The sequence below is a fragment of the Phoca vitulina genome, unplaced genomic scaffold (assembly GCF_004348235.1).
Source record: "Phoca vitulina isolate PV1807 unplaced genomic scaffold, GSC_HSeal_1.0 scaffold7, whole genome shotgun sequence".
Classification (NCBI taxonomy): Eukaryota; Metazoa; Chordata; class Mammalia; order Carnivora; family Phocidae; genus Phoca; species Phoca vitulina.
This window is the reverse complement of record NW_022589710.1, coordinates 53382613-53454701: the sequence shown is the minus strand read 5'-3', so window position 1 is coordinate 53454701 and position 72089 is coordinate 53382613.

Sequence of the window (72089 nt, the reverse complement as noted above, 5' to 3'; positions counted from 1 at the left end):
CTATAAGCATTGGAATTATACTTCAAAAGTGAAGGAGATATAATTCTCACACAATTATCAACTAATGGGAATTCATAGCCAGCATATTTGCACTGTGAAAATGTTTAATAGAAGTGATTCAGGGAGGGGCACCCTGGTGGCTCATTCGGTTAAGTGTCTGCCTTCAGCTCAGGTCATGATCCCAGTGTCCTGGGATGGAGTCCTGAATCGGGCTCCCTGTTCTGTGGGGAGTCTACCCTCCTTCTCCCTCTGATCCTCCCCGCAACTCGTTCTCTCTCTCTCAAATGAATAAATAAAAATCTTAAAAAAAGAAGTGATTCAGGGAGAAAGAAAATTACTTAGGTCAGAAGCTCAGAACTACATAAAGAAAGGAGAGTGTTAAAAAAGGAATAAATGATGACAAAATAAAATCTTTAAATTCTTATTATCAAATTAACCTAGCATAGCCATATATTTAAAGTAATGTTAATAACCATATATTGGATATTAATACAGGTTGATAAGAGAAATGAATGACAGAAATGTCATAAGGGACAGGAGGGAAAAATTGGAACTACTCTAAGTTATTTTCACTACAAATGGAACAGTATAGTGTTATATGAAGATGCATTTGAATTCATTAAAAATGCATATTGCTCAGGCCTCCTGGGTGGCTCAGTCATTAAGCATCTGCCTTCGACTCAGGTCATGATCCCAGGGTTCTGGGATCAAGGTCCGCATTGGGCTCCCTGCTCAGCCAGGAGCCTGCTTCTCCCTCTCGCACTCCCTCTGCTTGTGTTCCCTCTTTAGCTGTCTGTCTCTCACTGTCAGATAAATAAATAAATAAATAATCTTTAAAAAAATGCATACAGCAAACTCTGATGATAACCAATAATTTTTAAAATAATATAATAGATATGTTAAAAGACTGAGATAAATGCATAATAAACATCAGAAAAAAAAGAGAAAAAAAACAAACAAATGCAATGAATAGAAAATGTTTAAAAAATAGTATTAACCCAAATATATCTATAATTACTTTAAATATGAATTGTCTAAATATACCAATTCAAACACAGAAAATGCCAAAGGGATTAAAAGAAAACAATTGTATGTTGTTAACAAGAAGGCGCTTTTAAATATAAAGACTCTGTTGGGAGAAAAAATAAAGGGATGAAGGAAGATATGACATGCTGACTCCAATCAAAAGAATACTGGAGTAGCTAATATTAATTTTAGACAAAGTAGACCTCAGAATAAGAAAAAGTGTCAGCTTTAAAGTTAGTTCTTTGAAAAACAAGTGGTACTCTGAAAAGAGAAATAAAATTTATAAGCCTCTAACCAAGCCAACCAAAAGAAAAAGAGAAAAGATAATACTAATAATATCAGAAATGAAAGAAGAGCCATCACTACTGATTCCTGAACATAAAATGATAGTAAAGGAGTATTTTGAACAACATAATGCCTATACACACAATGACTTAGGTAAGATGTACCAGTTCCTAGAAAGACAAAAACTACCAAAATTAACACACAAAGAAATATATAATTGAAATTACTTTGTATCTATTAAGGGAATTGTGTCAATTAATAGCCCCCAAAGGAAGCACCAGTCCCAGATGTTTTTACTAGTAAATTGTAGTAAATGGAACCAGAGGTAATGCTTCCTAACTCATTCTATGAGGGCAGGGTTACCCTAATACCCAAACCAGACAAAGATATTACAAGAAAACAAAATTGCAGATCAATGTATCTTATAAATCCAGATTCAAAATCCCTTAACAAAATATTAGAAAATTGAATTTGACAATGTATACAAAGTATTATACTCTATAAACAAGTGAGATATTCCAAGGACGTAAGGTTGGTTCAACATTCAAAAATCAATCAATGTAACTCACCATATCAACAGACTAAAGAAGAAAAATCTTATGATTATATCAACTGATGCAGAAAAAGCTTTTAACAGAATCCAATACCCATTAATAATAATAATTAAAAAAAAATCTCAGGAAACTATGCACACAAGGGAGCTTCCTCAACTTCATAAAAGAATACTAAATCCAGTAATTACAGTATAGGCAAGAGAGTCTCTCTCTAAGACTGAGAACTAGGCAGTCTTATTTCTATTCAATATTATACCAGAAGTTCTAGATAGTACAATGAGACAATAAAAGAAAGTAAAGAATATATTGGTTAGAAAAGAAGAAATAAAATCATCTTTATTCACAACAGCATGATGGTTTATGTAGAAAAATCCCAAAGAGTCACCAAAAACCCCCTTTACCTAATACATCAATATAGCAATGTTGCAGTATAAAAGATTAATATACAAAAGCCAATTGCTTTCTTATATACCATCAATGACCAATTGGAATTGGGAAGTAACATCTATAGTGGTACCTAAAAAATAAATACTTATATATCTAACAAAATATGTATAAAATCTATATGTGGAAAACTATAAAACTCTAATGAAAGACATCAAAGAAGATCTAAGTATGGTTATATTCTGTGTTAATAAATTGGAAGACTCAATATCTTAGAATGTCAGTTCTTCCCAATTTGTTCTATAGTTTTAATATAAGTTTGATTGAAATCCCAGAAAGCTATTTTCTAGGCATTGACAAATTGATTCTACAAATTTATATGAGAAAGTAAAAGACTAAGAATGGCCAACACAGTCTTGAAGAAGAAAACTGGAGGTCACTCACTGCCTGACTTTAAGACTACTATAGAGTGACATAATCCAGATGGTTTGGTAGTGGCCAAAGAATAGACACATAGATCAATGCAACAGGACAGAGAGCCCAGAGATAGAGCCATATAAATACAGTCAGTTGATCTTGGATAACGAACCAAAGGCATTCAATGGAGAAATGATAGTCTTTGAGCAAGTGATTCTAAAACAATTTGATGTCTAGATTGGCAGGGGGTGGGGGGGAAACGAGACTTAGACCTTACAATTAAAAAAAAAACTCAAAGTTGATCATAGAGCTGAATATAAATCACAAAATTTTAAACTTCTAGTAAGAAATCCTGTAAGAAAATCTATATGACCTTGTATATGGTGATGAGTTTTTAAATAAAACAGCAAAATCATAATCCATGAAAAATAATTGATGAGTTGAAAGTACTTATTAAAATTTTTTAAAAATTAAAAGACAAGCCAGAGATTGGGAGAAAACATTTACAAAACAACTATCTAATAAAAGACTTGTTTCCAAAATACACAAAGAACTCTTAAAAATCAATAATAGGGCGCCTGGGTGGCTCAGTTGGTTAAGCGACTGCCTTCGGCTCAGGTCATGATCCTGGAGTCCCAGGATCGAGTCCCGCATTGGGCTCCCAGCTCAGCGGGGAGTCTGCTTCTCCCTCTGACCCTCCCCCCTCTCATGTGCTCTCTCTCTCTCATTCTCTCTCTCAAATAAATAAATAAAATCTTTAAAAAAAAAAATCAATAATAAACGACAACCAATTAATACATGGGCAAAATATCTGACAGATACTTCAACAAGGAGATAAACACATGGCATATTTAATCATAATTAAAGACGCTTAAATAATTTTTATTAACAAATTGCAAATTAAAATGAGATAATACTACATTCCTATTAGAAAGGCTAAAAATTCCAAAGTCTGATAGTACTCACCCATAGCTGGAAAGGATGTGGAACAGCAGGTTCTCTCGTTCATTGCTGGTAGGAATGTAAATCATTACTTTGGAAGACAGTTTGACAGTGTCTCACAAAGCTAGACTTATTTTTACCATACAGTGCAGCAATTTCTCTACTTGATATTTACCCAATATATTTGAACACTTGTGTTTACATGATAACCTGTATGTGTATGTTTATACCAGCTTCATTCATAATCCCCCCAAACTGGAAGCAACCAATATGTCTTTCAATAGGTGCATTGTGCATACACAAATTGTGGTACATCCATAAATTGTATTAGTATTCACTGATAAAAAGAAATGAGCTATTAAACCAGGAAAAGCTATTAAACTCATATTGTTGATTGCAATAAACTATTCTGAAAGGTTACATACTATATGATTTTAATTATATGGCCTCATAGAAAAGGCAAAACTGAAAGAGGGTGAAAAGATCAGTGGTTAACAGGCATTTGTAGTGATGGAAGGTTAATTGAAAAGATAACACAGAGCAGATATTTATGATGGCAAAACTATTCTGTATAATACTGTAAAGGTGGATATGTTTCAAAACCCATAGAACTTTAAAATACAAAGAGTTATTACAAATTTGAAAATGTGTGCAAAATTTAAAAAAATTCAAGAGATCAGGGAATACCAGGATGCATTGTAAAATGTTACAAAAGAATCTAATTTATTGCAAATATATAAAACAACCTCAGCAAAGGAGGTGGAGGGAAAAGGTGTTGACCTAAGTAATTTCAGAAATGAAATGTTTCTCTAAGACTAAAGGCTAAAGAAACTGTAAATGAGGATTGTACTCTAGCTCATAATTTTCCCCCATGGGGGTATGGGTTAACAGCTCAGATACTGATATACATGTGCCCATGTATACTGGAGCTGAACAATTTAGTGAATGGATGGCAGATGGTAGAAGCCAGTGTCTCACTGCTAGAATGAGAGTTTACAGGCAAGAAAGAGGAGAGGGCTAAAATGTTTCATTTGCTGATGGATTTGAGTTGGAAATAGCAGTAAGGACTCAATATTGATACTTCTACTGATATTTAACTTAATAGACATAGAAATATATATAGAAGTACATAGATCTATATACATTGATGTACGCACATGTTTTTCCTTGCTTTGTCAGTTGAGAAAGCATAGAAACAAAGGTACCCCAGTAGCAATTAGCATGCCAAGCTCCCAGATCTTGATTTGTAATATTACTCTTCAAGAATGGCTTTTTTTTTCAAGGATAGGGACAGGAAACACAAGATGAGTTTGGTATCTTGTAGTGCCTGAAAGTAAGGAAGTGCTCAAACAAAAACCCATGATTTGGGACAGGAGCCCATTGAAAGAGCTCCCAATGGCAAAGCTGGAATGATCTGAGCAAGAAAATAGACAAAATAGTATCAGATTATAAAAAAAAATCCATGAGTTCATATTGATACAAGTACATGATTAAATATTTAAATGAAGGGTCAGTTAGAGACAAATCTCCTGTAGAGTAGAATTCCAAATAATTTATGTAGGTACTCTATTCTCGGGGGGAGCATAATTTTCCACTCCTTAAGTAAGAATTTCACGTAGTGACTTCCTTCCCAAGTGCAATGTGGAAAAGGGAGGTGGGGAGGGAATAATTTGACAGCACAAAAACCTGGCAAAGGCTACTTCAGCCCAGTAATGAAGGTCAACATAAGTCCTGTTGATTGTACGTACCCCTGATATGAGACGAAAATGGACTTTACCTCTGTGATCTTCTTTGCCAAAACACATAATCCTGGTATAATCATAGAAACCATCAGACAAATCTCAATGAGGAATGTTAGACAAAATAACTGGGCGGATCTCTTCAAAACTCTGGAGGGCATCAAAAACAAGGACAGTCTGAGTAATTGTCACAGCCAAGATGATGCTTAAGGGGGCAAGACGATCAAATGCAGTGAGGTATCTGGATCATATCCTGGAAGAAAAAAGAGATATTCAATAAAAACTAAGGAGATCTGAATAAAACCTGGACTTCAGTTAATAACAATGTTTCAGTATTGGTTCATTAACTGTGACATATGTACCATGTTAGATGGTCATAAAAATGGAAGCGAGGTGGGGAGTATATGAGAACTTTCTGTACTATCTTCACAATTTTTCTGTAAATCTAAACTGTTCTAAAATAAAAATGTTATTTAAAAACAGTTGGGCACTCCTGTTTTTCTCCCCATCGCCCCACACATTGATTCTATCAGCAAGCATAGTCATGTCTGTCTCCCATGGGCTCATTCCTATTTCCACACATACATGTCTCAGTCTACATCCACCAGATATAAGAGCTTCAAGGAAGCATTGAAGGGTTGACAGTCTATGTGTGATATTCCTGCCCAAGGATGGGAGGGTGAGGAAATAACAAAGCATGTAAATGATTCCAGGAAACAAATCATGTAAATAGTGCATTATGTTGTGTTACAGTATTGGCCACTAAGAGTCAGAGCAATTGTTTGCAGCAGTGAAACCATATCTAACTTCAGATGATGAAAGGGAGGAAAGGGGTTCTTGAGGGGCTCAGCTGGTTGAGTGTGCAACTGTTGACTTCAGTTAAGGTCATGGTCTCAGGGTCCTAAGATCGAGCCCCAGGTTGGGCTCTGTGCTCAGCAGGGAATCTGCTTGAAATTCTTTCCCTCTCTCTCTGTCCCTCCCCCTGCTTGTGCTCTCTCTCTCTCAAATAAATTAATAAATAAATCTTAAAAAAAATAAAGGGAGAAGGAAGCAGAGTTTTAACTTACTAGCTTTATCTCACCTCATATTTCCATCTCTAAGCTTTTGTGTGGGAATTATCCTTTGACCACTATGACACTACTCAAAAACACAGATCTCTTGCCGCATGGAGTGACATTTCATCCCAGTCGAGGTAGAACAGTGATATAATAGGAATGGGATACCAACCAAGAGTGAAGATGGTAGTTGAGGGAAATAGAGAAGGCATATGAGTAGTGGTGTGCTAGAGCCAGTTTATAATGGCTCTCAAGAGCTGCTTCTGCGTATCTCTTCCCAGCCACATCTCAGTGATATCACACCGGTACCTTGAATATGTCCATAGTCGGAATATTTACAGCACAAAAATTGGTACCATCACACATCAAGGTTTGTTTGATTGATTACAGAGCCAGATTACCAGCACTCCATAGCCAGGAAGGTTTCCGTCCAAGGAAGAACCCACCCCTGATAACTCTAGTGTCTCTGTTACTCCCACTTCAGTTCAAGACGTGTGTGCCTCTTGCCTAGATCCTAGTAAGAGCTTCCTTGTATGTTCTGCTTTCTTTCTCTCTTGCTTCCTACATTCAATTTTCCAAACAATAGCCAACGATATTGTTAAAGCATCTATCAGAACATGCAACTCCCCTGTTTACTATCACTCAATGTCTCCTCATTTAGAATCAAACGTAAATACCTTGAAAGTTTTCAGATTGAACTGGTACCTCCTTACCTCTCTGGGAGCATCTTCTACCCCATGTCCTATCAGTCTCATTGGCTTTCTCTGTTCTTCAAATGTCCCAAGATATTTCCAACTTTGGGACAGTGAGCCTGCTGTTCATGCTATATGAAAGACTCTTCAGATGGCTGGCTTATTTCTGTCACTGGGACCATATCTCAAATGTTCTCAGCTTTGTAAGGGATTTCTTAACCACACAAGCTCAAACAATGCCCTTCCCTCTTTCTCTGTCTCACTGCATGATTTGTTTTCTTCCAGTATTTCTCCACTCTTAAATTAACAATTTAGTTGTTCTTACTGTTTTCATGTTTGTTTTTTGTCTCACCCACACAGGGCACATCCTCAGCTGGAATGTCAGATCCTTTTCAGAAATGATCCTGACTCTTATACCTTCATTGCTTAGAATAATGCCTGGGATACAGTAGGCATTTAATAAACATTTTTTTTTTTTTTTTCCCCCAGTGAATGTAGAATGAATGTGTGTGGGGGTTTAGGGGTGGTAGAGCTCAGACCTACCTGCTGGTTTCACAAACTACTGAGAATTGCTTATATCAGCCAGGAGTACCTTGCACTTAGTTCAAATAGGCACCTCTCTTAGTGAATACATAGGCCATATTTGGTCCTGTGCTCATGTGAATTATGCACTCAGCTTTATATCAATACATACCAACACAAGTATAGAAACGAGGCGCTGTTAGTTCCTTAGATGGAAGTCACAGATTATGGAAGTCAAAATTTATTTAATAAGGAATGAAAAGCATGAAATTAGAAAATGGACTTGCTCTACTCATAAAATTTTAAAGTGAAAGAATTAAAACAAACCAAAGGCCTCTTAATATCACTTCTAATTATCCAGATGTTCTTCATTAGAACCACAGTGCTTATAACACAAAGGATTTATTATTTCCTAGTGATGGTATGATAAAGCCAATCCCTTCCTAAGTTGTTGATAGAATTGTATAATTCTTTTGAAGGAGCATGCAGCTAATAATTTTCCAGCTCTTTATGAATTCACAGAAACATTACTTAAGTAAACATTTTTCTGGAACTTCCTTAAAAAATGATCAAATATATGAGGGCTATGTTGGAGTGAGAGGTTTATGCATGGATATATTTCTGATAGCATTATTGATAACAGAGAAAAATGGAAAAATTATAGTGCAGGCTAAGCACCTTATGGTTCATAAATATGACAGAATATTGGTCTGTTCCAGTTCTATAAAAATTAAAACACATTATTAAATTTTATAGCATAAAGATAAAAGCAATTGTATGAAGAAGGATGAAAGGATTATGGGTAATTATATTCTAATTCATTTAATTTGGTGAATACTATTCTAATTTGAAATCTATATTTATAATAAAGTATTAGCTGCTTTTTAGAGTCTTTGCAAGTATTATGTTTTTGCAGTTTGCAGAATCTAAGAATTAACAGTTTAACTCATTAGGTTCATTAAGAAAATTATTACATAGACATTAAAAATTTAGTTAAATCTTTAGTTGGTAAGAAATTTTATTCAGGACAGTATTATTATTCTCTGGAAATAAGAAAAATAGTTGTGTGTGTGTGTGTGTGTGTGTGTGTTAACCTTACCACAATAGCTGTGTGATCTTGGTATAATCACTACACCTTCAATATATACACTTAACTGGGGAACCCTATTAACTCTAAGATTTTACAAAACAGAAGCTGATGTTTCCAGGTAGATGTGACATATTAAGCAGATCTATGTCTGAGATTGTAGTTAAAATTTCCTCTAAGCAAAGAGGCGAAGAATTGAGAGCAGTGAATACTTTGGTGAATATTATGATTCACCAGGACTCCATTTTAGCCATGAAAAATACATGTCCTTATTTTTCCTCCTCCTTAACATAAAATATCATGGTAATTTACTTTTTCATATTCTATCACTCCCATCCCTTGTGTTTTCCAACCACCCAATGATATACAATACAAAGGTGTACAATTGTATACTGCTGAAAAGAGTATGGGGTTTAAGTTAACAAAGGTCTGAGTTGAAGTATTAGTCCCATCAATGAATAGTTATGCAGACTTAGACAAAGAATTTACATTTGTTATGTCTGAATTTCTGCATCTTAAAATCCAGAGATGATGTATATTGGGCAAGATTGAGGAAAAATCCTAAAGTGGCGGGCATGCAGAAAGTGTTCAAAATGTCAGTTGCCCCTTTCCCAATATCACCTGCTGCCTATGTACAAACTATCTTATAGTCTCCTAAGTTCAGTGGCCATATCATATCACAGAGCACAATTATTTGTATTACTTGCAGCATCTAGAACACTGCCTTGAGCATCATAGGTACTGTCTAAACATTTGTGGATGGATTTACTGACCACAAGATTCTATTTATGGTCACAAAGAAGGCTATATAAATGAAAAATATTTTATTTTCCTTTTTCCTTTTCTGAGTGTTTTATTTTTTCTCAAAACTTATAGTAAATAAAATTCTATTAATCAACATATTCTATTTAACTGACTAGCTGGTAGATTCTTCTGTTTAATCAGGCTAATTAAACAAAGGACACAGTTGATGTTGCTGTTTTATTCAATGCAAATATCTTTACAAAGCATGCACATAAATGATACCGTATGCATTTCTTAAAGAAATAGAAACAGGTAGATGTGTTGGCTTTAAGTAAAGCCACCATCCTATTACTGCCTGTCAAAATTGTACAAAATCATACCTAGGAGATTATTACTTTGAGAATTGGTATCATTTTCAAAAGATATGTATTTTTTTTAAGATTTTGTTTATATACTTGAGAGAGAGAGAATGAGCGGTGGGAGGGATAGAGGGAGAGGAAAAGCAGACTCCACTGAACAGGGAGCCCGACACAGGGCTCAATCCCAGGACCCCGAGATCATGACCTGAGCTAAAGGTAGATGCTTAACCCACTGAGCCACCCAGGTGCCCCTCAAAAGGTCTGTATTTAAATATGTCTCATATCACCAAGAAATTTTACCTCTATAGTAATTGAGCAAAGGGTCACAATTGCATTAATCTGAGGGAAAGTATTTATGTGTCATTATTTGGATGCAAATTCTTCTCTATGATAGCAGTTCATTGAGGTGATTGATAGTCATCATCTTCAGCCCACTGTGAATGAAGAGCATTTGGTAAAGAAATAACTTCTGCAATAAGACTGGTATGTCCCTGAAGTCATTTTCTGACTGCTCCCAACACGCATTGGCTCTGCAACCCAATGTATACACAGACTTTGGCTGTGGTTGGAATTCTGGCTAATTGACTGCCATTATTGTGATAGCCATTTATCATAGAAACAAAACCATGTGTGAGGTTATCTTCTTCCCAAATGGATGGGGATGTTATTAAAATCACCTTGAACATTAGCTCCTGCTCATTCTCTGCACCCTCAACATCCCTAACATCCAATCAAGAGAACTAAATTGTTTTGAAGAAAAGTAAAAGTTAATAAAAAGCAATTACTCTAACCATGACTGATATGAATTTTATATGAATTTTATATTTATTTTGGAGTTTAACTTACTGATGTTGTTGATCCTGAATTCAATTACATTTCAGTTATATTGCTAATGATCTCCTATAAATAATTTCACAGAAGTCCACAGATTAAATGTATCCAAGTTATCATGACTTTATACTATTTAAGATTTTTATTTCACTCAAACATTTTCCCAGATTTATGCACATAAAAATTCACACAGTAACATTATAGCTGTAATTTTCCAATCAAAATTGAATTTAATAATCTGTCAGCAAGACAACAAATATTTGTTGAACACCCACTACATGGAAACATTATATTGAATATTCAAGAGAAGTAATTGTGAATAAGTTAAGAATCCTGGTCTCAAAAAATCTATACTCTGGATAGTGTTGTGGTGATTTTACTTAATTTCTTCTGTGACTATACTATCTATATTATCTTAAAGGAAGTGGTAAAATCACATTTATCGAGCATTTTATATGTGCCAAGTACTGACTTCTGAAGACAGAATGATATGATACTGTACATGGGTGATGGGACTAAGTATTTTACTTTAAATACTAATTCTGGCATTCAGTACCATGGTGGTTTAGAATAAATCAGCCTTCTGAAGCTTCATTTGCAAAACAAAGAAACAAATAAAAACAAAAAACCCCCACAAACTGTAGTGGTGAAAAATGGCTTTCATTGTTCTAAGGACTAGAGATAATATATGTAAAGCAACTGGAGCATAATATATAATATAAATAGTTGCTATTTTCATATCATTATACATATGCTGGTATCATTTAATTCTCATTGAAAAGAAAAAATCCTAAAATATGGGTATTACCCTTATTAACAGACAAGGAAACTAAGGCAGAATTAATTTAAATAATCTGTCTAATTTATCAACATAATAAGGAGAAACTGGTTCTCAATTTACATCATTCTCACTTAAACCCAATTGTGTCTGTTACAACATGCTGGCATGAAAGTAATGAGTGCCAGAAGTTGCTTGCCTGGGTAATTCAGTCAATCCAAGATTGTTGAGGCTTAGCAAGTACAGCAGAGAGGACCATCGCCCCCATCAAAACAGTACCAATGACCAAGGGTGCACAGACTGGTGTTTAAAGCAACAAGACTTGGGGAGCTGCTGAAGGGCTTGGTTCGTAGGATGGATGTGCCATGGCACAAAAGACTTTTGAAGATCTTGGTATAGTTGTGCCTGGAATCACAGTTCTGAGTTAATGCAAGAAATGCTGGAACAGAATCTAGCTTGAAATGAAAGTGCACTGCATGTATGTTTGGCCATTGGGTGCATGAAGATAGATGTCCTGGTTGGCCACAGTCTTGGAAGGAAATATGCAAAAAGCAGGAATTTGGACAGGAAGCTTCAGCAGAAGTTTAAAAATATGCAGATGACTTAAAACAGAGCAGTTAAATATGTGAAGAAACATGGCATAAGATGAGGGGAAAGATTATGCCCCACCTAAACTCACTCAGATTTTAAAATTAAGGAGCTAAAAGCCTAAAAATAATAGAGAGACATTAAAAACTAAATATAGAAGCATGCCAACTTCTGCCGTCTGGCTCACCGGGAATTAACCCTGATGTCACGGTAAAATTCTAGATAGAAAGGCATGACAAGAAACTCACATAGCAGGGGCGCCTGTGTGACTCAGTTGGTTAAGCATTGACTCTTGGTTTTGGCTCATATCCCGATCTCAGGGTCACAAGATCAAGCCCTGAGTTGGGCTCTGCACTCAGCATTGAGTCGGCCTGAGTCTTCCTCTTCCTCTGACCCTCCCGCTCATGCTCACTCGCTCTCTTTCTCTAAAAATAAATAAATAAATATTTAAAAAGAAAAAGAAACACACAGCATTAGATCTCAGAGGACACAGACTGGAGGCAGCAGGCTACTTTCAGTACATGAGGTAATTCCAAAGTATAAGTAGGTTTTATTTTTAATGGTTTTATTTTAATGTGCACAGGGTAATGTGTGTGTGTGTATTTGTGAAGGGCCAAGGAGGTAAACCTGAAATTCACTGATTCCTACCACCTGCAACTGAGTCAAGCAAGAGAAGTCAGGACAAACATAGAAATAAGAGCTGGAATGGTGACTCCTATGGGTCCTTTCTATTGTCATTATGGAATTACTGTAATAAAAAAATATGTCATGCACATGTACATTTTATATATTATATATGTTATTACAAATGCACATATATGTGTATATATATGTAGGTATATGCACACACACATACACATTTTACCAAATGAAATGGAAATGAGGGGGAATGTTGATGGGGAATTATGGCACTATTGAGTCAACAGATAAGGAATAGGCAATAACGGGTTCTGGAAGCCATACATGCAAAAAATTAGACTTGTCATTTTAGAAATTATTCCATAAGATTTATTGCATTTATGCAATGTTCTTCAAATATATGAATAATAATAATTTAAAAATTTATTATATTATCCCTTAAAGAAATACATTGTAAGATAAATTTATTAATTGGGTACATAAGAATGCAATAGAATGTAGACAGATCATGTGTATTTCTCCAATTACCAAATTTTAGAAGACAATTCAATGAAAGCCAAAAAACTTGTAGATCGAGTATTTTGTTTTTTATAATTTGAATCAAATAGGATATTCTTGAGGCAATAAATATTTATATTTATGCTTTATGACTTGTATAGTCATCTGTGTAATTCCAAGGACATAAAATATTGCACAGATTATCTCTTTATATAATTCTAGCATTCATAAAACACTCGTATATGATTTATGTGCCTATCTTGACTACAAGTTTCGTGAGGGTAGCAGTGAGACTTGGCAGAACTTCTTGGCTCACTAGGAGTTTTCCTGTGGCATGAACAGCTGAATGATACTAAAGGAATTCAGGATATGCATCCCAAAATATGTCACTTTGTCATATTGATTATTTTGAGTCAAAAGCACTTGAATCACTGCAGATACTACAAAGGAGATAAAATTCCCAGGTGAAAAGTGTCTTTCTTCTATCCGGAGGAAGAAGCATTCTTAGCACCAGAGATGGCTAGTAGAGGCCAAGAAAATTTGTTCAAACAGAACTTGTTAAAATAACTCTCAGCTTCCTTTAGTGTCCCCCTATGTGTTAGTTACTTTTCCATTTTTTCTCATCTTTGTTCAAGCTAGTATGTAATCACTTAGGCCTAGTCACTTCTTTGGATCTTCCTTTTTCTTGTGAGGGCTCCCATGTATCAGTAAACATAATATCTGTATGCTCCTCTGTTAATCTGTCCTTCAGTCCCAACCAGAGACATTAGGAGGGTGAAGGAATATTTTATCTTCTGTGCGATATAAAACAGAAAGTCCTGAAATAGATTCTAGGATATATGACAACTTAATATATACTAAAGATAGAATCTCAAGTTATTGGGGTACAGGAGTTTTGTATTTTAAAGATTTTATGTATGTATGTATGTATTTGAGAGAGAGAGAGAAAGAGAGCACAAGCGGGGCAGGAGGGGCAGGGGACAGGAAAAAGCAGACTCCCCGCTGGGCAGGGAGCCCAACATGGGGCCCAATCCCAGGACCCCGAGATCATGACCTGAGCCAAAGGCAGATGCCCAACGGACTGAGACACCCAGGTGCTCCTGGGTAGAGGGATTTTTAAAAAATAAAGGGTATTGTAACAATGTGATTGGATTGGAAGTTAATAAAACTGATTTTAAATTTCACATAATATATCAGAATAAATTCCAATTGTATTGAATATCTAAAGTTAAACCAAACTAGAGTCGCCTGGGTGGCTCAGTTGGTTAAGCGGCTGGCTCATGATTTTGGCTCAGGTCATGATCTCAGGGTCCTGAGATCCAGCCCCAGGGGGCTCCATACTTAATGGGGAATCTGCTTGAGATTCTCTCTTTCCCCCTCCCTCCATCCCTCCCCCTCCTCTCTCTTTCTCTCACTCTCTCAAATAAATAAATAAATCTTAAAAAATATATATAAAGTTAAACCAAAACAAATAAAACAAAACAAATGCTGGTAGAAAACATGAGTGCATTCTTTTATAACCTAGGAGTGTGGGACTCCTTGATGGTGACTCAAAGAGGCAACTGAAATCTTGATACATTTTACTATACAAAGAGAATCAAATGTTACTTTTGAATGGGGAAATTTACCATCAGCAAACTGAAAAAATCAACTACACTCAGAAAATTTCACTATACAGAGGCTCTGGGTGGCTCAGTCCGTTGAGCATCTGACTCCATTTCACCTCAGGTCATGATCTCAGGGTCCTGAGGTTGAGCCCCATGTCTGGCTCCATGCTGAGCGTTCTGCCCTACCCCACCCCCTCACACTTGCTCCCGGTCTCTCTCTCTCAAAAAGAAAAAAATAAATCACTATACAAGGTATTATCTGATAGCAAAAACATGTAGAGGAAAATTTGAATTCAGAGAACTATTGTTTGCTTTGTCTTTAAAATGTGACTCATCTTCCTTGGTTGTTTCAAAGTTCTTTCAGGAAAGTTGGGGAAAAGATTGAATAGCACCATTTTTAATTTTTCTCATCAGACAGTTTAAAAACTAGTTTTCCGGAACAAAGATTGCCCTTCCATTTGGCCAAACTTTATAATTGTAATCTTAAAATAATTATAATATAAATATTCTTACTTAAATTTACTAAATTACCAACAACAGAAAAGGTTTGAGAAGAAACCTCATGTAGAAATACAGTAGTTTATGTAGTACCAATGTTATATTCTACCCATTACTTAAAATGACCTTTTAATTTTTAATGTTCTTTCCAATATTTAGATATAAAATATAACCACTGAGATAGGATGATATTCCTTTAAAGCAAGTTGACATTCTTGGTAGAGGGAATAAGTAATGCAATAATATACAATTTGCCTTGCAAAATCATCTGAAAAAGAGTTATACAAATATTTACTGGAATGTTTAAGGCCCAGAAAGTTATTGGACAGAGTTAAGCATAGAGGCATAGATTCTCTAGACACACAAATGTCTTCTCCCAACATAAAAGATCATAACGGCTCTTATATGTGCAATGTAAATAAAATAGTAAAAATTTGAATTTGGTTTTGAAGGACCCCGCAGATAAAACTCAGTACATAGATAAGGACAGCGTACACTTGGCCTTTAACGAAAGAGATTCAATGTGCCAGTTCTCTTGAGACTGTGCTTGAGGGATCAGCTATGTCAACCTCATACTCAAAATGGTCTACATGTTTATCAAGACTATTTTTTTTTCTTCCTGCTCAGCAGCTAGACTGGGAGCTGGAGCCATATGGTCAGTGACTCACAAGGAAGGCAAAGAAAGGGAGATTTGGGATACAAGAGTAGCATTGATCAAGCTAGACAAAAACACAACTGTGCAAAATTACAAAAAAACAAACAATTCTTTCACCATATTTGCAGTGCAGCTATACTAATGGACATCCTCACATCGTACTAGACACTCTGTATTTATTTTTCTGATGGATTTCCCTATAATCTGTTTCAGATTATCTTGGTTTACAAAAATATTTTTTTTCCAAGATTGGGGACCACCAAGGAACTGCATATGCACACATATAAAATATCATTCATTTGGTCCTGAATTTAGAATATTCTTTAACTCAGTTCTTTCTACCTAAAGACAAACACACACTTATCTCCCTTCCCTGCCCCCCACCCCCCGAAAAAAAAAACTTTTCTAAGTAGCTTTGGGTCTAAATAATGAAATTTCACTGAGGTACAAAGTTAATCCAGCATTGCTGGAACAGGTTCACATTTTGACAATTCCTATCACGATTTCTGCATGTCTATATTACCCAAAATGCCAAAGGACCTGCTGCCCCACATATTAATATTGAAAAGGCTTTGTCTGTGTTACAATGACCCAGAGCGAAGAGAGAGGGTGCCTGTTTTTCATGGATGATGGTGCTTGCAAATGTTTCTCATATCTCTAGTAACTGTTACACTTGACAGCTCTCTGGGAATATTTGTTAGGGTTAGTTCTGCTTATTTTGGTCCTAACTTAAAAGGAAGACAGGGAAAAATAACCATTTTGAGTACATAGTTTTTGCTAGAAACTGTGCTAGGCATCGATACACTTCTTACTGAAATCTCATGAATATCCCCAAGTCAAGTAACTTGCCAACAGCTACCCAGAGAGTACCTGGCATATCAGTTTGGATTAGAACCTCAACTATAAGCCTACCAAGTCTATATATGAACTTTCTACTTTCTTAGAACAAGTATGGGGGTTACAGATTTTTTTTTTTTTTGTACCACCTGAGGCATTATGTACAGGGTTTCAGGACTTTTATAATTGGTTATTTTCTTCAAATAAGTTAAGTGAAGACTTTGAGCAACCGAATGCTGGTATTTTATTTGAATCAGTGGTTAAGTCCTGATTCTATCTCTACAACACCCTTCTCTATGCATCAGTACACTTGATCTTAATTCTGTGTATGTTATTTAATATGTTTGTGTAGAATAATGGTGACATGATATTATTGTCATGTTATCAAACAAAGTGCTGAGAATTAAAAAGGAAAAGGAGTAGTTGTCTAAAAATATTCTTTCAGCATAGACAGTTCAATATTTTACACCTGAATGGGGTAGCGATGTAGCTGGTTAGTGTAATTGTTCTCCAACACATGACAAAATGGACACGCTGTAAGCGGTGCTGTGGAAACATATTGGCATGGCCTTAGAAAGTCAATAACTTTAAAATTGTATGAGATTTTCATTTTTCAAAATCACCTATTTTCCTGTTATCAGTGAAAGTGGAAAGTCATATAAAACCACACTTAAAAATTCTATTACTGGCTTAGATTGGATGGCATCAGTACTCAAGGGAAACTTTGCACATGTAAAAGGTTTCATCAATGATCAATCAGCTCAGAAAGAAAAGTAGATCCCAGAGAGACGATGGGGATGAAAATGAGCAGCTCCAGGACCTACTTAGTGCTTTTCCAAGACCTACTCAGTGCTTTCTCTTGACCATAATCACTTTCTCAGTCTGGATCAAGTGAATCTGGATAGAGAAAAAGAAAAAGAAATAGGGTTTAACACTGAAGGCAACAACATGTTTCATCTACTTCAAAAGAGATAGGTTTACGATGAAACAGATTTTTGTGAGGTTTGCCAATTTTGGAAACAATTCACTGCAATATGTGCATAATCAGAAAAAAAAATCTCCTAATAAAACTAGTATTACTGATGCTCTCAAGCCAGCTGTGTTTTCTGTGAATTTCACTCAGTTTCCACATGGAATCGCTTTAATGGCAAGGATAATGAAGGTATTTTCCTCCCGAAAGATACCCAAAGGATACTACCCATAGGAATCATTTCGTTCAACACTGAATTCTGCAATGGGAAGCAGCAGCTGTGAAAGTGTTGTCCAGCTGATCTGCGAAACTCAGTGTGGTAGAAGAAGATGATTTATCAAGATGTGACAGATTTTCTTATTAAGAATTTGGCTGACAGTGTTAAACAAAGCAGCTAGACATAATCACCCTCCAAAGTCGCCAATGTGGTGAGTGTGGAAAAAAAAAAATGCATTTAACAGACTCCAGAAAATAGGAAGTAACATTGAAGATGTAGAGATGTAGATGGATAAAGCCTGTAGTTTTCTAATTGATGTGTGTTTCTACCATTATGGTGATAGGGAAGCATCTCACTAGATGATCTCAGTCCCAAATATGCAGATTTGACAGTGTCCCAGTAAACTATGGGCTCTGGGACACACTCTAACTTCAAATTCTAACATTAATACAGACCCCAAAAAATTTATTGGAGAAACAACATGGCCCATGACTTGCAAATGCATAATGACGTACTTCATGAGGATTTGGAAACACTTGACTTTTGGCCCATACACCATGAAATGAAACAAAGAAATACTCCTGCCATAGACAGCTTAATCATATTCTCCATCTGTACAATGGCTTGGTAATTTAGAATCGTGATTTTCAAATTAGCTTCAGACAAAAATGTTGTGGGTTATAAGAAATGTGGGATGAGAAGAAAATGACGGGGTGGCCCATCACGGGTGGTGACAGGGAAAGATCCTCTGAGGTCAGTTCTAGAAGACAGAGCTTCCAATCAGCCCAGTCCTTTGGCCACCTTAGACACCTTATTGAACACCACCTAGACTCATATCAGAAAGACAAAAATGCTTTTCAGTTAGAAATATAACTGGCCAGTATGCAGAGTAACTCACAGTTTTGTGAGTTAAGTTTTTCTTTTGGCCTCCATATATCCCAGACTTGGTTCTGAAAGAGCCAACATCCCAAAGCACAGCAGGTGCAAACAAAGAAATGCCCATCATGATACTTCTTTTGAGACAATGTCTACTCTTTCTAGCCAAAAGGCTAGGAAAGGGGCAGCCTAGCAAGGCAGGTGATTTTAGACAAAATCTTCTCTACTCCAGCCAAAAACCACAGGGGAAAAAACAAAACAAAACAAAACAACCCTGCAGCCCATGCCCCCACCCCAGCCCTTACCAACGAAAGCCAGCGGGGAGCCTAGCCTTCCACCCTGAAGGCAGGGCATTGTGTCTGTCTTGCTCATCATGGTGCCCCCAGCACAAGTATAGTGCTGGGCATATAATGAGCACTTGATAACTATTAAATGAATTAACATGTGGAAAAGAAATACCTTTTATTCAATAAAAGTGACAATAAAATTACTAGCAAAAAAAAAAAACAAAACACAATGATTTGTTAAATTACATGTTTTACTATGAATCAAGAAATGTTTTTTTTCTCCAGGATGAATGGTACATATTTCATGAATTAAGACAATATATAAAAGCTTTTAGCATAATTGATATCATTTCTAGATGAGGATGCTGATGTGCAAAACTTAAATAACTGCCACGAGATCACACCTCTAGAATGCTGAGTAGAAGAACTTCAGCTTGTGTGACTGGGGAGCTGTAATTGGGTTTTTACTTAGTATCTCCCAAATGGGAATTCACAGACCGGTGCTGGTCATCTGCATAAAATCACATGAAGATCTTGTTAATAAGGCAGCTCCCTGGACCCTTCACTCACAAATTAAAATTTGGGGGTAAATTTTGAGGCAATTGTTTAGTTTTTTGGGTGATTCTGATGCGAAGTTAGGTCACTCTATTAGAGTTTGGCAAAGAAACAAAACCAGTAGGATGTCTATATATACATTTGCGTGGCTGCGTATGTAAAGAGATTTATAATAAGGAGTTGGCTCACATGATTATAGAGGCTAAGAAGGCCAAAGGTTTCAGCTGGCATGCTGGAGAACCAGGAGACCTGTTGTGTGGTTCAAAGACCCTTGAGCCAATGGTAGAGTTCCAGTCCAGGTCTGACGGCCTGAGATCCAAGAGAGCCAAAGGTGTAAATTCCAGTCTGAAAGCCAGCAAGCTTGAGACCAAAAAGAGCTGACATTTTAGTTAAATTTAAAAGACAGGAAAAGACCAAAGTCCAGTTCACCAGTCAATCAGGAAGCGTTCCTTCTTACTCAGACTTGTTGTTTTATTTAGGTTTTCAACTGATTGGGCAAGGCCCACCCATATTAAGAAGGGCAATCTACTTTACTCAAGAGATTTTGAAATGTTAATCTCATCCAGAAACACACTTGGAGACACACCCAGAATAGTGTTTGGCCAACTGTCTGGGCACTCTGTGGCCCAACATAAAATTAACCACCACAGTCAGGAAAACATAAAAACTATGTTTTACCATTATTATATAATTAGTATTTGCCAGCCATTTTGATAAATATTTTATATAGATCATCTTTCAGAATAATTCTGCCAGCTAAATATTATTACTATCCATATTTTACAGGTGGGAAAATGAAGTCAGACAAGAAAACAGCATACTTAATTTTAATGGCCAGTGAAAGACACAACAAAGATTTGAAGGTACACTGTTAACCCTTATGCTATATTACTTTATGATACCACCAAGCTGCTTCCAAATTTCATATGCTCTTTTGGGGCAGACATGTAGAGATTATCTTTTTTTTGGGGGGTTATGAGTAAATATATAACCATATAACCATAATTTTCGTACGACACAACTGGTACACTGAAATTGAGTAAGAGCATAATTTAATGTTTATTATATGGGAAACAACCAGGGACTGTGTAATACCACAGCTAGCGACAGAACTATTTCTATTCCCTGGGCCAAAGGGATTAAGTAGTTGAGGGGTTATTGGAAATGAAGAAATCTGTGTGGAGGGGGTGGTCTGACCATAGCTTGATCTTCTGGTGGAGGAAAGCCCCAAGAATAGTGACTTGCAGGGAGGGGGTGAGGGAAGGACATATCAAGCTCTTAGCTCCTTCTCTTCCTCTGATCTTCCATTGGTGCCGCTCTGCATGATCTGAACCCAAAAGGAAAGCAGAAGGCAGAGTATCCCATTGGTGACGTCCACACAGACGAGTCTCCTGGGACACAGAGCAAGTTGGAAAAGGGCAGAGCAAGAATCAAGAAGGGGCACAGGGGATGCTCAGAAAAATAAGGTAACTCTTCTATCAAAAGCTAGCCTGGTATCAGTGAGATGGAGAAGAAATCAAATGGAATCAGAGAGGCCCTAGAAATATAATGATAAACACCAGGGGCTTAGGGAACTGCACCCTTACCAAGGGAAAGGGAGGCTTGGCTGCACACGGGTTCAGTTAGCTGAATCCTCATCACAGGCAAGCTGAGTGTCAATGCCAAGTGTTTTGTGAATGGCTTCTATATGATGGGGTGCAAATGTCCTGCTTCCTAATCCTGATCCATTCCTCTTGGAAGCAACGGATGGAAAGATTTGGCCATGATGCATTCTCTTTTTTTTTTTTTTAAGATTTTAAGATTTTATTTATTTATTTGTCAGAGTGAGAGAGAGAGAGAGCACGAGCGGGGGGGGGGGGGGGGGCAGGCAGAGCGAGAAGCAGGCTCTCCGCAGAGCAAGCAGCCCAATGAAGGACTCGATCCCAGGACCCTGGGATCGTGACCTGAGCTGAAGGCAGACGCCTAACCGACTGAGCCCCCCAGGCAGCCCTGGACATGATGCTTTCTTCCCTGGACTTCCCTTTATTACGTGGCAGCTGCCAGTTCTCAGCAGAACTCTTTGGACTAAATATAGAACCTCATTCAAACAAAATCTAATTTCTTGAGACATTATCTAATTTTATATAAACAAAATACAGTATGTAAAGGTATAGATTCATCCTATGTATTTCCCATTTATATTCTACTTAAAGAGTCTTTTAATAATTAATAGGCAAATTTAAAAACAAAGAAAAATATTTTTTTCAGCTGGAGGCTACAAGGCAACTGCTTATGCTAGTTAGGAAGCTTTTAAATTAAAGGATACTAATAATGACGATAACTCCCATTAGGTTAGCCTCTTCAGTTTTTTTTTTTTTTTTTTAAAGATTTTATTTATTTATTTATTAGTGAGAGAGAGAGAGAGAGAAACAGCATGAAAGGGGAGAGGGTCAGAGGGGGAAGCAGACTCCCCGCTTAGCTGGGAGCCCGATGTGGGACTCGATCCCAGGACTCCAGGATCATGACCTGAGCCGAAGGCAGATGCTTAACCAACTGAGCCACCCAGGCGCCCGCCTCTTCAGTTTTGATACTTTTCATTAGCAACAATGTTATTTCAGCATTTATCCAGTGGCAGCTGAATATCTGTAGGCACTAAACACTATTGTCTGTACTGGGAAAATAGCAGTTTACATCCCAGAGAGAGAGAGGGAGAGAGTAGACAGAGGTGGGAAGAAATGCATTAAGAGACAGCAAGGGGGGGGCGCCTGGGTGGCTCAGTCGTTAAGCGTCTGCCTTCGGCTCAGGTCATGATCCCAGGGTCCTGGGATCGAGTCCCACATCCGGCTCCCTGCTCAGCGGGAAGCCTGCTTCTCCCTCTCCCACTCCCCCTGCTTGTGTTCCTGCTCTCGCTATCTCTCTCTCTGTGAAATAAATAAATAAAATCTAAAAAAAAAAAAAAGAGACAGCAAGGGGATGCCTGGGTGGCTCAGTCATTAAGCATCTGCCTTCAGCTCAGGTCATGGTCTCAGGGTCCTGGAATCGAGCCCCGCGTAGGGCTCCCTGCTCGGGGGGAAGCCTGCTCCTCCCTCTCCCACTCCCCCTGCTTGTGTTCCCTCTCTCGCTGTCTCTCTCTCTGTCAAATAAATAAAATCTTAAAAAAAAAAAAAAAGAGAGCAGGATAGCCAGCATGGTCATGGCCCAGTTAATCAGGACGAGAGTCTTAGGGATGTGGTTGAGACAGGCAAAAGCCAGATCCTACTGGGATCCCAGGACTCTGATAAGGACTTTGGTCATAGTGTGATGGGAAGACACTCGAGGCCTCTGAGCCTGTAAGTGGTGTGCTCAGGGTTACATTTTTAAAGCAACACTCCAGCTGCTGTGTGGAGTGTATCTCCTGCAGGGGACAAAAGAGGAATCAGGAAAAACTAAAGCAATGTTCCTCAATTAATTAAAATCAGAGCCAGGATTAGAACCCAACTATACTTAGAAAAATGCCTGCCATCATTATTCTAAAGTCCTTCCCATACTACGGGGTTTGAGCCATTCTTTGGTTTCCTGAACAAACCAAATATTTGCCTGCCGTCAGACCAAGTGTAAACACAAACCCCTTCATTAGAAGCATCTGTGCTGTAAACACTTTTGAAAAAAAAAATGATTTTCTTTCCTTCTTAAAAGGACAAATGTAGCTGTCCACACCTCCACAGGGTTACAGAAACAGAGACAGCTGTTTAGGATTGCTAAGGGTCCACACAGAGGCTAAGATTATAGAGGTAGTTGTGTCTATAAATCACCACGTGGTTGTAGACACGTCATGAAATTATTTATAGCTGTGCTCACCACCTTTGGGAAAATGAATTAACGGCGTGTATGTATCTGAGTACACGTATCTAGTACAGAACCCTAAGTCAGGATAGAATAGATGAAGTTGATGGTTCCTAAATTAACTAGCTGTGCATTCTATTCTTGGTTGTTGTATTGGACTGAATGTTTGTATCCACCCCAAAATTTGTATGTCGAAGCCCTAACCCCCAGTGTGGCTAGTTTGGAGATAAGGCTTCTAAAGAAGTAATTAAGGTTCAGTGAGATCATAAGCGGTGTGTGTGTGTGTGTGTGTGTGTGTGTGTGTGTGTGTGCAGAGGCTCTAATCCAAGAGGATTAGTGTCCTTATAAGAATACACACCGAAGATTTTGCTTGTCAGTGCTCTCTCCAAGTATGCACAAAGAGGTCATGTGCGTACACAGCAAGAAGGCAGCCATCCACACACCAAGGGGAGAAACTTCACCAGCCCCCAACCGTGCTGGCATTGATCTTGGATTTCCAGTCTCCATAACTGTGAGAAAATAAATTTCTGTTATGTAAGCCACCTAGTCTATGATATTTTGTTATGACAGCTGAAGCAGACTAATACAGCTGTTGAAAAACAGAGGTTTCTTGTTTTTGTTTGCTTGTTTGTTTGTTCTTTTGTCCTGGGTATGTAGACCAGAGCCAATAGGCAAGGTCACTTTGTTAGTAGGAACCAAATCTAACTCTTGCATCAGAAAGTACAGAATTTCATGCATCCAGCTTTTTAGAAAATCTTATTTTGATTCAATACTGGAATTTCATAGCATATCACAATATTACATTTGGGAGGACACAGAAGCCCTTAAGTTTTGGAAAATGAGAAAAATAGTTAATTTTTACAAATGAGTACTTAGCATCTACTTTCCGTTTTTGGTAGTAAAGTGATTACAGTCTCATTTTATACCAGAATGGGTCTAAATATCTTGATGATTCATTTCAAACCTCATATTGGCATTTGTGATTAATCCCACCTACACTGGAATGTTTTTGCTTGATCTCCCTCCTGAGGGATGGGTTCCATGTTTGGGTATCCTATTGCTGTATAATGTGAGTTGTCAACTGTTTTATTTGGGGGTGGAAGTAGGCAATATAGGGATGGAAAATGAGCCATCAAATTTCCTTTTCCCGAAGGATGAAGCATTGGAGAAATTCCAGTGAAAAGAAAAAAATCTCACCAAGGAAATAATAATCCACAAGCCATGTTCTACTGCTTAAAACAAAGGGAAGCAGTTAATCTCAAGGCACATATTGATGTTGAAAATGATTTAACTTTATCGCATCACAGAGAGAGCCATCTGAAGCATATACCTGGGAAAACCAAAGCCTTGGGAGAAGTTCAAGGTCAGAGTTTTCAAACATTAAACATAGCAGACTCAGCCAAATCTAACCCCCCCCCCGACACACACACAGCCATTATTTATACATACTAAATCATTAAAAGGATACAAAACAGGGATTTATTTTCTTTTTTTTTAAGATTTTATTTATTTATTTGATAGAGAGAACAAGAGAGCACAAGCAGGGGGAACAGTAGAGGGAGAGGGAGAAGCAGGCTCCCCTCCAAGCAGGGAACCCGATGCAGGGCTCAATCCCAGGACCCTGGGATCATGACCTGAGCCGAAGGCAGACGCTTAACCATCTGAGCCACCCAGGCGCCCCTAAAAAACAGGGATTTCTAAAAATCTCTTATTAAATATTGATTATATTTTATAATATACTTCTACATCTTTAAAATGGACTAAGGTCTGATTTGTAAAATCAGTTGGAAGGTGAAATATGTAACAATTTAGCAGATCAACCTCCCCCCAGAGAGAGTTCTAAACATTGTTCCCAGAGCTCTTCTTGTTTTTAAACATGTTGGCATTGGCAGAAATGTTAAAGAAAGACCACTAAGAGAGGAATTATTTATTATATAGTGATTCAGAGTATGCAAAAGTCAATTAACCTCTTTAAGCCTTAGCTTCTCCATTTGGAAAATGTACAGAATAGCATAAACGTCATGGGGAGGTGCTGAGGCTTGAATGAGGCATTGGATACAGAGTACCTGGCAGACTAGAGGTGACAAACAGTAGTTATTTCAAGGCATCTTCCCAATAGTTACCAAAATCTTTATCCTCACCATTATGAATTGTTACTAAAATAAGGGTCTCTCAAGAATAGACTATGTTACTATGGACTGAATAATATAGGAGGTAAGTATTAAGAGTTATTAGAAAATAGGGACGCCTGGGTGGCTCAGTCGGTTAAGCGTTTGCCTTCGGCTCAGGTCATGATCCCAGGGTCCTTGGATCGAGTCCCACATTGGGCTCCTTGCTCAGCGGGGAGCCTGCTTCTGCCTCTGCCTGCTGCCCCCACCCCCGCTCGTGCTCTCTCCCTCTCTGTCTCTGTAAAATAAATACACAAAATCTTAAAAAAAAAAAAAAAAAAAGAGTTATTAGAAAATAATTTTAAATTTTAGAAAAGGCTATGGAGCACTTGGGTGGCTGTCAGTCAAGCATCGGACTCTTGATTTTGGCTCAGGTCATGATCTCGGGGTTGTGAGATCGAGCCCTGGGTCAGGCTCTGTGCTGGGCATGGAGCCTGCTTAAGATTCTCTTTCCCTCTCACTTCTCCCCACCCCACTCCTCGCACATGCAGTCCTAAAAAAAAAAAGAAAGTGCTATGGACTGAACTGGGCCTCTGACCCTGCCAAATTCATATGTTGAAGCACTAACCCCCAAGGTCTCTGGCGTGGCAGACAGGGCCTATGAACAGGTGATAGAGATTAGATGAGATCATACAGGTGAGGGCCTAACCTGATAGGGGTGATGCCTGTCAGAGCTCATTCTCTTTGCCATAGGAGGACACAGCGGGAAGGTGGCCAGGAAGAGAGACCTCACTAGGGATCAAATTGGCTGACATCTTAATCTTGGGCTTCTCAGCCCTTAGAACTCTGAGAAAATAAATTTCTGTTGTTTAAATAACCCAGGCTGTAGTGTTTTGTGTGACAGCTCAAGCAGACTAAGACAGAAAGCATTAAGGGCTGATTGCTTGTTTGTTTGCTTTAGCTTAAGCAGATATAGAAAGAAACAAATATACACACAAATCACAGTACCCCAACATAGTAAGAAACATAATTATACCTTTAGATTCTTGAAACAGAGGTGACCAGAATTCTCATATGTGATAGAAGCTACATTTCAACAGGCGGACATTACCAGCTCAGAAATCATGAAATTGTTCAATTTTAATGTGTGTCATACTTCTATTGTTAAGACAGAATGTCATAGAAGTTTGCTCTGATCAAGATTATTTTATATGCATAAAAATGCCATCAAAAAAGCATAGAGTGATAGCAATAACACCATATTATTTGTACAAAGTAACATAGTGAGAACAAATGGCTGTATTTGAAAGCAGTTGGCTGTCAAATCCGTATTAAAGAAAACACAAACAGAATTAATTTATTCAATATTCTTATGCTTCATTAGGCTTTGATTTAGGCTTTAATGTTGCCAGAAGGCAGAATAGTTCCATTGAGTTTTTTTTTTTTTTTAGTTATGTATAAAAATCATTATACCTAAAAGAGCATTTTTGCCCTTCGTATCTATTACTGCTTGGAAATATGGTCTTAGACACGTATGTATTCATGTGTCTATGTGTATATGCACATATATACGCATGTGTGCATGTGTGTGTGTCTGCATATTTCTATTTTGGCAAAACCAACATGAATATGATAGAAATTATTCCTTTTTTTGTAAAGAAGCAACATTATTGACTCATTTTTACTGAATGAATTTGTAATATTAAAAATAATGACACACATTTGTCTGAATACAAACATTAGAAAACATTTTCAAGGCGAAAATTAAACCAGTTTTTTTTTTTTGCATGTTCAGCTAATTTTATGTGGAAAATATGAATTAAGAATGAATTTAAAAGCTCACAGTGTCATTTCTCTTAATCTAATTTAACTTGAATTGCGCGGGGAGCAGTTTTCAACCTCTAGCCTTCTGTGACATGCCCAGGCTTACTATGCCATTAGATTGAGGGAACAATTCCACTGTCACTATTTCAAGGGCCACAAATAGAAATTCTAACATAGATTGGCCATGGAAAATCCTATTATTTTTCTGTCCAGTAACACACTTGGGTTGTTATTGTCACACATTTGAAATTAAGCCATCCAGTTTTTGAATGCCAGTTGTATATCTGAAATATGCTCTTTATATGTAGAAAACATGTGAACATGTGTCAACTGTAGAACTCTATTAGATTTGGGAATTAGGTTCCCGGCTTCCCAAAAGACTCTGGGACCCTCTAGTGTTTGTGGCCTGATCATGTTTGAATTTCCAGAGTGTAGCAGAATATAGAAAAGAGGATTTGACAATTTATGTTGAATTGAGTTAAAAGAATCAGCTACTTAGAAAGAAAAATTCTATCCCTTTTTTGAGAGTCTACACTGACAAAACATCGGTAAAGCAATCGGTGTATACGTATCTCTGGAACTATTGTTAAACTCCTAGAATGATTGTCTAAAACATCCATGAATGAGATATACTGAGAATGTTTCTCAACAGGGTGTCCGTGTGTTTTCTAATGACAATTTTTTAAATGTCTGCTGATTATTTTAATTATATAAATATGTATAAATTAGCTAAGATGTTAGTGAATGAATGGGAAACCCTCTTGTGCATGGCTTCAAGACTTCTTGGCCTCATATCTTATTCCATCTACTGTTGCTGTGGACAGTTTCACACAGGCTTTGAGCAGCTTGGCACAATGCACAGCGGGTCCTCTGACTTTCTGCCCAGAGATTCTCTAACACTAAGTATGTGTGCCCCATGAAGGGTTTGGCAATCACATATGCACAATGCTTACGTGTTGGAAGTTGAACCAACAGATGAATGACTACGCTTTTCACTCCTGTGCTGGATGGTCTGAAACACACTAGAAGGCTTCTTAGAACTCCTTTGGATCAAGCAAACAATATTCCCTTGAGGTAGCCAATTCAATAACGTATTTTTGGATAAGTTTTTACTCTTACTCTGTCAGCTCCCTAAAATCACATTTCCTAATAAACCATTCATAGATTAACCTTTGCCTCAGAGTTGGCTTTGGAAAAGCCCTGACTAAGACACTGAATCTTCTTATTATTTAAAGTCTTCTTGGTTGCCAAATAGTTCTGTCAAATTGCAGAGGGCTAAAAATGATAATAATAAAATAATTTTAAGAACAGGCTTATTATAAGAATGATAAAATCCTGGAAAGTCATTGAAAATATGACTTCACAGCATATTTGAAGTTAAATTGCCCAGGAATTTGAATAGGAAAAAATGATGGGAAATGGCATTATCCCCAGTGCTATGTAGTAAATACAAAACAAATTCAAGATTCCCTCTATGGGGCGCCTGGGTGGCTCAGTTGGTTGAGCATCTGACTCTTGATTTCAGCTCAGGTCATGATCTCAGGGTCTTGAGATCCAGCCCTACATCAGCTCTGTGCTCAACAGGGAGTCCACTTGAGTTTCTCTCCCTCTGCCCGCCCCCCAAATAAATAAATCTTTAAAAAAAAGAGAAAAAAGAATCCCTTTAACTACAGAAGTTAGTACCATACTCATATAGACAGCAATTTAAATTCCACAAAATAGGCTCCTCCCTTGAATTAAATTAATGTTATAAATTTGAAATGCAATTTATAGTTCAGCTTTTAACTAATGTTTATATGTGTGTTTGCCTTTTGATTATATAAGAACTATAAGCATAAGGAATTGAAAACTGGATCCATGTCTGTATTTGTTTACATAACACTATCTTAAAATATTTTAAGTCAACACTAGAGGTTTATGAGTAGATTCTCCCAGAATGAATCCATATATTACTCAGCTTTTGGAAACTGTTCAAAGATGAGGATCTGCACTGACTTCCCTTGGGATTATTTATCACTATTAACAGAAATTCAGGAACCAGGTTCACCAGAGAATGTAATCAAGGACTGTCACTTTATATTGTTACATTATAGCATTTATTTTTATTAAAAATACAATAAATTATTCCCCACAGCTTTCTCCAAGATTTTTTCAAAGAGTCAGATGACAATGCACATGCAACCTACAGTCCATCCACCTGAAAGATCTGTCTTTGTTCACTCAAGATCAGTGTAACCCAACAGATGTTTCTACTTTAAAGGTCATAGAGAATTTATAAAGTTTCTTCTTTCCTGTTTTCCTTAAGTTTAAATAGTCCTATAGTCAAAAAAATGCAATACAAGTCTCATGATCAAATCCAAAGCTAATAAATATCTAGAGAATATGGTCCTCTACAGAAGGCCCTTTTGCAAAAACTGGGAAGAACAGTGGTAGGTTTGGTAGGCACAAAGACCTGGGTTCAAATCCTCATTTTGCCACTTCCTGTTTATATATATGGGCTTAGAAAGACTATATATCATTTTTGAGTCTCACTTTACTGGTCTGGAGAGTAAGGTAAAGGACTATCAATTTAAGTAATGTGTGCAAATATACCTTTTATGTAGTGTCTAGAATGTATCAGAAACACTGAAATAAACAAATATACAAGTATATGATTTTCACCTTATGTGCCTTTAACTCTTTCATTAGTTAATGCTCTACAATTTTCCTGCTCTCTTCCCCTAAAAAATGAACACATATAAATTAAGAAAAAAGATTTTAAAACCAAGCTATACACCCTTACAGGTTTTGTGAAAACCAAAGGAAATAAGGTAGGAAAATGACTAATCACAGTGCCGAGGCATAGTAAATACTCACTTATATTTAATCTTTATTTCTGAAATAAAGAGAAATTAGGATATTGTTACCTAAAAAATTAATAATAAAGATAAAATGAGAAATGACTTTACAACCAAGTAACTTAACTAAATAAAACAAAACATCAAGTGATGTACTGGAAAAATAAATGATTAGGAGTAAATGTTTTTATGCAACAGAAATGGCCCCGATGACCTGTTGAATGTGTGGGTGAACTTGCAAAATTAAAGGAAACCAGGATCCGGATGAAGAGGAAGCAGGGCCAGCCTGGTCTAGCCCATTATTTAGTGGAGACTGATGAGGAATATCAAGTCAGGATACCATCCAGGCTCTTCCAGGCTGATGAGCAGCTCTTATTTTTACTTTTATTCTTAGATTATCCTCATCTTAGCTTTGGTCTCCACCTTCCCAGTAGAATCTCATCTGTCTTTTTTGAGTCACAAACTTGACTAGGGGATAGGGGTGGATGGATTCTTTTTTTTTTGATTGCCAACTCCATCAGGTCTGCACATAAAGAATATATAGGAAAATCTCCCAAAGGACAACTGAGTTCCTCTTCCCAGAGTAAGGGGGAATGCCCAGGCAGACTGGAATTGTAAATGTTTTCTATGGCTCCAGTTATTGTCACAGCTGTCATGAATTTAAAGCCAGAAAGTAAGTCAAAGATCTATCTGAAAAATACAATGGGTTAATGAGGTGACATCTTGTTATGATCGTGACTACTCTTGGGATGTTAAGAATTAGCTGTGTGACTCTGTATCTACCCACTGTAGTATTTTTCTGGTGAAGCACATCAGGGGCTCCCTTAACTCCCAATAAAGCATACGACTATTCTTCATGCACCGGCCACCCTCAGTAACCCAGTAACTGATATCAGTTATAACAGTTAACTCTGGGTTCATTTTCACCATTATTAAACTTCAATATTTTTTTCAGGTTTAATTTCTACTGTTGAATCCTCTTTGGTAAGTAAATTTGGAAGTGTGACTATTCTTTATTTTTTCTTCATTTTCTATATGCAGAAGCTAAAAAGAGCCATGAAACTCAATTATTCTGATTCTTCACGGCTCATCCACATGAAACAGGCCACACAGCTAACACATAGAAACATCATCATATCCCCAATTGTGTGGCATCAAACAATACTTTGTGGAATTAGTCGCAGGAGGATCAGACCTCTCAGTATCACTGACTCTTGTCATGTGTTCCAGGACAAAATGCACAGGGGGAGAGCTCACTGCCATGGTCCGAGGTGTGTCTGAAATTTTCTAGCACTGCTATCTGAAATCACTAAGGTCAGATGCAGAGACCATCATAGTTAACTCTTCCACTGGATTCTGTTAGCTCAAGCCACGTGGTTAAGTGGCCAAATCAAGACAGATGTCGAAAGGGTTTTTTGTTTGCTAATAACAGATGTTTAAGTAGTAACAGATAATGATGACTTTAAAACTCCGTTTCATTGCATGAAGATCTAGGTATTGTGTTAATACTTAGTTTTGACAGGAGTAAATTCTTAGGCAATTAGAAAAGCTTTCAGAGTGTATCAGTATATTACGAAGCTTTCTGGAATTTATTTTTTAAATATGCTCTATTTTTATATTACTTTTCTGAGGGTGGGAAACTTTTTAGTTTTTAGTTTGAATTCTCTCAAAGCAGGAAATTCTAGTTTATTTGAGAGGTAAGTCAAATGAATCACCAGTAGAGAGTTGGGGAAATGATGGGATGAAGCCAATTAAGGAAGTGTTACCAAGCATATTACCACTACAGACAACTGGAGCTGAATCCCAGGGGAGGATCAGAGTCAACTGGGCTGCAGTGTTATTCACCTGAGAGATAGGGAGCTAGACTATTTTCCACCAACTCTCTGTCACTGGGTAATGACTTACCTGGGGACTCTAATTCCCAGCCCTTTCCAGTCAGCCCTGCCCTGAGCAGAGCTGGCTCTGTTGGCTAAAGGAAGCCCTTAGTCATAAAAAACATAGATTTGGGAAGTTGGAAGTCAGATCACTATGCCAGGGGAATAGAAGCAGGACACTGTAAGTATCTGCTACAGAGGAATATCAACATTTCTTTTCTTTCTTTCTTTTTTTTTACATATAGAAACTAGGGCAAAGGGCGCCTGGGTGGCTCAGATGGTTAAGCATCTGCCTTCGGCTCAGGTCATGATCCCAGGGTCCTGGGATCGAGTCCCGCATCGGGCTCCCTGCTCAGCAGGGAGCCTGCTTCTCCCTCTGCCTCTCTCTCTCTCTCTGTCTCTTGTGAATAAATAAATAAAATCTTTAAAAAAAAAAGAAACTGGGGCGCCTGGGTGGCTCAGTCGGTTAAGCCTCTGCCTTCAGCTCAGGTCATGATCCGAGGGTCCTGGGATCGAGCCCCGCATCGGGCTCTCCGCTCCACGGGAAGCCTGCTTCTCCCTCTCCCACGCCCCCTGCTTGTGTTCCCCCTCTCTCTGTGTCTCTCTCTGTCAAATAAATAAATCTTTAAAAAAAATAAAAAATAAATAAATAAATAAATAAATAAATAAATAAAAAAGAAACTAGGGCAAAGATTTTATGCAGTTTTTTATTTCAAGAATACAAAGAAATCCACTGCGCTAATTGGCCTGGGAAATACGTTAATGCATATTAAAATAAAAACAATGAATTAAACTAATCTATTTTATGGCATGTCCCTAATCCCCAAGATGACAAAAGGAACCAATGTCTACTCTGCTCCATTTCCAATAGTGATGAGTCATACGTTGAACCAGTGATGTTATGAGAACCTTTCAGAAAGTCATAAATAAGTAGCATTTCATAATTCAATTTAGTGTTTAGTAGCTGAAAGAATCGTGTCTACATCGTGCTTCTGATGGTAACTTCACTAACTTCAGATGAGTTCACCTCAACTCAGACCAAACATACAATTTAATTCCAGTTGGGGTGTATATTCGATTACACTATATTCTGTTAGTACTTACTGGGTGCTAACAATTTGAAATGTGAATGTGACTTTATCAATAAGGGAAATTAACTTGAGAAGGAAAGGCTGATCTCTATAATAAATTAGTAACCTATATAGAAATTATTTCTAAAACAATTTTTTTATCAATTATTGTTGATCAATCCAGTTTTTAAGAGTGGTTTCCACAATGTGCTATCAGTTTTCTTTATTTTTATGGTATAATTCCATGTTTATTTATTTTTCCAGACATTTTTATAAAAATTTTCAAATACACAGCTAAATTGGAAGTGTACAGTACAGACCCATATACCCATGATCTGCATCTTACAATTAACATTTGGCTATATTTTCCTTATTACATAAATCTATTAGTTTCTTATGAGCGTTATATGTTACCACAAATTCAGTGGCTTAAGACAACACAAATTTATTATCTTACAAACCTGGAGGTCAGAAAGCTAAGACAGGTTTCATGAAGCTAAGAATGAAGATGTTGGCAGGGCTATGTTCTCATCATATGACTTTCTGGAGACTCGAGGGAAAAATCCATCCCCTTGACTTTTCCAGCAGCTAGCAGCCACCTGCATTCTTTGGCTCCCGGTCCCCCTCCTCCACCTTCAAGTTCAGAAGCAAGGTATCTTCAAATCTTTTTCTGACTTTGATCCCTCTTTCCCTTGCCACATCTCCTTCTCTGACCCTTCTGCTTCATTCTTTTCTTTTTAAGGACCCTTGTTATAATATTGGACCCAGGATAACCCAGGATCATCTTCCCATTTTAAGATACTTAATGACATCTGCAAAAACCCCATTGTCATGTAATGTAACATTCACAGTTTCACATTATTCTGTCAACTGTACCATCTAACCACTGTCCATCCCCCCTTCTATCCACTGATCTTTTTTTTTTTTTTTTTTGGTGCCTTTCAAAGTAAATCACAGGATACTTATTCTTAAGGGTCACTCTCTATTGAGTTCTCAGTAAAGACAAGTTATTCTGTATCTTTACACTTTGTTTAAAGCAGCATATATTTTACAAATTCTTCACATTTTTTCAAGAATTTGTCTATGTGAATGTTTACGCAGTTTTGCTACTCTATGCATGTATTTTTACTGATCTACTTGTTGTGTTAACACAGGGTGCCAATTTAAGAATATTTTAAATGTTTGTTTTGACATTTATTTTCTTTTTTCTGCTTTATGTAAATATTTTGCTCTCAAGCAGTTCATATTGAACCCTTCTCACAATATTGGTTGATGAATAAAAAAGAAAATTCATGTTCCAGTAGAGTATTTTATATTTGTGGGCTGAGTTTAACAGCAGTGTGGATCATGGGATATATATATATATACATATATCCAAAATTATATATATCATCCTTTAATTAAGCAAAGATTTTGTCCCCAAGGTGGGCATGTTCCTATAGAAATACGAAATGGTAAATAATTCAATTACTATTTAGATTTGTCTCTATAATATGATACCAACTTTGAATTTATCAATTCATATTATAATACCTATTGAACTAGAATTCACCATCCTCTCACTCAAAAGAAAGTAATAAAGTTACAATGGTAATAATATTGATTGATATATATTGAGTATTGAATATGTGCCAGACACTGTGAATTATTTAATATTATCACTCCTGTTTTAGAGATAAGGGGGGAAAAGTATAGGCAGATTGAGTAAAATGTTCATATAATTAATTTGTATGAAACTAAGATGTAAGTAATCCTTCTGAGCATGATGCTTGGGGCTCAGAGAGAGGCAGGAACCAAGGAAGACATCTTATTCAGTATGGACGGAATAAAGAGAAGCTTTCCAAGAGAGGTAACTTATTCCCTTGTTTGTTTTTTAATTATATAATGTATTGCCTACTACCAATGATATCAATGATAGTAGCCATGTTTTATATTAGATCTTCAGGTTTAGTCATGTTCTAGTTAAAAGTTTGTAATCTTTTATTAAACTCTCTCTATTCCTACCACTCCCTCCCCCCCAGCCTTTGGAAACCACTTTTCTAGTCTCCATTTCTGTAAGTTTGACCTCTTCCTTTTTTCCTTCTTTTGTTGGTTGGTTCATTCTTCTATTCCTTCTTTCCTTCTTTCCCTCCTCCTTCCTTTCCTTCATTTGTTTATTTTATTTTTCATATAAGTGATACTACGCAGTCTTTCTCTGTCTGGCTTATTTCACTTAGCATAATGCCTTCAAGTTCTGTCCATGTTGTCACAAATGGCAGGATTTACTTCTTTCTCATGGCTGAATAATATTCCCCTGTGAATATATACCACATTTTCTTTATCCATTCATCTGTTGATGGATATTACATTATTTTGGCTATTGTGAATAATTTGATATCTTCTTTTCATTTCCTTTGGATATAAACCCAAAAGTGGTATTGCTGGATTTTATGGTAGTTCCATTTTAAATTTTCTGATGAACCTCCATACTGTTTTCCATAGTAACTGCACCCAATGGAGGCAACTTCTAGTGAACATGTTGGAGTCAGTCAATTGTAGAAATCAGATTAGTATTTTCCAGACCAGGAAAACAGAATGAAAAAATACCCAGAGCACTGTTTCTCAAGGGGGGATAATTTTACCCCCCCAAGGGGCATTTGGTAATGTCTGGAGACATTGTTACCTGTCACACCATGTAGGGTTGCTGCTGGCCTCTAGTGGGTAGAGGCCAGAAATGCCACTTTCCATCCTGCAATGCACAACAAATCCACAACAAAAATTATCTGGTACAAAATATCAGTAGTGCCAAGGTTGAGTAACTCTAACCTAGAGCACACACAGACGCATGATAAATGGCAAGTGCAAGAAATAAGTAGTTCTAGTGCCTAGAACAGAGGAATCAGGTGTACAGCAGGAAAAAGGAGAGTGGTAAGTCAGCCATGGGTCACTCATTAGTGATTTTGTACATTAGTCGAAGGACTCTGGACTTTATCCTCCAGAGAATGGATCAAAGGAAGAATTTTTAATAGTGGGATAACTTGGGGCGCCTGGGTGGCTCAGTTGGTTAGGCAACTGCCTTCGGCTCGGGTCATGATCCTGGAGTCCCGGGATCGAGTCCCGCATCGGGCTCCCTGCTCAGCGGGGAGTCTGCTTCTCCCTCTGACCCTCCCCCATCTCATGCTCTCTCTCTCTCTCTCTCATTCTCTCTCTCAAATAAATAAATAAATAAAATCTTTAAAAAAAAATAGTGGGATAACTTGACAAATCTGTATATCTTGGGAAGAGGGGGTGCTTTATGAGAACAAAATAAGATAATGCATATGAAAGCAGTTTATAAAATTCTATATACATTTTAAGCATTATTATTTCATATGTCTGACCTCATCATTAAAATAGGTTGATATCAAGTGAGATTTATTAGAGCGATAAAAAAATCACACCACGATTTGACAAGCTCATCTGCCAGTACTCCCATAATCTAATGCATTGTTACCGTACCCCTAAATAAACTCAGTCATATGCTTTTTGATTTCTGTAAAAGTGCCACTTCTTGTTCTCTTCACAGCTATTTATATTTCTGACTCTTATTATGCATTCACGTTACAAATCTGTCAGTCTCCTAAGCCAGCTCTGTTCCAGCACCTTCTCGGGAGTTTGTACTGCTTTGACATCTGCAGTGGTACCCATCGTGTTACTGATTCAGACAGACACAGTTGCATGATAGAAAGTGAAGTACATAGTTTTTCCAAATTCTCTTTTCTCTTCCTACTCTTTCCCTTCATCTTCTTTTTCTTCCTTGTTCTTCTCCCTGTCTTTTCTCCAGAACTTGGCTAATGGCAATAGGAAAAGCTAACAAGAAAGAAACCCTTACCAAAGTCTAACTGTGACATCTGATTGTGTTACTTGTGAGGTATAATCATAAATGACTTTAAAAATGACCTCTGGCAGGAATCCTCTAAGATACTCCCAATGATCTTGCCTCTTGGTATTTACAGCTTTGTGTAATTCTCTCCCCTTGAATAATTTGCTACTAATCAATACAATATGGCAATACTGAGGGAATGTCACTTCTGTAATTAGGTTACAAGAGACGGTGACTTCTGTCTTGCTGATATACTCTGTCTCTCTCTCTCTTGCTGGTTTTGATAGAGCAATCTGCCACATGGGAGAGGTCCATGGGCCAAGGACTTGGGGGCAGACAGCAGTCATTAGCCAGCAAAGACAACCCTGGAGAATCTGAGGAACTGCCAATAGCCACGAGTTACCTTGGAAGTGGATCCTTCTATAATTGGGCCTTTGGAAGAGACCCCAGTCTCAGCAGACACTTTGATTGTTGGCTTCTGAGAGATTGTGGTAGAGGACCAGCTAATAATAGTTTTAAGCTATTGATGTGGTAATCTGTTACACAGCAATTGGTAAGTAATAGGACTGTTAGTCTAGATTCTTTCTGAAAAGAAATTATCTTTCTCATCGACTGATAGGTGCCAAAGACACAAAGATGAAAAATGTGTGGACTTCAAAGGATAAAATCCCAAGGCAGCTTTGATTCATTGTGACATAAATGAACTTAATGAAGGTAAGATACTTTATAAAAATATACAGTTATTTCTGGCATCCTGAAATGTAAGTGAAAAAAATGAATTATTTCTTCCCTTCCATGGACACTCAACTTTGGATCTTTAACCATATAGAAAGAATGGTAAGATTTTGGACCCAAGTGTTGACACAATCTGTATTAGTTGGGGTAATAGTAACAACTGTAATAAATAAAACCCAAACCACAGCATACCCAGTAGCCATTTATCTCATTCACATAAAGTTCAAAATGCACGTTTCTGATCTACATGAATTTCTCTTACTAGCATACATTAGAAATCGTGAGTTTTTCAATCTTAAGGCTGCGCCATTTTCAATTCATTCCTGAGCTTTCCACAAAAGGAGGAAATGGCTAGAATACTGCTCATAAGAAGATTTTGTGAGCAGTGCCAGGAATTGGTTTACATAATTTCTGCCAACATATCTTTGGCTATAAACTAGTGTAGTCATGCCTAATGCCAGGGAGACTGGGGAACGCAGTCTAGCTGTGCCCTGTAGGAAGTATAAATGGATATTTATACCAAGGCTCTACCACACGTTATGACATACTTAGTATGCCAGTTTAAGAGAAGTAAACCATGGGTCTCTGTTTATGTTGAAAGGGCAAATAAAATATAGCATTTCTCTAACCCTACATTAATGAAAATTAATTGATGAAAGTGTTAATCAATTGCAAAAAACATTTGGGGCATTTGTAGGTTTACTAGGTGCATCACTTTAATTAGAATTATGTAATTCCATTATCATTTATTTTAACTAAATTTAAATTTCATGCCATTAGATCAACAGCATCTGAAAGAAAAAGAAATGACATTGCATCCCAAATGAGTTGTATAGATTATAACATTCATTAACCTTTTACCTAAATGAGCTATTTCAGAGAGGTCTATGTGACCATGGGGTTAGGGAATTTAGTTAGCTCGAACTTTCCAAATGGAATCATGCTGCTTCTAAGTCCTAGACACGCCATTCTGCTTTCATGTTAGACTAGTCAGTTCCCAAAGCCTTAGTTTAACAAGTTCATGAAACAAATACATTTTTTTCTCTTTATACTCACCTAAACACTGATGTATTTTTAATCAGATTTTTTTAACTATGGCATTAAAATATCTTGTTCACTAGTTTTCTATCTGGAATGAGGTTTCTATCTCTTTTAACTGAAAAAAGCTCATCATAATTAATTTTGAATTAGAAATCACCTGGAAATCCTTTATTAGTGATTTTTTTAGCAACTGCTTTTAACCACAGAAATGAAAATACGCTATCCTTACCATTCATAATTTCACAGGACACAAATGTGGCAGGACATTGTGATAAATTAAAGATGCTATGTTCAGACGTCCAGATACCTTTCCCCTGCTCCGCTGGTACTCTAAAACTATGCAAAAATAAGAACTCGTGGGTTGGGTGGGTGCTGTTATGTATCTTGGTTTTGAAAAGCTGATAATGGATGATAGACCCAGATTTTAAGGGTTCCAATCTAGAATGGCAAAGTCCCACAAGCATGTAGGCATTTGTTGGTAAACACTGCCTTGAGGTATTCTGGTGGAATGTTTAGTGAAGGACAGGATTGGTCTCAGAGAGAGTTATGAAAGTGTAATGGAGCTCATTCTGGTTTAAGAAATGGACAGGATAAACTAGAGATATGTTATAAATTGTTCTTCTTTTAAATTGATGGTCTATAGGAGAAATCATATGCTCATCTTAAAGTTGATTACCTAAGGATCAGAACTGTAACTAGAGGTCAAAAAGTTCTCATATAAATCACACACACGCACGCACGCACACAAATCAAAAAGTATTGGCTGAGCGATGTTGTTTTAACTTCCGCAGAGCACTTCATTTTTAATGGCTATTTATAAGGTCCTGTGATGAATTGGGTCATATATATAAAATATTTTGACCTCCTTGGTGAGAGGTTATTTCAAATCAAATGATTATTATTAGTGGGGGTGAGCACTGAACAAATAGAAGACAATTTTTGTCAGTTTATGAGGGAAAAACTTCAGAAAACTTTTTCCAAGATGGAATTCACCTAATTGGTTTTTTGCTTATTTTTCAAAGATAACAACAGAGATTCATGGCTATCCTTTCTCAGAGTGTCCTGGACCTATTTTCAGGCCTGGATATTCTAAATTTGAATTTGGTTATACCAGAAATATTTGTCTCTGCTTTCATACCTAGTACAAATTCAACCTTCTTTGAAGACCAACATTTCATCACCACATTCCTGTCCAGTTCTTTGATCCCTTGAATCAAGTACCTGCATTTTCTAGCTTGATATACTTGCAATTGTTCCAATAGGTTCCTTACTTTATTCATTTATTTATTTTTTGGAAGTTTAATTCTGGTAACTTGCCAGCTCTTTTGGCCCTCCAACTTGGCCTCACCATTCATTATAAAAGCCTTATATCACATGATTGGTGACATAAGAGACAATAGTTATCAACTACATTCAGTTAGTTAAAGGAAAATTTCCAGAAATTTAATGAAATTCAACTGATTTTTAATTATTAAAGTTCTTGGTTATGTTCTTTTCTTTTCCCCTCATTTTTTTTTTTTTTTTGTATAACTACAGTAAGCTTCATGTTGTCATCAGAGTTTACTCTCTCTTTAAAAAAAAAAAAATTAAAGATTTTATTTATTTATGAGAGAGAAGGAGAGAGAGAGCATGCAAAAGCAGGAGAGAGCCAGAGGGAGAGGGAGAGAATCTCAAGCAGACTCCCTGTTGAGCAAGGAGCCCAATAAGTTGGGCTCCATCTCACGACCCTGAGATCATGACCTGAGTGGAAACCAAAAGACAGACGCTTAACTGACTGAGCCATCCAGGTGACCCTTAAAATTTTTTTTAATTTAAAATTTTTTAAAGTAATCTTTATGTCCAACATGAGGTTCAAATTCACAACCCTGAGATCAAAAGTCACATGCTCTGCTGACTGAGTCAGCCAGGTGCCCCAGGTTTATTGCTTCTTAAAATCAGTATATGTTACAGTTGTCTATCATTATAAACCTTTCAGGTGATTTCATAAAATTAGATAATCCTTTATATTTCATTATAATTAAAAGCAGAATAAAGAGGCAGGTACAGTAAATTATAACAGTTTTAAGGAAAAGTTAATAAATTAAATGCATATTAAAGGCAAAATATTTGAAGAGTCAAAATGACAAAAAAAAAGTGAGACATATTAAAAAGATAACAATTAAGGGAAATGATAACAACAATAAGCCAGGCGAGAATTCTAAGACCTCTATCGTTTTACAAATAGTCAGCTCTACAGAATAAATGTGAGATCAGTTGATGGTAAGATGGGAGGTTTCTGGAGCTAACAATTCTAAACTTCCATTGTCTATATGGCTTAGCAGTTTGAGTGAGTCCTTGTCTGTTCAAAAGAAGAAAATGTATCAGAAGTAGAGACTAGACAAAGGTATGAAATACTGTAAAATCTCCTTGGGGTGAAGTAATTTTTGCTGGGAATATGAGGAAAATGTTAGTTTAACACAGGTTCACCACCAAATCTAGTAGAGTTTTTTTCCGAAGTACTATGATATTGTGGATTCCCAACTAACTCAACCATGTGGGTGTCAAACTATATTAATGTTAAAATGGTAGACATGAGAAAATGAAATGAGAGATTAGACTGTTGCTCTTAACAGACTTAAGAGATGAATACAAGGCTCAAAGTGGACCATAAGGTAATATTTGTAGAAGTCAGTGGAATAAAGTTAATATATTTTAAACCAGGTTGGTTAGTTTTTTGCATGTATTGATCATTGGTCATTGTATGGTTTAAGGTGTGCTACAGAAACAAAGCCAAAATTTCAGAAGCTTAAAGTTAAAATGCTGAAAATTCTCAAGGAGAAGAAAAAGACTGACAATTTTCAATCTTCCTACATCCTCACCTTGGGTTGACGAGGGACTCTGATCCATGTCTTATTCATAGACTAGCTAATAAAGACTAGCATGTCACTGGTTGAAATGCCTTTGGTGGCTGCGGTGGGGGAAAGGCATATGAAGAATCGCATACTTGTTCAATCATTTCTATTCTTAAATAATACATGTTTTTACTCCTCTTCTCATTTCACTGACCAAAACAAGCACATGACCATTTGAAGATAGCAGAAAAGCCTAATTGTATCCTGTGTCCAGAAGGAGGAAAGACAGAAATATTAGTGATGACCATGAATAACTACCCATTGGATCTGTTGACTTGCACTGATAAACATGTGACAGATGTTATTGAAAGAAGTGATATAAATATTCTTAAAAATGCATATTTGTGTGTAGTATATATGTATATATATGTGTGTATATACATACATTATAATTACCAATTATACAAATGAAAATCAATGATATATTTTATATATATACAAGATAACAAGGTAGAACGATTACCACAAAATACAAATTTTATTTTCTTTGTCCACAAGGTCCTTATAGTTTATTAAAGGAGGATGTTTAAAAAAATAGACTAATTAATTTCTAATAAAGCATTTTAATATTCCTTGCCTCATCCTCAAGATCAGAGTATTTCTTGAAAAAGATTAAAGTAATTTTAAAAAATGGAATAAATGAAACTTAGAAGAGAAAACCAGAATGTATTTATATTGTTTATAAATGGTGTCACTTATCTGTTATAAAGGAATTTCCACGCTCTCTTTGGGCTGTGTAAAATAATGCTAAATTGTTATACACCGGTTTTCTTTGAGGAGAACATATGGATCCAAGGATAAAAGCACAGAACTATCTTACATGATTTATGATGGTCTCTGCTTACCCAAGGCTCATTCTTGTTCTCTCATTCCCCTTTAGTAACATAAGTTGCTCATTTCCCAAGTATTTTAAGATGATATTCACTTTATGTCTGTCTCAGTAAGTTTACAAAAATTTCTCATGTTCGCTTTCAAAGAATCTGCTCAAATCACAGATTAAGTGCTCCCTACATGGCTAAATGCCAAGCTGAACCATGTCAGTAATGATAATGGTAGTTAAGTATGAGGCGGGATAAGAAAAATAAAACAGGAAATAAAGTAATTCTTCATTTCTGCCTTTGAGGTTTTCCTAAAACACCTTTATGGACACAATTAAGTTAAACAAATTCACAATTAAACAGTGAAATGCTGCTGGTAAACTTTTAAAAGTTGAAAAATGACTACCCTCCCCACCTTCGATGACTTTAGCTTATGGAATCACATGGGAAAATTAGAGTTCTCAATTCCGTATACAAAACAATCATCAGCCAAGGTCAGGGGATGTGTATTGCCTGGCCAACTGCTTCAAGGAGGAATAACACTTTATTAGGAAATTTTAAGGTTTATGTTAATACAACTGCATTGTGAGTTGGTTAAACTAAAAATTAATGCTTTTAAAGTGTAGTTCCTATAAATTTTAAATGTATAATGTTCATATTATTTATGCTGTTTGTTTTATTTTCTTATGATGAAAAAGTCATTTAACTCTTGGAAAAACTGTTCCGAAATTACCTTACATTTGTTGAGATAAATGTTTCAATATCTTCAAGTGTCTTTGTTTCTGCTGAATGACATTGTGGAAAATGACCATTAACAGAGATGGGAACTAATTATCATTTCACTTTATTTTCTATTGAGAATATATATCATTGTATTAGGCAGTAAATGTTTTCTATACAATTGTAAAATACAGGTCTTTTAATTTTTCTGGTAGCAAATGCAAGACCACGAAGGAAAAACAAACAAACAACCCTGCTATCTTTATGACTATTATACCATTTGGAGACCAAACTCCAAAGGTGGCTGTACTAGAAATGTCCAGTTCCACTACTGGGGAGCCTGGGTGGCTGTCTGTTGAGTGTCAGTCTTCAGCTCAGGTCATGATCCCAGAGTCCCAGGATCAAGCCCCGCATCGGGCTTCCTGCTTAGTGGTGGTGGTGGGGGGGTCTGCTTCTCCCTCTGCTCCTCACTCCACTTGTGTTCTCTCTCTCAAGTAAACAAATAAAATATTTAAAAAAATAAAAAAAATATTTTGCTACATAAACTATTGCTACATAAACTAATACCGGAGGGTATGATCATCTGCATAAGAATGTTAGAACTAATTTTCTATTGTTGAAATCGTGTTCCAGTTATATTGACTACTGAAAAATATTGTACATGATTCTCTGATCTTGCCTGAAAGTATTTAAGAAGCTGGTGAGCAGAGCAGTGCAGTGGAGGTCTAGTCTTAGAATCCCATTGATTTCAGATCCTACCTCTACCTAAAGGTTTGTGTTGCTTGATCTACTGAAAAGTTTAGCTTCATTCTGCCCCTATGAGCCTATTGAAACCATCTCTATGAAACTAAAAACAAAGCAAAACAAACAAAAAACCCTGTTGAGTACTTAGGAAAGAATGTTGGGATATTTCCCAGTCCACAAGAATAGACAGTGCAAGTGTAAAGTTAGTATTTGCTCATTTTGTTTGCATTCCCTTGAATGATCAGCTGGACCATTCTGCATGTCCTCATCATATGAAGTCTTTCCAGGTATCTAGGCTTTTTGATCTCATTGTCCCTTTTAGGGATTCTAGCAGAAATTGCATTTACCTCTTTGTACTTAAATCACAGTTTCTGTTAATATTCCACATTACATTCACTTCCCACCATTAGACTCATTTGTTGGATAAATAAATGAATATATTGACTGCTAATCATATTCTTATACGGCCTAGAATTTTGTTTAGAGATAATGAGAAGGAACTCTCCTTACATATCATCATCTACTATATAAAGATAAGGAAAACAGCATGATCATGGCATCTGGAAACCTCTGTTTTCCCCTCTTGCACTCTTGCACATGCCTAATGCTGTCTTACCAGTTCTGTCTTCTAGAAACTGTTCATCAAATTCACCAGTCATTATCAAGATATAAAAGAATATCAGTAGCTTAAGATGGTACTCTCTCTTAAGGTACTCCTCTTAAGATGACAAAAATTATGTTAGGGAAAATCAAAGCCTTTATTAAGTGAATTAATTTATCAAAGTTAGATCTTTAGAATCTACCTACAGGACATCATTTTAAAAAATACCTGAATGTTCTTATCTTCCTAAAATCCTTCCTTCTCAGCATATGCCTATATTCCCCAACACATCAAGACAGACTCACAGAAAGTATGATTCCAGTACAGACTTAGCCAAAATATGCAACCAACATTTGCATTGCTAACAATGCATTTTTCAAATTATAGAAACTATACAAAGTCTTCAATAGGAAGCATGAGCCATGGTGTTGGCGTTTTGTGTTTTCCGTTATGTCTATTTTTCCTCCCTGTGGAATTTAGACTTTAAGGTGGCCCCATGATTCCACTTCCTGGCATCCTGTGTAACCCCCGCTCCTTGTGTGTGGTGGACCTGGTGACATACTTCCAAACAATAGAACATATCAAAGGTGATGGATGTCACTCTGTTGATGATACTAATCTCTGTCTTGCAAGAAGATTGCCATAGTCTTTCTCTCTTTCTTTCCCTCATAGGCTTTGAAGAAACAAGCTGTTATGAATCCTAGCACTATAAGAAAATAAATTCTGCAAACAGGCTGAAGGAGATTAGTAGCAACACTTCACTGAATTGAACCTTACTGAAAACCCAACCCTGCCTGCTTCCTTGATTGCAGCTTCTGACAGCCTAACCAGAGGACACACTTAGCCTGTGCCTGGACTCCTGACTCACAGAAACAGTGAGGTGACAAATGTGCATTGTTTTAAACTTCTAAGTGTATGGTCATCTGCTATGCTGCATAGAACTCACTCTTTGATTCCAGACTATTGTCAAGAAATGAAACATCTTATAATTTTCTTGCAACTAGCAAACCTTAAGTAGTTTATGTTGCTTTTTTATAGACTCAGACTAGCTGATTTTATAAAATATTGGACACTACTAAGGGAAGACACTTTAATACTGTGCACACAATAACACATGTGAGATGTTGCTTACGTTTACTATATGTGTGTCAGCCTAATAGCCAGAGAGAGTAAACAGACTCATCTTGTAATATTGTTTCAGGGACAAAATTAAAAGTGTAATATAAGCATTATGCAGAAATTCCCTTATAGGGGCTGCACTACTCCCATTTATGTCTATGTGTTTGTCATGGTTTAAATTAGCACATTAATAGCAATACTTTCTACAGAAGACCCTATAACTAGGAAGCACAGGAAAGTTTGCATAAAATGCTAAATGGGCACATCTTGGCATGCACAATTTGCCTCCTTGTTGAATTTTATTTAATTTTTTTTCTAGCACATTTTCTCCCTTTCTCATCACGCTTTTACAGATAAGTAGATGCATAGCACCTAAAGGCAGTTGTGATATGGCATCCTCACCATGAAATTCTTGTTTTCCAAGTCTCTCTGCTGTTCTTTGCATTCAGTGACTTTAACTAGAATTCCTTCTTAGAATCAGAATCCTTTTCCTCCATGTTGTGCTCCCTCCCCAAATGGACTATTGATATTCCCCTTAAGGGTTTTCCAGGTTTTAAAAAGTAAAGGCAGTACTATATTTAGAGTCACTAATATTTTATTTTCTCACAAGAAATTCAGTTTCATTGGGCATATGTTTTTACCCACATGTAATCAAATAACATTGTTAGCACCTCTCAGTTTGCATTGACTACAGCTCAGTATTGAAAAAAAAAAAAAAAAAAAAAAACTTATTGGGATACCTGGGTGGCGCAGTTGGTTAAGTATCCAACTCTTGATTTCAGCTCAGGTCCTGATCACTGAGTCATGAGATCGAGCCCCACATGGGCCTCCTTGCTCACCCTGGAGTCTGCTTGAGACTCTCTCTCTCTCTCTACCCCTTTCCCCAGCCTCACCCCACCACACCATTCTCTCTCTCAGCCTCTCTAAAACAAATAAATCCTCAAAAAAAGGAAAGAAAACTTATTAATATAGTTACCTAACTTTACATGGTAAAGGATTTTGCAGATGTGCACAAGTTAAAGATCTTGAGAGGTGGAGATGATCGTGGATTATGTGGGTGGACACAATGTAATCATAAGAGTCCTTCTAAGAAGGAAACAGATGAGTCAGAGTATTAGAGAATTTGGACAGAGGTCAGAGAGGAGAAAAGGTGCCAAAGGTGGAGAAGCGATGTTATGAGCCAAAGAAGGGAGTCATCCTCTAGAAGCTAGAAAAGGTAAGGAAAAGGATTTTCCTCTGGAGCCTCTAAAATGTATGCACCCTGTGAGGCCATTTTAGACCTTTGATCTCCAGTACTGTACGAGAATAGATATGCATTTTTCCAAGCCACTAAACTTGGGGTAATTTGTTACAGCAACAATAGGAAACTAATGGGATTTATAAAGGGATGTTAAAATTCAAAGTTTAGAAACCAAAGAATCTTAAGGACTTCCACAGTCTGAGAAACCCAAGGTGGCCAGATATTTCTCTTGTGAAGGGAGTATGTACTTTTGTCTTTATGTATAGACAATAACCCATTTTCTTTCTTAGAGGAAAGGAATCTTATTTATGAGTCAGCACAGCCCAGATTGGGAATGAGCACTAGCTCATCACCAAAATTTAAGGTCTCCAGTCCTCTGCCTGGGACAAATTTCTTTAAGTTTGAGTAGCTGTAAAACTGGAAGATGATTTGGATCTAGATAGGCGGACATTAAAGATTTTGCCAGAAGCCCAGACCAAAACCCCGTGGGGACGGTCATTTTGGATTTGTGTGGAAACCTACAGATTTTGTTCCGTAGAGAAGAATTTGTACAGCCAGAGCTGCATCCAGTCAAAACTCTCTTACCTCATTCAGCACACCAGCGACATTACTCCCCACTGATTAACAGCAACAGCAAGAACCACAACAAAATTCAAGTTTGAGTTCTAACCAAAGAAGGCCAATTCATAGAAAGTTTGCAGATAGTTCATTAGTAGATACATTTCTTACCTAGGTAGGTGCACGAAGATAATGTGCTTTGTTTAAGTGTAGCAGACAATAGTTTTTAATCCCTTCTGTTTCTCCTGAGAAAGGAAAATAAATTGCAGTAGGAAGTCAAAGGGTCTCAAAATTTCCCTTTAATTCTGGCAAATATGTGATTTTTCCAATTCCTGCTTGAACATCTCTATATATGGAGATATATCTACAGACAACCTTGTCTTTGATGGAGTGCTAGAAAGTTCCCAGTCAGAGCTGAAATCTTCCTTCCTATAACCCACAACCTGCATTTACCTTATTAAAGATGCTGCCCTTGGCAACATGACCATAATAATTCACAAATGTAAAAATCCCTGTGCTTACGGTAAGTATCAGAGCAGAGCTTGCCCTAATAGCCTTCTCATCCCAGTTTTGCACTGGTTTTTCTATCATACTCAGAGTTGAGCTCAATGTTAAAGACCCAGTTATATGTTGCCTTTCTAATGTTTACTGGGGGGAGGGAATCTAAGAATAGAATAAACGGATTAAGTGACAGAATGTTATTTCAAGCATAAATAAATTTTATGAAAACATAACTCCATGTCTGTGATAACTCAAAATTGTTTTGTTTCTCCAAGTCACTGTGAAAAATTGCTTAGCAGGGAGTAATTTTTATTACCTATTGAAATATGTTTTGGAGGATCTTCATATAAATTTTGACTGAAAAGCATATTTATCCTTTCAATAGAGAGCAAAAAAAAATCATAACCTACAAATATTAAGAAAGAAAAGGTTTATGGTGTGGATGCTTAACATAGAGAAAATAGCAAGGTTGTTGTCTCAAGGCCACAATCCCTGGAATATTTTAGCTGTTGATTCATAAATGAAAGAGTTTAGGTGCCACTCTTCTCTGATCCTGGTTCTGTCAGAATTGTCATTAAGTGAACTTAATAAAATATTGTAATGCACGTAACCCTCTCTTTCTACCTTTTAATAAAAGGGAACAAGAAGAAAGTACTCCAGCATTAGAGAGTTCTTATTCTATTGCAAAAAGAAAATCCTTCCTGACATGCTCCTGTTATTATTGTTTCTGCATCTGGCGCATACACAAATTCACTTGGCACTTCTGGTCTGGGTAGTTTTAGTATTTAGTAACTGTTCCTAGATTTTACCCCCACTCCCCCTCCCCTACCCACTGGAAAATCAAATCAAATCTGGAATTTAGTAAAGTCAGGGCATAATATGCCATACTTCTTGACTCATTTTGAAAATTTTATCATGTTTAGTTATTTGAAATGAATAAAATATACAATAATACTTTGGGTGTCATTCAGTAAATAAAATGAATTCCGAATCATCCCAAGGGTGTTACCAATGGACAACTGTCTGTGTTCATGGACAGTAATCAAACAACCTGTTTAATTCAGGCTGAGTTTTGTTCACCCAAGACTGGGGTGTACATTTAATGAATTGTATGGTTACGCGTTAGGCAGAAATCTTGCTTTACAAATTCTACTAAGCTAACTTATCTGATACAGTTTAAGTTTAGTTTGGTGTCAAACTATATGTCAACACAATTTTAATATCTTTTAAATGATTAGTATTATTAAAGAAAACCATAAACTCATACCAGTATACTCATTTGGTTTTTGACAAATGCACAAAAGCATCCAAGTGAGGAATTATGGTCTTTCCACCAACTGGTGGCTGGACCAAAGCAATTATCTTTAGGTAGGAAAAATAAATTAACCTCCAGAATTTCAGTTTCTTTTCTTTTTTTTTTTTTTAAGATTTTTTATTTATTTATTTGAGAGATAGAGAGAGAATGAGAGACAGAGAGCATGAGAGGGAGGAGGGTCAGAGGGAGAAGCAGACTCCCTGACAAGCAGGGAGCCCGATGCGGGACTCGATCCCAGGACTCCAGGATCATGACCTGAGCCGAAGGCAGTCGCTTAACCAACTGAGCCACCCAGGCGCCCCAGAATTTCAGTTTCCAATTCTGCGTGTAAGGAAAGTCAGACTAGCTGACTGATTCAATAAATAAATAAAACATGATAGACATTATCTGGATATACTAGTCATCTTACTAACTAGTATATTTCCAAAAATAATTTATATACAAACTAAAGAGAAGACAAATGTTAGAAAAGCATTTTGAGGCTTGAAGGATCTAATATCTCACTAACGTTTATTTGTTTCCAAGCTAACAAAGTGCTCTTGATGTCAGTGTTTCTGTATTTTGATGTTAGGCAAAGAGTGAATAAATATATGAATTTATTGTGAAAGTGGGAAGATATTAATAAAATACAATGAAAATTAGAATGAGTCATGATCCTTGTTAATAACGTACTCTCCTAACAGGTCCAAGGTGGCTTTCTGTCTCTTTCATAAACACCTGTGAGTTCATCACTGATAATGAGAGCTTCAATATTTGCAAATTGGCTTATATCTACCTCTGTGTTCCCGTCCTATCCTTCTGCCCTTCCCAACTGCTACTTTTTTTTAAATTACGTTCATAATTCTGCTTTTGTTTAATACAGTTTTTACATGAATATATTACTCACACATACACATGCATTATTTAGTTTTTGATGTTTTAAAATTTATAAAAAATATGAACATATTATAAATAATCTTTGGGTCTACAATTCTGCCATTCCATATTACATTGTCATGATTCATCCATATCATGGTAATGTAGGTATAGTTCATTGTAGTTCGTTTATTTTCTTGTCTGTATATTTCATTGCTTTAACGCAGGGTTTCTCAACATTGGCGGAACAACAGATATTTTGGACTGGATAATTCTTTGCTGTGGGGGGCTGTCCTGGAGCAAGGTAGGATGTTGAGCAGCATCCCTGGCCTCTGCTCACTAGATGCTAGTAGACAAACAAACTAGACAAACAAAAATGTCTCCAGATGTTGCCAAAAGTTCCTGGGGTACAAAAATCACTAGAGGTTGAAAACCATTGATTTAATATATCACAGTTTGTTATTCATTATATTACCAATGGCAGGTGTGTTATTTTCATATTTTGTATTATTCTTGGAACTTTCTTAAACAAGTCTCCTGATAAACACCTTGCAAAAGTTTCTTTCGGGAGTAGAGATGTTAGTTAGTAAAGCATGTGATTATAGAACTTTACATGATGTCAAATACTTATCCCAACCCATTTAACTAATTTATGCTTCTACTTGCTATCTTAAGAGTTTGTTGATTTACATTTTCTCTAACATTCATATGTCAGATTTAATATAGGCTAATGCCAGTTGAGTGATAATAAAATAATATCTTACTATGATCTTGATTTTCATTTTCCTGATTACTATCAAGATTGAACATGTTATCATCGTTCTATTGGTCATTTGTGTTTTCTCCTCTGTGAAATGTGTATTTACACTTTTGCCTATTTCCTTTCTCTGTTGCATTAACTTTTTTGTAATAATTTGCTGCATATTGCTCCTCTATATTAAACTTTTGTTAGTTATATATGTTATATAAATATGTTCTCTCAGTTTATAGGATATATTTTTAGTTATTTTAAGTGCCTTTTGATGGAAACAAGGCTTATGCTTTAATATTGTCAAGTATATCTTTTCTCTTGTATTTTAGTCCTTTTTGTTAAGATTGTTTTCTTTACCCCAAAGCTAGAAGATATTTATCTGTATTTTCCTAAATGTTAAAACATTTTGCTTTTGACATTTAACTGGTAATATGCTTGCAGTTGATACCTATGTATGTTTTAAGATAGGAATAATTTTTGTTTGTTTGGATTTTCGTATGAAAATGATGTTTAGTTAGCTCAAATTGTAGAATAGACTTCCCCACTGATCTGACATTGTCTCTTCCCGCATAAATCAATGTTCTATAGATGTGTACATTTGTTTCTGGGCTTTTAATTCTATCATAATATTCATCACTTTCTCTATCCCTATGTCAGTAATTTCTTAGTAATAAATAGCACTAGAGATAGGACAAATATCTCTTTTTATGCTTTTCAATAATCCCTCCCCCCCATAGATGTAACTGGGCTATACTTAGGCCTTGAGACTTCCAAGCAAATTTTAAATTAATTTTGAAAAATTCCATGAACTTGAGATTTTTACTGAAATAATGTTGAAATTTAAGATCAATGTGAAGACATGTGATGTATTCATTCAGTGTACTCTTTTAAATTAATTCTATTAACTCTTCCTATACATGAGAATTATATGTCTTTTTAGCTTTTGAAACTTGTTTGCACTGTCCTGTTAAACCTCTGGATGGGTGTTCTTTTTGTGGGGAGATGTTTAATTATACCTTCAATTTCTTATATATACTACTATTGATGCATCCTATTTTTTAGTCACTTTTGGTTAGTTACATTTTTCTAAAATTTCTTATCCTTTCATGTAGGTTTTCAAAATTGTTGAGATAAACTCATGTAGAGAAAACCTATTATATTTTAATCTTGGCTACCTGCAATTTTGTCCTTCTTTAATCTTTGCCTCATCTAAAGTTATATGCATGAGGCTTTTTTATTATGTCATCACATTTGTGTATAATTTTGGCTGAATATAAGCATCTAGGCCCAGTTTGTCATCATGTCCAATTTTTTGTCTGTGATAATTTTTATTTGGACTTATTTGTATTTCTGTGATCAATTTTTTTGGAGATTTATCTATTTTGTTCCTCTTTTCAAATAACCTTGTGCAGTTTTTATTTCCCCTTTAATCTTGTTTACTATATCCGTATTTTCTATTTTATAGATTAACATGTTCCCTGGTTGCCTATTATTTATTTTTAGAATGAGATTGTTCTTTATTTTTATAGATATAAATACTAAGAAAAGTTATTGGTGGAAATTAATGGATCCAAATTGAATGAGTTTTGTTATAGCAATGCCAATCAAATTTTTGAATTTTTTCCAAGTTATAAGCCAAAATGAGTATGATTTATCATCACAACTCTTTGTCATGATCTTTTGAGAGACAATTGATGAGAATCTCCTTTAATAATTTGGAAAGAAAATTGAAAGCCATGTTATTTGCAAAATCATCTACTACCAATTTAGTAATGACATTTCTTTTCTTAGATTCTGCAAATTCTATCCAAAATGCTTAACAAGATCTTATCAAATGGCTATTTAACTACATCTGTGACTTTTTTACTCTGGGGCACCTCATTTAATCTTATATCATCAGAAAGAGTTTATAAAATCTAAACATTAATTTTAACAGACTTTTATCATCATGATATATTTTGACAAAATACTTTTATCTTACCACAGGTTTCAAATACATTTCTGTCAATACTTTGAAGCTCCAGATTTAGGTTTTTCCATGTATGAGAATAATTGTTATATTAACTATAGGTCTAAGGAGATCTTTGTTGTCAAACTGATCAGATGAATCCGACTCACTTTCTATTAGAGAACAACTTATTCTGTATTTTAATTGAAATGAACATATTAATAAGCATTTTAAAAAAATATAGAGAGCATATTTTAAAAGATAGACTATTGAAAGTATTAAATTTAAGTTATACAGTCATTAAAATTAACTTTATATTGTATAACAAATTATTAAACATATGTTTATTTTTGATTATCTGACTTGCAATAAATTAGTGCAAATGTGACTTTAAATATAAGTTATGTATAAAATGAAGTCTATGGTGCAAAGCTTAATATGATTTCAGTGAATATGTAGCTTGTGTATGTTGGGCATTTTGGGGTTAATTAAACATGTTTGCATAAATGTGTGTATACATATGTATGTATATGCAAACCCACACATGCGTATATGCATGTATATGCATGCACATACATACACATGTACATACATATATGTATGTGTTCACACGTGTACATATATACACATTGACACATGCAGGCACATGTGCGTGTCTACACATGTGCAGATATATGTGTGGATTAGATGTCTATATGTATGTGTGTATTTTATTAATATCATCAGGTCTCATAATTAAACTTTTCTATGTAAAATATAAAAGCATGAGTGTTCTGGCATCTCACATATTTAGCTTAATGGTAATTTTTGTAAAGAGAAATTTGAAAGTATAAAATATTTTATGAGATGAAAGATGAAAGTTGAATGTTATTGAAATATATCATGATATATTTTAAAAAGATAGGATATAACAGCCTTCTTTACTCTCCCCCCTACACACACACGTACAAGAGATCATATAATTTTTTTGTCCAGGACTTTTATCCCATAAATTGAAATACCTGGTAGTCCAAAAAATATTTAAGATCTATTTAAAGAATGAAACTTGATTATTATATTCTGCTTTTTTTTTTTTTAAAGATTTTATTTATTTATTTGAGACAGAGAGAATGAGAGAGAGCGAGCACATGAGAGGGGAGAGGGTCAGAGGGAGAAGCAGGCTCCTTGCTGAGGAGGGAGCCCGATGCGGGACTCGATCCAGGGACTCCAGGATCATGACCTGAGCCGAAGGCAGTCGCTCAACCAACTGAGCCACCCAGGCGCCCTATATTCTGCTTTTTAGAAGCACTTTCTCATGATGATTTCTAACAATAAGTATTATGGAAAACATTTTAAAAAGCACTTAAATATTTGGGACAAAAAGTTATTTTTAGCATTCATGAGTTAATTGAGGATTTAGTATATTTAAGGTGAGTAAATAGCTTATATCTCTTAAAAGATAAAACCAAAATATGCATCTTATAGAAATATTTCTGGCAAATTGAGGACAGATCTCAGTATAAACTAGGGCAATGTGTGTTTTTTTTTAATCTACTCTGTTTAACAAAAATTATACTTAATATTAACACATATTGATAGGATCAAGATGCTTGGATTAGGTCTGGGGACTTCTGGTCTCCTATTTTCTCTTTAAATTCACTGTTGCAATGTAAGCAAAACCAGATTGCCAAGAATAGCACTAAAGCCAAGTGATTGGCTTATATGCAGGGACCTCATTTTTCTTGAAGATCCTCATACAAATGAAATGACTTTGCATCATCCTGGGGGAGAGGGTGCAATCAATACACCTACTGTATGTTTCTTTTATTTTCAGCTCATATTAGTAATAATAACTTTCATGCAGGACCTTTCATGTAAATTAATGACTGGTTGGAGTTAATGGACCAGAGAGCAACCCCTCCCAGGCAGTCATTAATCTCCAGAAATGCCTTATGCTGCAATTGTAATCACTTAAATAAAAGCTTGCAAGAGAATTCAAAGAGAAATGCTAGACTTGTACTTGTCACTATAGGACAAATGGCAATTTCGATCCCCAATAAATCTCCAGAGGAACGAATAATTTGTGTTTCAACTGTGCTGTTTCCTAAAATGCTGTGCAGCATTTACAACTTTTTGAGGTGCCGATACAGATTGATCTTCAAGATTCAATGCTGGATGGAATTGTCCTACAGTGAAATTTCACCATAAGCAGAAGAAAATAGATAGTACTTGTAGGAACTAATTTGCAATATTAGGTTTTTGAACTTATAAATAACTTCAGAAGGGCTTTAGAACTGTAATGTAAGAAACATCTGCACTAATGAAGTCTATCTAAAATGTCTTTATTGATAAAACAATGGATTCTGCATAAATTATTTTGCTTATATCTCGGTCATAGTAAACAATTGTGGCATTTTGCTCCTCAAAACACTATCATCCATTGGTTTCATATTGTAAGATTTCTTCCTCCCTCTGACTGCCACTTCTCACCCCCTTTCCTGACTTTCTGTTCTTTTCACTCATCTTAATGCCAATATTAGTCTGGGAACACGTTCAACCTTCTTCTCTTCTTACTTTGAGTCCCAAGCCTTCACTTACCCTTCTATGGGGGATGTCTTGCCACATTGTGAACTAACCCACTCCTCTTTTAGTGATGTCATTTTTAGTAAATGAGCATCATCAATTTCTATTCAAGGTAAGTCATTTTCAAAATTCTTTTGACTTTACTAAACTTTGTCAACTCTGTTTTCAGAACAGCATCTCACTCTATCCGCTGTTTGTCAGTTATGTAAAAGCTCCCTCATCTGATGTGACACTGCCTTTTACATGGATTGATGGGCAGCATAACTGATTTTTCTATTGCCGGTCTTGTCCTCCTCCAACTGCTTTCTTCAGATAGTAATCAGCAATCCTCCTAAGATATAGGCCTGTGTTGATATCTTGCTACCTAACACCTTCAATGGTATGTCATTGTCTTTTTAATATAGCTCATGCTATCCCATGCAATTTATAAGATTATCAATAATCTGGCCTTCATTAATCAATGAAAAAGAAATATGTGGATAATCTTTAATTGTTGAGATGTCTTACCTTTATTCACTGTGGTGGACAGACTCTAGCTGCCTGGTATTCTTGCATAATCCTTTCCCCTTGAGTGTGGGCTCAAGATCTGTGACTTGCTTTTTACCAATAGAATATGGTAAAGGTGACTGGATGTATGCAATTAAGTAGACAGGATTATGTTACATAAGACTAATATCTGTCTTGCTAGGAGATGCTCTCCATTCCTAGTTTTAAAGAAGCAAACTGCCACATTGCGAGCTACCCTATAGATAGGACCAGGTGGCAAGGGGCTGAGGGTGGGTTCTGGCCCACCTCCAGAAAAAAACTTAGGCCCTCAATCCGGCAGCCTACAAAAAACTGAATTCTGCCAGAGACCACCTGAACTTGGAAACGGATTATTCCCACATGACCTAGGAAAGCTTTAGATGAGAATCCAGTCTTGGCCGACACCTTGATTGCAGTCTTGCAGGGAGCCCAGCCAAACTATGCCTGGATTTCTGACTCATAGAGATGGTAAGATAATATATATGTGTTGTTTTATGGTACTAAATGTTTGGTAATTTGTCATGTGTCAGTAGAAAACTAAAACACACCATACTTTGTAATGAATCTACCACTGCTTTAAGAGTTCAAAAGAAATATTTTTTAGTAAATTTGTGTATTTGGGCATCAAAAATATAAAGCAGAAGGACATTTCTTTTTTTTTTTTTTTAAGATTTTATTTATTTATTTGACAGAGAGAGACACAGCGAGAGAAGGAACACAAGCAGGGGGAGTGGGAGAGGGAGAAGCAGGCTTCCCACTGAGCAGGGAGCCTGATGCGGGGCTCGATCCCAGGACCCTGGGATCATGACCTGAGCCGGAGGCAGACACCTAACAACTGAGCCACTCAGGCGCCCCCAGAAGGACGTTTCTTATAGTCAAGCACACATATATATAAACATCCTTACAGAGAACAAAAATTTAAACTTCTTAAATAATAATAGAGGAAACTGTTAGTTAAAAAGATGAAGCATTGATGTGGGGGTAGAATAGCATTCCAAGGAGAATAAAACGGTAATTAGAATAAAAAAGAAAATAAAAGAAAATTTGTCAAGCAGAGGGTAGATGGGGACCCCAAGGGACATTTGAAGAAAAAGGAGCACTCACCCCAAGTGAGGGTGAAGTCACACAGACTGATAGTTCAAAACTCTGGCTATTACTTAATATGTCAAAATACTCAGTTTAGGGCGTGGAAAACCTGCTCTGTTGCAGCCTGGGAATTTAGATCTGAAATCTAATAGTGAATGGTGTTACTCATTTTTACAGATGAGGAAATGGAGACCCGAAAGCTTAAGTTAACTTTTCCCAAACCACGGGGCTTACAGTTGGCAGGGCCAGCAATCAAACTCAGATTAGATTTAGGTCATATGCTACGGGTCTACTGCCCTTATTTGTTTTGAGTTTTAGAATAATGGCTTACATGATTTGATAGATGTATCAAAACAACTACTCATTATAGGCAAAATGCTTCTGTGTAAATAAACCAGTTTCTATTTTAAAAATAAAATTCAAATATCTGCATTTGAAGTAACTTTTTTTCAGTGTTTTGAATCTGTCTGCCTTTTCAAAGTAACTTCTTAAAGATTTACAAAGTGTTAAACCTCAAACTGATAAGAACATTAATTTTCAGGTTCCTATACATCCTATAGCAAGGCTTCGGTCTAAAAGTTGGCAGCTTTTTACCTTAGACACCAAGTTAACACATAATTATCTCCTCATTGTGAAGAATGAGAAGGTTAGCATGACAATCGATGGAAGATGTCAACTCAAAGAATACATCTTGTGAAATGCAACAATTAGAGGAGACTCTCAACACTTTCTAGGGACTGACACAGTCCAAGGCTAATTTAGATCATCATCTAAATTATTTAAGTCCTAAGTGTCAGCAGAGAGTTAGGTAGTCCACTTCAGTGGCATTGGAAGACCCCGCTATAAGCAGCAACAAAGGAGAAAGGAAAGTGAATATGGGAAAATAAAAATAATTCATTGGATTTCCACACATCTGTTGATTATTAACACACTCCTGAGGTATGTTTTATCACTAGCATCCTGATCCAGCTAAGGATGCTGAGACTCTCCAGATAACATCACACAAGCTAATTTGTTTAAGGTCAAATATAGAGTTTATCATTAGAATCCTGCTTTTGTTTTCATTCACATTTTCTTGTCAGTGAAGGGAAAATAAAGAAGCATATTGAATAAAAAGAAAGGAAATAGAAAGATACAAAGGATCTATTATGGTAGCTGATTGTCTGCTGGATACACAATCCACCATGCCCTGAGATTGCCATTGATTTATTCAAACTTAATCCAAACATAGCAAGGAAGGAACAGAAATCAGAGGTGTTGATTACTACTTCTGACACTGGCACTCAACAGTTGCATGACCCCTTAATGACTATTTTAACTTTGCATCTATTTTCACCTCTTGAAAATTGCACTTCCAAGAAAAGGAATAGAATCAAGTGAGATAATGAATGTGACAATGTCTAGTATACAAACATCACATAACAAATAAGTTTAATAAATGTTAAATAACCTGTTATGATGCAAATTTATGGAAGCAAACCCTTTATTTTGTCATATTTATGATTAAGGAACAGATATTTGTTTGGCCATCACTGTCATTTTTTTTAGAGGGCATTCATAAGGACTCTTACCCCCAAATGAACAAATATTACTGAAGAACAAAAATAATATTACGTGTACTTCTGTACCTTCTAGGAGCTTATGGTCTAACTGGGACGAGCACAATGTTATCATTAGCTGTACTGTTCTAAGGGCAACAAAGTTTCAGACGATTGAAAGATTAAATTCCACTAAAGTAACTTCCATGGTGCTTCCAGAATTTGGTTGAAAGATACTAGATAAGCAGAGAGGAGAAGGCAAGGCATTGCAAGGGTCCTGAGATTGTCACAGTGAAAGTATCAGGGTAGAAAATGGAGATGCCAGGGAGAACATTTACATTCACTAAGGGCCTCGTGTGTACCAAACAAAGCACCTACAAAAAGTATAGGAGATACTGTCCATGAAACCCCTTCAAAACTGTAAAAAGCATGCATGCTTCTATCACTCAAATAACTTTTGTAGTAGGTATTGATTACAACATTTTATGTCTAATCCAAATGTAAACTGGCACCTCTCTGATCCTTTGCATATCAGCAGGATTACCTCACAGTTCTGATTCCACCATGTCCTTCATAAGCCTTACACTTCCTTCAGATTTTTGCCAGTCCTTCCCTCAAGGTTCTCTCTGTTCCTCTATCTCTGAGCTCTCCCATTCTGACCCTCTCCTACACCACCACAACTAGGAACTCTTCTTTTACTGGTTCTTCCTGCAAATCCAGTCACACAAAGTATTGTCATTTTATTCGGTGTGTTGAAACTCAGACGTCAGAAAAGTTGGTGAGGGGTGCCCACTGAGCATTACGACTTCCCCATTCATGGGCTCCCCCTTCTTTCTACCTCATACACTCTGTTTCAGAAGCCAGATGCAGTCTTCCTCTTATCTCATGCAAAGTAGCCTCATTGCCTTCTCTAGAGCCTTCATAGCATCTGACACCCCATGTCCCACAGAGACTCAACTTATAGTTTACCAAAAATACTTTTCCAAGATGGGTTGTTCAAGTATCAGGGCATACTGTAAAAGATTTTGAAATGGGTAAAAACATCACAGACTGTCCTATCCTGTCAAGATTACCATATGGCATATTTTTTATCTTTTGTTGTCCTTGAGCTATTTACAACTCTGCAAGTCGTAGAAATCCAATAATAATGGAGATAATTCCAATGCAAAGAAATGCAAGAATTCTGTCTCGTGGAATGTTGTTGATTATTGTCCTATAGATATTGATCTAATTGTGAAAATAATCATAAATTCACTGTCAGAATTTCTGGCTGCCTATATAATTGTGCTTTTTGGGTTCCCCTCTCAGGCAGCTATGACATCTTAGTGTTTCCCTCATTAATTAATGATTTAATAAAACCTTTGGCCCAGGTTTTAAGAACAGTTTTATGAAAGTCCTGATGTTAGCTTTCTAAAAATCTGCTCAGTAATTAGCTTCCCATTAAATACTTTATATATATATTCATCTACAAGGAGTCTTCAAATATCTTCAAGTTCTAGGAAAATATCTGGAAAGGCCCAAAATCAAGTTTAGGAATTTTCAAAGAATTTTTTTCTTAAAACCATTTTCAAAAATTATCTTAACTGCCTTCAGTAGTCCATAGCACTTAAGCATAATAGATTCTTAAACATGCCTTCAGTAGCCCATAGCATATAAACATAATAGATTCTTAAATTCTCACTGGAGATGACACAAGGTAAGTGACATATCACTTAATTTTTGGTAGCATAATCTAACATATGTGTTTTTGGATACCATCACTTTATATTCACTATTAACTTAGAATTCTAATAGCACACATAACTTCAGATTTTATGTCCCGAATTTATTATGTTTGAAAAGATATTTATGCAATGAATCATAATCATAGAAGATTTCATGGTTTTCTTTGAGAAGCTGGACTGACATAACATTAAACTTGTGACGATTTTTCTGTACGGGGTTGCAAAACAGGTACACATCCACATTAAGCCACTCTATTATAAGTGATTAAGATGTACATTAATCAATTCATCCAACTAATTACCTGCCAAAAGTTTCAGGTGAGCTTTTATGGCTTTTATAAATGTTAATTATCTGTAGCTAAACGTATATATGTTTTGCAGAGAAATAAAAGAACGGTGTTGGATTTCTGCTTTGACAGTTGTATTTCAAAGAATGTATTATTTCAGTTGACTTTTTCCATCAAATGTCATGATAACCTTTCCATTTTTTCACAATAAAAAGATAATTATGTGTTAACCTGGTGTCAAAGGTAAAAAAACTACTAACCTCTAGAGGAAACCTTGAAATAGGATGGATAGGGGAACTGGAAATAAATGTTATCTGTTTGAGATTTAGCACTTTGTAAATCTCTATAAATTTACTGTGAAAGATTTGAATTTAGAAAAAAAAAAAAAAACTTCATTCATTCATACAACCACTCAAGATTCATCAAGTAATTATTATGTGCCATGGGCTGCACTTGGAGTTGAGGGTAAACAGATAAATAGAACAGTTTATTTAGTGCTGACAGAGCTCTAAGTGGATGAATAAATATAAACAGCTCACTAGCAAGCGGTTTAAATCCTGTGTTTGCATATTACAAACTGCCAGGCCCTGGGTTCTTTATATAATTTAACACTCAGTTCTTAATCTGTAAAATGACACTCTTTATCTCAACTTAGGACTTTTCTGAGGTTTCACTGTTGAGCAAGGTCCTGACAGAGTAGGTGCCTAGCATGTCTATCTTTCCCAATGAGATACTGCAGGTCAGGAAACAGAATGCTGTCAGGGAGTGAGTACGATGAGACTTAGTAGCAAATACAGTCAATGGTGTCTTCATCGAGGTCATGACACTTAATACAGTGTTTCAGCAACAAGTAGACATTTTTTAAGCAATGAGATTGTAGGTGCCAAGACCGAGGTGTGAGATTTCAACATTTCAGGTAAATTAATCTTTTTACTCTATAAAAACAAAGCAAAAAAAAAAAAAAGAAAAAGAAAAAGAAAAAAAACTGTACTCTAAATTTTGGGTGATTAAAAAATTATAATTCTGGAAAGTTAAAATCTAGTATTGAATTTGTTAAACTTAGAATAAATTATGACTATAATTTCCAGACCTAACATGTATTTCCTAATATGCACCTCCCCCCCTCAAAATGTCAATATAGTGAAATAAACGATTTTTGTATAGTTATATCTACACACATTTTTAAACAAAAGAAGAGTAGTGAATATATGATTTCTGAATTTAGAGAGCTTTAGAGGTTTTTTTAATAAGAAAGAAACTGGTGGATGCGAGTAAACCAATCATTACTAGAAAGTTTACTTGAGACAATGTTCTTTAAATTTTTAATAGGCTCCCATTGAATAGGTGGAACAATTTCTCCATAATTTCTAGATTGCATGCTATTCCCACAGAGTTCATGTTTGTAAATTCTGAAGGAAGCAGTGGGGGTGGAGGGACAGTTTGGACAGTGTCAAGAAGTTATGGGAAGAGAGATATCAGGGAAAGCAAGAACTCTACACGTGACAATAATCTCTACATGCATGAGTCTGTGCAAACATCAAAAATGCTTTAGGACAGCTTTCCTTTAAAAGCATACTTTAATATGAACATAGGCTGAGGTAATATTCTTCATAACTTACATAGAAAAAGCCCAGCACTTTAGGCTTCTATTGTTGTGGTCTCGGATGACCAATGTCAATTTCTCCCTAAATCTAAAGAATCAACTTTTAGTTGCCTTTCTGATAGAAAAAAAGAAAAGCTTAGGTAATACTCCATCCCCTGAATACCACCTGAAAATGAATGATGAGTAAAATTGTATAGTTTATAAAGTATTTTTATATATTGAGATATTTAGATATCCTCACTCTGTCCCTATCAAGACCCCTTATATGAATGGAAGCTTTAGAGTGGTAATTAACCAAGCCCTTATCTTCACTCAAAGATTGGTGCAAATTAATAAAGAGAGGAATCACACTGATGGAGAGTACAGTACCAGCTAAGGCCACCCTGGGAAACCTTGCTTAACCTAGGCAATTTTTAACTTGGTGCTTTCTAAATATAGTAGTCCCCACTTATCTGTGGTTTCACTTTCTTCATGGGCCCTCTGGAAGCATATGTTCCTCCTTCTGACGTATTGTCAGAAGGACAATAGTAGCCTAACACTGTGTCACAATGCATACCTCACTTCATCTCCTCATGTAGGCATTTTATTGTCTCACATCATCATAAGAAGAAGGATGAGTATGGTACACTCCCAAAAGATATTTTGGGAAAGAGAGAGAGACCATATTCACATAACTTTTATTACATATGTTGTTATAATTACTCTATTTTGTTATTAATTATTGTTGTTAAACTCTTACTATACCTAATTTATCAATTAAACTTTATCATAGGAATGTATGTATAAGAAAAACAGTGTATATGGAATTTGGTACTATGTGTGGATTTAGACATCCACTGGGATTCTCGGATGTATCCTCCATGCGTAAGGGGGGACTATTTTAGACCTGACTTTCTAGTCATGTAGACAACTGAATGAAACACACGTTTAGGAATCACAAATAAACCAACGTGTGATGGTTAATCTTATGCACACACTTGGCTAGGCTGTCATGCCCAGTTGTTGGGTCAAATAATAGTCTAGACGTTGCTGTGAAAGTAAATGTAGATGTGATTAGATTTATAATCAGTAAGCTTACAGTGAAGCAGAATGCCCTCTATAATGTGGGTGGATCTCATCCAGTCAATTGAAGGTCTTAGGGGCAAAAATTGAGGTTTCCAGATAGAGAAGCAATTGTGCTTCAAGACTGCAAATTATAAACCTGGCCTGAATTTCCAGGCTGCTGGCTTGCACTACAGATTTCAGAGTCAAGACTGCAATATCAAGTCTTGTCTCAATTTCCAATCTTCAGGGCTTCCCTACATATTTCAGATTTGCCAGCCATTACAATCATGTAGGCCAATTCCTTAAAACAAACCTCTCCATAGAGACATCTATACCTATGTATCTACATCTATATATCCTATTGGTTCTGTTCTGCGAAATAGAATCATAATACACAATACAATATAAAAAACAAGTAGATCCATTTTCAGTTTCCAGACATTGAAATAATGCTAGTCTTGATGAGCATCTTCTAGAATAACTGAATTCCTTAAGAAGGTATATTGAGTAAGAGAAAGTATACCATGCAGAGAAGCACAATTCAGCACTCCTATATCATCTGTCGCTAACTGGCCGTGTGACTTTCTCTCATCTCCACCTAAATGTATTCATCTGTAAAATGACAAAACTGGATTAGCTCATCTCCACAGATTCTTCCTGCTCTAACCTTACATAATCTCTGTGATCCATCATTTGCAGTTACTATCTCCAGAAGGACCAAGCTCTACAAAGACCTCCTTCCAGTAACATATGGCTAGCATAGACAGGAAACTTTTGTTAGAGAAATTTTCTAAAGGTAAAATAAGAATGGACTGGCCAGGAATTCCATGTCCATATGTCTGAAGAGTGCATAGGTATCTGAAACAGATTTGATTGGTTGATTAAAGTGATAAAAGTCATAGAAACCCTGGTATCCATCTGCCCCAGATGAAGGGTTGTGCTTTCGTTTTGCTTGGGTGTTTAATGTGTCAGCTCTAACTTCCTCAATGATCCTGTTGCTGTCAGGGGCATAAGGATTTATGGCTCTGCATTCCTGGTCCGGATTCCTATTAAGCAAGCCCTGGCCTTTTGAATCATTTGTACCTCTAGTTCTGCAACAAATTTGTTCAGGAATCTGGGATTTCTTTCAAAATGTGGTTTTAAGAAATGTGATAAAAGGGGCGCCTGGGTGGCTCAGTTGGTTAAGCGACTGCCTTCGGCTCAGGTCATGATCCTGGAGTCCCGGGATCGAGTCCCACATCGGGCTCCCTGCTCAGCGGGGAGTCTGCTTCTCCCTCTGACCCTCCTCCCTCTCATGCTCTCTGTCTCTCATTCTCTCTTCACAAATAAATAAAATCTTAAAAAAAAAAAAAAAAAAAAAAAAAAAGAAATGTGATAAAAGCTTGTTATGCCCATCTTTGGGCTTAGAGGATGAGTCTTATTTGACCCAATGACCCTGAGATTTAGGCATTTAGGAACAGATTTAGATCACTAACACTAAGCTTACCTTCTAGACCCTAATTAAAAAAAAAAAAAATGTTACCAGGGAGCCTGTGTGGCTCATTCATTAAGCATCTGCCTTCGGCTCATGTCATGATCCCAGGGTACTGGGATCAAGCCCCGCATCAGGCTCCCTGCTCAGCAGGAAGCCTGCTTCTCCCTCTCCCACTCCCCCTGCTTGTGTTCCCTCTCTCTCTCTGTCAAATAAATAAATAAAATCTTTTTTTTTTTGCAGCAATGTCCACAATAAATAAAATCTTTAAAAAAAATGTTACCTTAGTTGTTCCTGATGATGGTATAGATGTAATAATGGTAATAATAATAATAATAATAATAATAATAATAAAGGAAAAGTGGGAGGATAAAGTATATAAATACCATCAATGTCAGTGAAATTTAGACAGAAGGATAGAAATTGGGTACTAGCACAGAATACATTCTCTTGTGTGGGACTGGTTCCTGGAAGTTACAAAATCTGATGTGTTTGATGAGGGAAGCCATAAACATGCTTCTTTTTCATGTGGATTCATATTTTTAGAGTGAATCAAATGAGACTTTAGGTCTTGACTAAACTGGCCATGTCTTTGCGTGTTATACTATGCAATGTTACTGTTTTATAAGTGCTAATAGATCTGTGGTTCAAAGTATGGTCCCTGGCCCAGCAGTATCAACATCACCTAGGAACTTGTTAGAAATATAAATTGTTGGGTGCTCCCCTAGGAATACTGAATGAGAAATGGTGGGAATGAAGAGCGGTGATCCTTGTCTTCACAGGCTCTCCAGGAGATTTTGATCATGCTAGAGTCTGAGAATCAGTGCTATAAGACTGATACTCTGATTCACACCTGAATCCACTAGTCCAACAAAAATTCTATTAAACATCTACGGAGAAACATACTTTACTCTTCTCCATATGCCTCTAAAAATAGAACCTAATAAAACAGACCAAAGCCAACAATCAAACAAACACAAATAAGTAAGTAGAGGGATCCCAACATGTGAACTTAGATAGCAGTTGTTCTTCTACTTCTGTTGGTTGGAAATTGTGTTTACAGTAAGGGCTCCATAGCAAAATTGAGCTCCTTCTCCTATGATCTTAGACTATGATTTAAGTTGTTTGATATTTATTCATCTCTACTTCCACAGGCAGCTAGAATGAAATCAAAGCACTGCAGACATTTTAGACACTGCAGACCTAATATACGTAATTCCAATGTTCCTCTTTCCTCTTTATCTTTATGTATCTTCATTACCAACCCACTAGTTCAAAAGCTTAGCTGTAGGGGTGGAAGAGAAGGCATTTATTAAATCCAAATTCAAACAGCTGTTAGGTAGTTAGAATCAGTTCTTGAGAAAAAAAATAGAGATAAAAGGCCATTTGGTATCTTGATTTAAATTACCCAGAAATAATGGGACATCTAGAAGAAGAAATAATATAAACACATAATACTAATCTCCTATATCCAAATTACATAACAATTTGACTCCATTTATCATTGATTTGCTATTTTAGGTACAGCAGACAATTTTGGTATGATCAGAACTATTACCACATACCAAAGATAATGTTTCAAGCCCTAGATTCAAAATCTTTAGTGTTTTCAAACAATACATAATTAAAAGTCCACCTACCTTCAATTCTAGAAATCATTTCGTAATGCAAACTTAATTGGCCTTTATTAGCAGAACCAGATTAAGTAGCTTGTTGTGGCCATGATGAGTTTATCTATTATGCTCATAATTAGGACTTCCACAGCCAACAAACCCAGAGGGGCTCAAAGCTCACAGCAAATCCCTGTTGCCAACAGCCACTCACACATTCTTAAATCATTTGGTTTCTATCCCTGCCACTACCAAAAGTCACCACCCCCTACTTTTCTTTTTCTATTTCTAATCTACTATGTGGACTAATTTGCTTTCTGGGAACCTCAAGGGACTAAAAGGCTTTATGCATGGGTATGTTTGCTTTTCTCAGAAGAATGCCAAAAAGAATTTGGAATTAGGGAACTAGGGGCTGGGGACAGGAATTATTGCAGTATTATCCTCAGACATTGAGAAACAAGGCAGTCTTCTGAAATGTTGGTCTTTGAGGATGTATCTTCCCACTTTATTATTATGATTGTTGTTTTTGAAATTTTAAGCAACTTTTTTTGTATCTCCATGTACTTTACAAGGTCCCTCTTTCTTTCTCACCCTCTTCTGGGAACAGATAAAACCTACTTTTCTAGTTCTGCATTCCAATGAGAAGCTGAGATAGATGTCTGTTCAAAGTAATGTATTTTTTGGAGTCGTCCATATACAGTAGCTAGAAAAGCTGCCAGGATCAATTTGAATGTTGTTCAGACACTTGCAAAAACTGCTGTAAACAGCTGCATTAAGATTTAGCCTACAAATGCTGCACGTAGTGATAGTGGTCTTTTGGGGTTTTTTTTGCCTTTTTCCCCCCCAGCAATTAGGGAGCTTTAAAATAGTCTGATACTCAGGCTGTAACCCAGGTAGATTCAGTCATGGTCTCCAGCAGGGGACTCAGGGATCAGTAATTTTTTAAAGCTTTCCAGGAGTTCCCAAAGGCAGCTGAGATGAGAATCATTACAGAGGGGAATCCACATTAGTTCTTTAAAGACAAGCAGGTTGCGAGTGTTTAGCTTCTACAACTTCTTTTATTTCCATAGGGCAATTTCTTAAATCATGATTTAAAAAAATACAATTATTTTTATGTACTTATTGGGATTGGCGCTAATTAATCAAAAAATGGAAAGATGTATCTCAGCCTAATTCAGCATCTTCTCTCTGTAGATTTTGTCACTCTTGTCCCATTTTATAGGGGGTCATAATGTTTTCTCCACCTAGTACTGTATCTTGCACAAGTTCTGCTACTTATTATCTATATGACTTTAGGCAAGTATCCTAATGAATAAAATGAGGACAGTATTACCACCTGTTTCATAGTGTTGGTGGGTTTAAGGAGATAACTCTTATTAAGCAATTAACACAGAAAGCGGGCATAAAAAGGGAACTTGGTTGATAGTAGCTGTTATTATCAGTATGATCCAAAGCTGGGCATTTGGAATGTTAAAACAAATACAAATGTGATCCTAGCTACTGAATTACCACCGTTTTCAATTTAACTTGTCAAAAAAATTCATTAAAACATTTTACCGTTAGATATACAGACTATAAAGTAAGCTTTTTCTCACATAACAACGGCTCTGGAAACAAAGTCAGTTACCTTTTGTTCCAGATAATGATGATTCAATTGCATCTTTTTGGGTTGACTCCCTCCTTAAGTAATCTTGTAAAGAATAGATCTGGTGTTTTCTTAACAGAATTTGTGTGAGGGACAAGATGGAGACTTGTCACTTGCCTTTGGTTTGTCTCATCTTAGTAGGATTTGAGGAAGGAAGGCTGATGTCTGTACGTACACCCTTTAAAAAGTAAAGTAAAACAGCACAACAGTTCTTCATCTAAGACAATTCTAAAAATTTCTCATCCTAGATTTAATTATTCATCAGAGTACTTCCCTTTTGTAAACATGAAATAAAAATGTTCCAGTGTCACCGCATTAAATATGATAATCCAGGAGAAAAAAATAAAGGGTAAAATTATTTTAAAAAAAACATGAAAAAGGAGCTCATCAGGAAGCATTCGAGCAGCTAACGAAGCTGCAATATGAAAATGATTAGTCCATAGTGTATATCTGTATACATTGTATTTTTATTTTCACCAGAGGTCAATTTATCACTTGGGAAGACTTACATCTGACGTATCTATCTTCAAAAATTTTACAAATTATTTGATTTATTTTGACTTCTTATACTATGGCTGCCAAATAAAACATAGGATGTTGAGTCCATTTTAGATTTTATGTAAGCAACAAATAATTTTTTAGTGTATGTCCCCACAAGTATCACAGAACATATACTTAACACTAAAAAAAATCACTGTCTATCTAAAATTCAAATTTAACCACGTGTCCCTTATTTTTATTTCTTAATCTGTCAACCCTGACTTAAACCATTGTTTGTGTTTTTGATAAAAACATTACAAAGGCTTTTAGCAGTTGATGGATAATGCTTTTCATTTAGCCTAAATATATGAAAGAGAGTGAGCTCTTCTGAGACTGGAAAATATGACTATTTGAGACAAAGTAGACACATTTTCAGTGCTAAAAAATATTTCTTGTAATGAGTCAAGGGCGAAAGTTCACATTAAGGTATTCTGAATGATGCTTTACTTTATTTGATTTGTTTACCAGAAGTAGAAATGATGAATGTACAGACTGAGATTTTTGTTTTGTTTACTGAATATAATCTGGCTTTTTGTTTTTTTAATTCACTGTGAGTAATCCAATTTATATTTAGGGAAAATATCTGCAGTTGAACTCAACATAGATGTTCCAGAATTATTTTATATTATGAATAAATGTCCAAGTTGCAAAAGGTATTAAGTAAAATAAAAAATAAATTAGGAAAGCAACTTATACACTGAACCAAATTTTGATATGCCTTTAAGCATATGATCAGTGTGTGTTTTAGAGACTCAGCTCTTGCATCACTGTGACCTCAGGCAATTTATTTAATCTGTATTTGCCTCAGTTTCTTTCTTTTTTTAAAGATTTATTTACTTATTTTAGAGAGAGAGAGATCATGTGAGTAGGGGGAGGGGCAGCGGGGGAGACCCTTCAAGCTGACTCCCCGCTGAGCGAAGAGCCCATCCCAGCCTGCATCCCAAGACCCTGAGATCACAACCTGAGCCAAAAACAAGAATCAGATGCCCATCCGACTGAGCCACCCAGGTGCCCCTTGCCTCAGTTTCTTTAACAGTTATAAGGGATAATAAAAATACCTAAATCATAAGGGGTTTTCCAGAATTAAGTACTAATAATTCATAGGAAGCATAAAGTTAGGCACAAGTTCATTTCAGAAAATATTAGGTGCTCTCTCAACTATTAACATTAATTTCGGAAGTATACCCTGAGATAGTAGTTAGGGTATACTTCTCAGCATCAGGAAGCCCAATTCCTGATATTAGCACTATTTTAATGCCACAGAATTGGAGGTCTATGAACAAAAGGGCATGTTAATTGTGGTCAATAGTTGAAAGTCTCCACTAAACGCATAATATGCAGTAAGTAAGTAATAAGCTTAAGAGAGTATTATCTAAGGATTCCCTTCTAGCGTATTCTATCTTCTCTAGTCAACTGACTCTTGTCTCTAATTTTCAGGAAAGAATCACCCTATTAGATAAATATGTATGGCATTGTTTGGAAAGTTTCTTTAACACAGAATGGCTCACATAACTAAAAACTGGATTAAAAAAAAAAAAAAAAATGAAGGAATCCACATCAAAGAAAGAGTACCACAGAGCTATTTTGTAATTATTACACACTGTCATAACCATAATTCTACATAAATCCCAGGTATGTCAAACTATTCTACAATAATTCCAAATTTTATTTCTCATGAAATAATAGATTTTTAAAATCTGCTGGTTTGAGTCTAGTTTTCTCCTCTGTTCAATCTCTGATACCCTTCCTTTTCTTTCTCTTACTCTGTCTCCCAACCTGCTGTTCTGGAATGTCACATCTTTATGTCAGAGCCCTGATTACTTTTCTTCAGGAAAAAAAAAAAATAAGCCCTTGCTTACATACTTAATTAAAAGTTCCCTCTAAGTACCAAGTTTTTATCAATAGTATTGTTAGGAAGAGATCGCGTCTCTCTTGCTAACTCTGGAAACTCTCAGCACTATTTCTTTAGGCCAGAATTTTTCTTTTTTTTTAAAGATTTTATTTATTTATTTGAGACAGAGAGAATGAGAGAGAGAGAGAGCACATGAGAGGGGGGAGGGTCAGAGGGAGAAGCAGGCTCCCTGCCGAGCAGGGAGCCCGATGCGGGACTCGATCCAGGGACTCCAGGATCATGACCTGAGCCGAAGGCAGTCGCTTAACCAACTGAGCCACCCAGGCGCCCTAGGCCAGAATTTTTCTTATTCTCTTCCCTCCCTCCTTTCTTTCCTTCTTTCTTTTCTTTCTTCCTTTCTCCCTTCCTCCCTCTCTTTCTTTCTCTCTTTCTTTCCCTTCCTTCCCCCCTTTCCTTTTGTAACTAATTGCTCAGTCCAAAAGCCCAATCCGTCATATGATCTGCGGTGCACTGCATACAGAATATGCCTTTTGTGATATGCATTTTCTCTTTAACCTGAACACTCTATATTCTCTGACTGTGACTTTCATCTTCTGACTCCTTCTTCTTAGCTTCTTCTTCGTGTGTGTGTGTGTGTGTGTGTGTGTGTGTGTGTGTGTGTATGTGTAGGGGAGAACATTTTTGGTGTCTGGGAATAAACTTCATTTTGTTGAAAGTCATGGGTTTCAGCATTTAGCTCCTAAAATCTTTAGTTCTCATTGTCATATGGGTAAGAGGGCCTGACCACGCTGTCTCCTTCCCTTAAAAGTCTCTCCCTTTCCTCTGGTCAACCACTGAAACCTTAGATAAAGAGAAACAAGCAGTATTTGTCCTCTCTCTCAGACAAGTGCATCATTCTAAAATTACCTAGTGACATATAATGCTTAATAATTACAGTGTTAAGAATAATGGGTTAATGATTAAGTGAGCTCTTACGAAGTATTATATCAAATTATGGATATAATTATAATTATTATTCAAGTCCATGGGATGGGGACATTTTTCCCCCTTTACAGACTTATTGAGGTTAAAACATCTGTCTACCAAATGGCAAAGTCAGGATTTAAGCACAAGCGATGTGACACCAAAGTCTGAGCTCTTTACAACAATGATATTCCACCTTCCCATTCGAACATTTAATCTGTTTGTATACCTATCGTTCTTTCAAAGTTCCCTTTTTCTCCAATCAACTGGGAAAATAATAGTGGTTGCCCTATTTGAATAACTTGGATCAAATCTCCTTCCTCTGCATTGCATTTTGTATTTGAAAAAAACTTCATTGCACAAGTTGTCATTTGTTACTTCATTGGTCCCTTCACTCATTTATTCCCGTATTCAATAAAGATTTATTGTGGGCTTCCTGTGGCAGTAATGCTTTGTTACTCTAGCCATCTTCAAGATTTCAGAGGTTCTTCTTTTTTTTTTTTTTTTTTTTTCCTGCTAGAATTAAACTCTTGAACTACTGATGGAGTAAACTGTTTCTATAAGAACATGCTAGGAAGTGTTGGGTAGCACGACGGTGGGCCTTCTCCTTGGTTTCAGCTGTGCTGAAGGTCTTTGCTGGCCATCAGATCCCCTTTCCTGGACATCGTGCCATTCCTTTGCCTTGTGGAGGCCATCATCCTTTTATTTTGCTCCTGGTATGTTTTCCTGGTTGATTCTCTTCTCTCTCCATTGCTTCGTTTTATATGGCCACAGGTACAGTAAAGCTGATATTATAAGTGCCATG